The sequence below is a fragment of the Arvicola amphibius genome, chromosome X, assembly GCF_903992535.2.
Source record: "Arvicola amphibius chromosome X, mArvAmp1.2, whole genome shotgun sequence".
In the NCBI taxonomy this organism is placed as follows: Eukaryota; Metazoa; Chordata; class Mammalia; order Rodentia; family Cricetidae; genus Arvicola; species Arvicola amphibius.
In genome coordinates, this window is record NC_052065.1 from 86473950 (window position 1) to 86545891 (window position 71942).

The 71942-nt window shown below is 42.7% G+C and overlaps 1 protein-coding gene across 6 annotated transcripts; it reads right to left on the reverse strand.

Annotated features, from left to right (window-relative positions):
* Positions 1-5835: 5835 nt before the first annotated feature.
* Positions 5836-58047, reverse strand: Trmt2b (tRNA methyltransferase 2 homolog B). 6 transcript variants are annotated; one of them, XM_038316451.1, is made up of 15 exons: positions 57914-57970; positions 54895-54991; positions 49957-50019; positions 48078-48318; positions 46988-47042; positions 44428-44562; positions 43513-43612; positions 42438-42508; positions 25316-25462; positions 23196-23290; positions 22577-22791; positions 22278-22379; positions 21111-21230; positions 20810-20909; positions 5836-6332 (listed from the first exon to the last, which is right to left on the reverse strand). In XM_038316451.1, the coding sequence occupies exons 4-15, from the start codon at positions 48296-48298 to the stop codon at positions 6206-6208; spliced, it is 1488 nt and encodes a 495-aa protein (XP_038172379.1). In that variant the 5' UTR covers positions 48299-48318; positions 49957-50019; positions 54895-54991; positions 57914-57970; the 3' UTR covers positions 5836-6205. The 6 variants fall into 6 exon arrangements, with proteins under 6 accessions (XP_038172379.1, XP_038172382.1, XP_038172380.1 ...); XM_038316454.1 differs by having other exon boundaries at positions 49957-50011; positions 57914-57967; XM_038316452.1 differs by having other exon boundaries at positions 54910-54991; positions 57914-57966.
* Positions 58048-71942: the final 13895 nt, after the last annotated feature.

Consider the following 71942-nt stretch of genomic DNA (forward strand, 5'->3'; position numbering starts at 1 on the left):
ATTCCCACCCACCGCACCCATACATGTGTGAGAATTGTCTGGAAAACTTTGAAAATAATGATGCTGAGGCCACACTCATAATGAATGGCACAGAACTATCTGAAGATATTATGTTCAAAAGCCTATTCTAAGAGGTTTCCAGGGGCTAGTGAGATGGCTCAGAGGGTAACGGTGTTTGCCACCAACCTTGATGATCTGAGTTCCACCCCTGGTATCTACACAGTGGAAGGAGAAAATGAACTCCCGCAAGTTGTCCTCTGACCTCCACACTCATGTACACACATACAAACATACAAACAAATGTCACGAAAGGTCCTTCAGTGATTTGTGTGCAACCAAGGCTGAAAGTTAGGGGTTCTGTAACTCAAGTGTGCATCAGCCATCACCAGCAAGTGATGGTAAAACACAGATCTCTAGATGCCAGCCCCAGAGAACCTAATTCAGCTGAATGAAGTCTAAAAGGCTATGCTTCTAACTGGCTCAAGTGATGCCAAAGCTGCTGGTCCAAAGAACACACTGGAAAAGTAAAGCCCCGTCTACTGGTTCTCAGCTTTGGCAGCACATTAGAATCACAAAATGTATGAAGGGTTCATGTTAATAATAGTAATACCTGATGTCACAAACCAGGAAAATTGATAAAGGATACACAACTGAAGGTTTTTAACCATAAATAAAAATACTTTTAAAGTTTGCAGGAAAGTGAGTGTTAGGCAGATTAAGCCAGTCTTTGGAAAGGCAAATACCATGTTTTCTCTCACATGTGATTCATATAGTTTAAATATATATATAATTAGATATGACCTAAAAGTAGAATCGAGAACTGTCTAGGTGATGAAAAGAAAAAGAAACTAATATGAATGGAGTGAGGAGGTTTTGCAGGGGGAAGAGATGGCCAGTATATAAATGTATTTTAAAATGAAGATATCCTTATGTAATGATACCATATACACTGTATAAAGACAAAATTGTTAAAGAAATCTCCAAGAGCAATAGCGCAAATAGCAAAATAACTAAAGCATTTTTAAAAAACAAAAAGAAAACATCCTTATGAAATACAAGCTGTCTAATAAATATGTGCTATGAAAAAATGTAAAGGAAGAAAAGAAGGCTGATCCCTGGGCCTTTCCCCGAAACAATGAATCTGTGTGTAGTCCACACTGGCCTTGAGCTCACAGATAGTCTGCTGCCTCCGTCTTTCAACTTACTGGGATTACAGGCATAAGCATCAAAACCCAGCTCCCTTCTAATGTTTTTAAGTGATTATGTACTGTCCTGTGTAGTGTGTGTATTTCTGTATACAATGCTGTCTTGACATCTTGATTAACCCTGTGGCTAAAGATTCTACCCCCCCCCCAGGGCTAGTCAATTCGTGGAGATAGAAAGGGCTGAGCCCAAAGCTATGTTAGTCAGCATTACATCACTGAAACGTGATTCCTAAGATAAACAACTTGAAAGTTTGTTTTAGCTCACATTTCTGGTCCATGGCCATTTAGCCCATTGCTTTGGGGCTGGTATCAAGTCACGTCAGTAGGACAAGGGAACATATGGTAGAGAAAAAGCTTATCACTCCATGATAGCCAGGAAGTAAAGAGAAGGAAAGGAAAGGAAAGGAGCAGGATCCCAATACCCCTATCAATGATCTAACTTCCTTCCATGAGATCACCGGTTCTCAAGCTGTGGGTCACAGTCCTTTTGGGATCGAATAACCCTTTCACAAGGGTGGCATATCAGATATTTACATTATGATTCGTAACAGTAGCAAAATTGCGGTTATGAAATAGCAATGAAGATAATTTTATGGTTGGGGGTCACTACAACATGAGGAACTGTACTAAAGGGTTGCAGCATTAGGAAGGTTGAGAACCATTGCACTAGACCCTACCACCTAAAAGTTCCATGACCTCCCAATGGTGCCACATGCTAAGAATAAGCTTTTGACACTTGGGCCTTCAGGAACGTTTCCAGATCTAAACAACAATATCTCTGAAGAATAAAACAACCATTTTAGATCATACTTCCTGTGACTACCCTGAATACCCAGAAAGGCAACAACACTCTTCTACCATTAGCGTCCCAGGCCAGGTGGCAGACACTAGAGGCCACCCCTATAGCTCAAAGACCTGCCAAAACTGCTCAAACTAGTTGGACAAACACTGCTGTCCCTTCTCTGCCTTTCCTGAGGAAAAGCCAATGAAGAGCACTGCCCAAACTTTCCCCTCATATCTGCCTTCTGCCTGCTCATGATTCTGGGGTCTTCCCTGTGGCAATCCTCCTGCTCTAGCACTACGAATGTGCTGTGGTCTTGAACTTCCATGTCTCTTCTTGCTGCTGCACCTGACTATCTCTGAAAGCAATGCACAACATTAGTTGTGAGTAGTGGCACATAGCCATAATATAATTCAATACAATTTGAGGGATAAAGTCAGCCTTAGCTACCTACATAAGGAGTCTGAGGGCCAGCCTTAGGCTACTTGAAACCTCGATTCAAAACACCAACAAAAACAGGCTGGAAATGAACCTCTATTGATAAGAGTATTTGCGTAGCATGGGCAAAGCCCTGGGTTCAATTCTTCAGCAAGACATAATAATTAAGTCTGATTGTACACACATGTAAATGAAACAGAACCCAGGAGATAGAAGCGGGATGATCAGAAGCTAAAGGCCATTCTTGGCTGTATTGTGTGGAGGACAACCTGGAATACATGACATCCTATGGTGGTTTGAATGACAAAATCCCCCATAGGCTAATATATTTGTATGCTCAGTCCCCAGTAGATAGACTGTTTTGAAGGATTAAGAGGTGTAGCCTTTCCTTGTCCCATAGTCACACTGATGATTATCTTGAATATCGCCATAGAACCTTGGTCCAGCGATGGATGGAGATAGAGACAGAGACCCACATCGGAGCACTGGACTGAGCTCCCAAGGTCCAGTTGAAGAGCAGAAGGAGGGAGAAGCGCAAGGAAGTCAGGACCACGAGGGGTTGATCCACCCACTGAGAAAGTAAGTGTGCCTGATCTAATGGGAGCTCAGCAAATCCAGCTGGACTGGGACTGAATGAACATGGGATCAAACTGGACCCTCTGAATGTGTCTGACAATGGAGGCAGACTGAGAAGCCAATGATAATGGCACTGGGATTTGTCTCTACCGCATGTACTGGCTTTTTGGGATCCTAGTCTGTATGCATACATTCCTAGGCCTGGGTGTAGGGAGGAGGGCCTTTGGCTTCCCACAGGCAGAGTACCCTGCTGTCTCTTAGGACTGGAGGGGGAAGGGGGAGTGGGGGAGCAGGGGAGGGAGAATGGGAGGAGGGGAGGAAGTGGAAATTTTGGATAGTATTATTTATAAAACAATAAAAATTTAAAGTTCGAGGCCAGCCTGGTCTACAAGAGCTAGTTCCAGGACAGGCTCTAGAAACTACAGGGAAACCCTGTCTCGAAAAACCAAAAAAAAAAAAATTAAAAAAAAAAAGAGGTGTAGCCTTCAGGACCCAGAGGCTGGACAGCCCAGAGACCTAGAATAGAACCAAAGATGACTGTCAAAAAGTCACTGTGATGGTGTCTAATGACAGTCTGCTATACTTGCTGCCTAACCCAGTTGTCATCAGAGAGGCTTCACCCAGAAACTAACAGAAACACACGCAGAGACTCACAGCCAAACATTAGGCAGACCTTGGGAAATCCTGTAAGAGGGAGAGGAAGGAATGTAGCAGTCAGAGGGGTCAAGGGCACGACAAGAAAACCCACAGAATCAACTGACCTAGGCTCACGGGGGCTCACAGAGACTGAACCGACAACCAGTGAGCCTGCGTGGGACTGACCTAGACTCTGCACAAATGTTACAGCTGGTCTTCTTATGGGACTCCTAACAGTGGAAGCAGGGCCTGTCTGGCTGCTACCTGCTTTTGGGGACCCTTTCCTCCTACTGGGTTGCCTTGTCTAGCCTTAATAGGAGAAGAGGTGTCTAGTCTTACTGCAATTTGATATGTCAGGGCTGGCTGATATACATGGGAGGCTGCCCTTTTCTAAAGAGAAAGGAGGAATAGTAGATAGGGGAGGGTGTTGGGTGAGGAACTGGAAGGAGAGGAAGGAAGAAGGGAAAACTGATTGGACTGGTAAATAAATAAAAAAAGAAAAGAAGGAAGGAAAGAAGGAAGGAAGGAAGGAAGGAAGGAAGGAAGGAAGGAAGGAAGGAAGGAGGAAAGTGTAGCCTTGTTGGAGAAGGTGTGTCACTGGGAGGGGGCTTTGAAGTTTCCAAAGCCCACACTAGACCCAGTGTTCCTCTGTGCCCACTGCCTGCAGATCAGACGTAAAGCTCTCAGGACTGCTCCGGAGCCTTGCCTTCCTCTGTGCCACCACACTCTCCACCATGATGATAATGGGCTAGCCCTTCATAACTGCACGCAAGCCCCCACTTAAATGCTTTTGCTCATGGTGTCTCTTCACAACAACAGAACAGTAAGACAGACCCTACCGCAAAAATATACAACATTTTTTTTATAAGTTTTAACAGCTATCTTCTTTTGAGAAGCAGTCTGCTTTCGGAGCATTTAGAACTAAGACAAATTTTAACTACCTGTTGAGCTGATTATTATTTTGTAAGTCTGGCCACACATGCTAACTTCCTTGGCTTCCAACCACGAGTATTCAAAATATATAGCATAAATTGCTAGGCAACCACCCAAGGACAATTCCAGAATTGAAAAGTTCATGGACTGGGGGAGGCCGGCAGGGAAAAGAAAAAAAAAAAGTTCATGGACTACAGATGAGTGAATACAGTTGGTCTCAATATCCACTTTATTATAGTGCACACTGGATTACTAGAGGCTTCTGGTGCTGTCTTCCCCCATAATACTCAGCACAATCAGAAGTATTCAGCCCCTACTTTGAGAGTTTCTTAACCCTTCTGGGTATCTCTACTGACCAATTCTCCTTCTACAGGTAAGAAATAAATGGTGCTACTGCTCCTAGAAATAACCACATTTTCTTTTTAATTTTTTAAAGAACTATTTTGTTAATTATGTATATCTGCATGTGGGTGAGTATGGGTTTGTGCATGTGAGCGAGTGTCCATGGAGGTCAGAATAAAGTGTCGGATCCCCTGGCCTAGAGTTACAGGCAGTTGTGAGCAGCCTCACATGGGTACCAGAATCAAACTTAGCAATTCTGCAAGAGCTGTATGTGCCTGGGTGATGCTGAGCTGTTTCTTCTGCCCTGGACATAACCACATTATCAAAGGACATTTTAGAAGTGTCAAAGTCTAGACAACCTAACTACCCTTTAATCACTACATAGCATTGTCTGCTTTGTGTGTGTGTAGTGTGTGTGTATGTATATGTGCATGTGTGTGTGTGTGTGTGTGTGTGTGTGTGTGTGTACCTCTGACTACACTTGTGGAGGGCAGCAGTTGATAAACATTTTCCAACTCCTTTTTTTGAGAAAGGGTCTCTCACTGAACCCGGAGCTAGACTGAACCTTAGCTAGACTGGCTGGTCAGGGAAGCTCTTAGGATCCCCCTGTCTCCACTTCCTAGCACTGGAAGAACAGACCCGTTATTTGAATGTGAATGCTGGACTTCAAAACTCAGGTACTTGTGTACGTGCAATAAGCACGTGACCTACTTATCTTCCCCACACCGTGTTTTTTTTTTTGAGACAGGGTTTCTCTGCAGCTTTTTTAGAGCCTGGCCTGGAACTAGCTCTTGTAGACCAGGCTGGCCTCGAACTCACAGAGATCCGCCTGCCTCTGCCTCCCGAGTGCTGGGATTAAAGGCGTGCACCACCACCGCCCGGCCACCCCGTGCTTTTTTTTCCCCAAAGACAGAGTTTCTCTGTGAAGCTTTGGAGCCTGTTCTGCAACTCACTCTGAGGATCAGGTTGGCCTTGAACTTACAGAGATCCACCTGCCTCGGTCTCCCAGTGCTGGAATTAAAGGCATGTGCCACCACCGCCTGGCTCCCTAGCCCCTTCTGCTTTGTAAGAAATCCAAGGAGTTTGGAGCGTTCAAAGCTACACAAATATGAGTAATCCCAAAGAAATATGACAAGCTATAGTTCAATCTGCCTCAAAGGAGGCCAGCTAAACTCTTGCTGGGGATACAAAGACTGGTTTCCCGGGTGACACATCCATGTCTCCAATGCAGCAACAGGCCAAACCTGATGACGTCCCTGAAACTTCAGCCTTAGCAGCCTGAAGTCTCCTAGCCTTATCGAGTGAAGAGGAGTACCAGTTCACAGTGTGGGGTGTGGGGAAACAAATCCACGGGTACAGCTTGTCTCAGGACAAAGGGTTCACCGAGGAGCTTCTTAGCCGAGTTTGGAGGACAGCACAGCCTGTAGAAAGAGACACAGGATCAGTTCACAGAAGAAAGAGAAGCAACTACCGGACTTAAAACTGAAGTTCTTCCTCTGTAGTCACACAGGCCCATGTGTCTGGCATCTCCACTACTCACTATTGCCATGTAACTGTTTTGCTTAGCCATCTTCCTCACCAGAGTACAAATGTCCAACTTACAGTGAGGTTATGGCCCAACAAACCCGTTGCAAGCCAAAAATACTAAATCAAAATGCATCTCAAGGGCTGCGAACATGCTTTGGTTGTCAAAGTATCTGAGTTCAATGCCCAGAATCCATGTAAAAATGTAAAGTGTGTTGGCATATGCTTGCAAACCAGCTCTAGGGACGCAAAACCAAGCAGATCCCTGGGGCTCACTGCTGGCCAGCCTAGCCTCCTGGGTGAAATCCAGGCCAGTGAGAGAGTCCTGTCTCAAAACACAAGGCAAATGGGTCCTGGGAAAACAACACCTTCAGGTTGTCCTTTGGTGCATACACACATGCACATAAAAATGCATCCAAGTAGCTGGGGTAAATCTCAGTCTCTGAGTTAGAGCATATGATTAGCATGTACAAATTTCTGGATTTGAACCCCAGTGCATATATATGTATATATGCACACATATAATTTATATATGTATGTAAGGTATATATTATCAAACATCACGGCTTACATTCATAAGACCCTAAGACAGGTAGGTACCCACTAAACTCTTCTAAAAAGGTTGTTCCAATTTCTACCAATTCTTTTATAGTTTTACACTATCAGACTTTTTTTTTACCATATGTACACAGTATCTTGCTGAAATTGAAACTGCTTTGCCTTTTTGAGGACATGTTTAGTAATTTTCTCAGTGTGATATCTGAATTCTAGGTTTAGTCTTAACCACTGCATTTTAAAATTCACTGTTATTATATATAATATGCAGTATAATAAATACTTTCATCTGAGTCAAAATGGAATAACATTAAGAGGTACACAAGGTAATCTCCTTTGTCACCTCTCATATGTCCCCAGTTCTTTCTTTTAAAAATATTTTTAGATTTATGTAATTTTCATGTGTATGAGTGTTTTGCTTGTATGTATGTATATATACAACATGCATGCCTGGTGTCTGGGGAAGTCAGAAAAGGGCACCAGGTCATCAGAAATTGGTGTTGCCCATGGTTATGAACCACCACATGGGCACTGGAAACCAAACTCGAGTCCCTCTGCAGGAGCATCAAGTGCTCTTAACCCCTTAGCCAGTTCTACAGCCCTGTTCCCAGTGCTTTCGAGACAGAGACAATTAATTGTTATTAGGGTCTATTTCTGAAGGGGGTCCTTCCATTAATTCATTTTTAAAGATAACATACAAAGTGATGGACTTCCTTGAGGTATTTTCATGCATTTATATCATATCACTCTCATTAATTTTTCTTCTCCTCTACCCTTCCTTGTGCTTCCTGCTTTTCTGACTGAATCTCTTCCTTCCCTCAGGGAGCTCCGTCTTCCACTTATCATAGTCCCTTAAAATTCCCTTGCTAGTTTATATTCTGTACCGAAACTCACACATACATGCACAAATATTTATAATGTAGACTCCATGTATAAGAAAAAAACATTTAGCATTTGTCTTCCTAAGTTTGTCTTATTTCACTTAACAACATAATATCCAGTAATCAAATTTCCTGCAAATATGATTTCATTCTTCAAGATTTACTCTTTCATCATGTATGTGTGTGTGTGTGTGTGTGTGTGTGTGTGTGTGTGGTGCATGTAAGTGCACAAACATGCAAGCACACGCACATGAATGGCTGCCCAAGGAAGCCAGAGGTGTTCGAGTCCCCTGGAGCTGAAGTCACAGGTGGTTATAAGCTGCCTATTGTGGGTGCAGGTAATGAAAGTCAGCTCCTCTGCAAAAGCGGTACATTCTCTTAACTGCAGAGCCATCTCTGTAGCCTCAATTTAATCGCTCATTATCAGTGTCTCATATAACTGACCAGAGTCTCTCTATGAAAGTATAAGCAAGCACAAATGCATGTTCTTCTCATCCTTCAAATTAACCTAGTATATGAACAATTCTATACCTTACTAGTTCTATTTAGTGACAACCTTATCTCAGAACTTAAATCAAAAGCCACAAAAATATACTTGACTATACTTCAAAAGATACTATTAAGCCATGTATTGTAGCGCACATCTTTAAACCCAGCACTCAGAGGCAGAGGCAGGCAAAACTCTGTGAGTTTGAGGCCAGCCGGTTTACAAAGCAAGCTCTAGGATAGCCAGAGCTACACAGTGAGTAGAGACAATGTCTCAATAAGACAGATAGGGAAGGAGGACGAGAAGGAGAAGGGAGAGAAGGCAGAGGAAGAAGAGGAAGAGGAGGAGGAATTGGGGATGTAGCTCCGCAGCAGTGGAGTACTCACTGGCTTGTGTGAGGCGCTGGATTTGCTATCTAGCAATACCCATGAACACAAACAGACATGTACACAGAAAACAAAGAGAGAACAAGAAGAGAGGGATTTCTCCAACTCATATACTTGACGTGGAACTTCTATCAGACATACAGAATTCTAAAAACTCAACAGTAGAAAGTCAACCCAGTTAAAGATGGACATAAGATCTCAATCCTGTATTAATCAGAAAATATCTCAAGGTTTACAACTGATGAAAAGAGGAGCTGGGAAAGTAGCTCCCTTGACAGACTGCTAGTCTAGCCTGCACAAAGACCTGGGCTCAATTCTCAGCACTTCATAACCAGATTCAGTGGTGCATGCCGGTAATCCTAGCACGAAGGAGATGAAGACAGGGGGATCACAAATTCAAGGTCAATCTGGGCCAGCATGGAATGTGTGAAACCCTATCTCCAAAGAAAAATGCAAACGGATATATTAAAAAAAACAAAACTCTCGGCCTAGCGATGGTGGCTCACACGTTTAATCCTAGCACTCAGGAGGCAGAGGCAGGTCTGGTCTACAGAGTGAGTTCTAGGACAGACAGATACTTGGAGAAACCCTATCTTGAAAATACAAAAACAAACAAACAAAAAGAACCATTCAAACACCTTTAGCCACTGGGGAAATGAAAAGAAAAACCACAGTGATATACTGATATGCCATTTTAAGGGGGAAAAAGGCAGCAACCAGAGCTTAGGATATACCTCACTGGAAGAACGCCTGCTGACTAGGAACAAGTGGTCCTGGGAGTCATCGCCAGCATGGCAAAATAATTTTTTTTAAAGCCAATAACGAGACTTTGTGAAGATACAGGAGAAATACAGAGAAAGTGGAATGCTCGTATACTACTGTTGGTACAATAGGGCAGCTGTTTGGAAAACCAAGTGAAGCTCCTCAATCAAAGGGTTCAACTAGTGTCCATTACGGACCAGCAATTCCCCTCCCAGGTCTTTCTCAAGGAGAAATGAAAGAAAAACTTGCACGTGAATATTCACTGCAACGTTATTTATAAAAGCCATCAACCCATGAGCAGATAAGTAAGAGACAATATATACATACAATATTATTCCCTTTTAAGGCCAAAAAAAGAAAATAAAAGACCAATAAATGTTTAAACACAGATGAACATCACACACATTATGTTAAGTGAAAGATGTAAAGAAGCACACAATACATGACACAATTCAATTCAACGAAATGCCAGGCAAAGCCTTACACAGAAGGCACATTACAGGCTGCCTAGGGTCAGACAGCAGGGGCGGAGCTAGGCAGTGATGCTAAAAGGCATAGGGTTTTTTGGTTTTTGGTTTTTTTTTTTTTTAGATGACAAAAAACAGTCTGGACTTAGGTGGTGATAATGGCTGCATGAGTTTGAAAGCAAACCAACCACAACTCATTGAACTGTATACTTAAACAAAAAGATGCCCTGTCAGTGGTAGCACACACTTTTAATCCCAGCACTCAGGAGGCAGAGGCAGACAGATCTCTGTAAGTTCGAGGTCAGCCTGGTCTACAGATCAAGTTCTAGGACAGTCAGAGTGGAACATAGAGAAACACTGTCTAGAAAAAAAAGCAAAAATGAGAGAGAGGAGAAAGAGAGAGAGAGAGAGAGAGAGAGAGAGAGAGAGAGAGAGAGAGAGAGAGAGAGAGAGAGATGATTTTGGTATAGATAGACAGACAGACAGACAGACAGACAGACAGATAGACAGATGATAGATAGATAGATAGACAGATGATAGATAGATAGATAGATAGACAGACAGACAGACAGACAGACAGACAGACAGACAGACAGATAGATAGATAGATAACTATAGATATGTGTGTGTGTGTGTGTGTGTGTGTGTGTGTGTGTGTGTGTGTTTTGCCTACACGTATGTCAGAGGGATGGAGGCCAGCAGGAGAACAAGGCCCTCTGAATTGACAAAGCAAGGCACCTATGAGCTCACAGAGACTGAAGCAGTAAGTTTGGGTCTGTTTTTGTTTGTTTGCTTGTTTGTTTTTTGAGACAGGGTTTCCCTGTAGCTTCGAGCCTGTCCTGGAACTAGCTCTTATAGACCAGGCTGGCCTTGAACTCACAGAGATCTGCTTGCCTCTGCCTCCAGAGTGCTGGGATTAAAGATATGTGCCACCACTGCCCGGCTGCCTGCTTGGATCTGCACCAGGTCCTCTGCATATATATTACAGCTATCAGCTTAGTGTTTTGATGGGGCTCCTACTGTGAGAACTAGTGGATCTCTGGGTCCTGTGCCTGCTCTTGAGACTTTTCCTCCTGTTGGGTTGTCATGTTCAACTTTGATATGATAGTTTTTGCTTCATCTTTTTATATTTTATTTTGCCATGTTTTGTGGTTATCTCTTAGAAGCCTGTTCTTTTCTAATGAGACAGAAAGGGAACAGATCCAGATGGAAGGGGAGGAGGGAGGAACTGGAAGGAGTACATAGAGGGAAACTATAATCAGGATATATTGTATGAGAAAAGAACCTATTTTCAATTTTAAAAAGACTTGTTTTAGTTTATGTGTGTGGGTGTTTTTATTTTGGTAAAATACATGTAACACGGAGGGTGTGGTGGTGCACGCCTTTAATCTCAGTACTTGGAAGGCAGAGGCAAGCGGATCTCTGTGAGTTGGAGGCCAGCCTGATCTACAAGAGCCAGGGCAGGCTCCAAAGCTACACAGAAAAACCCTGTCTCAACACCCCCCCCCAGCTCTCTCCCCCACAAAAAAACAACAAAATATATGTAACATGAATTTTAACCACTTTTAAATCTATTTTATTTTTTGAGACATGGTCTCATTACGTAGCTCTAGAACTCAGTATGTACACCAGGCTGGCCTCAAATTCACAGAGATCTGCCTATAACTGACTCCCAGGTTATGAGATTAAAGGTGTGTTCCACCACTGTACCCAACAATTACAGAAGGTTGTGAGCCACCATGTAGGTGCTGGGAACAAAACCTGGGTCCCCTGCAAGAGCAACAGGTGCTCAAGTGCTAAGAGCCACTGAACTATCTCTAGTCCCATGAAGTATATTTTTTAATTGGCAAAATTGTATGAATTATAAAATAAATCTCCATAAAGCTGCTGGAAACTAACATATTGTCAAGATTTTCCATTATCAGTACATTATATTTTTCTACATAGTGGTATAGTCTTCCATCTTGTGGATAAATCATAAATAATTTATCCAGTTCTCTTCTGATGACTTTTATATTTTCCCTTTTTATGCTAAAATATTACACTAACTAATTTTATGTCGTTAATGTTTGGGAGTGATCTACAGGTTAAAAATCAGAGGAATGGGAGCTGAAGAGATGGCACAGTAGTTAAGAAACTGACTGCTCTTCCAGAGAACCCAGGTTCAATTCCCAGCACCTATACTGCAGCTCACCATCTATAGCTCCAGTTCTAGGAGATCTGAAGCCCTCTTCTGGCCTCTGTGAGATCAGGCAAGTGGTGACATCAATACAAGGCACTCATACATATATACTCATACACATAAAACAACATAAAATATTTTCTAATTGAGGCATGTAATTCTGGGTCGCCAAGTATGTATATATTTAAATTTTTAATCTACGTTACTAAATTTACCTCCAAAGGGATGATACCGACTTGTAAAGATTAGTGCTCAATTCGTACCAGCAAAAATTTTGATTTCTAGTGTTCCCATAATGTCAACAGTGCATTATCAAACTTTTGCACTTTTCCAGTTTGGAATGTAAAAAGTGTGTCTCTAGGGATGTGGCCCCTGGTAGGCTGCCGGAGGATAGCCTGTGAGCACACAGGCAGCACTAATTGGACTCAGTGGGTTATTTAAAGAAAAGAAACATGGAGTTGGGAGCGGGATGTGTTGGGGGTCTAGAAGGAGTTAGAGTGGGGTAATAGGTTGGATATGATCAAAATGTGCTGTAGGTATATACACATACACAGAGAGGGGTGTATCTCAATGTACTTGGTTACAGGTTTTAGACAGACTGTTTCTATGTAGCTCAAACTGGCTTCAAACTCATAATACTACTGCCTCATTATCCTGAGTGCTGGATTACAGGCATGTGCCACTAAACCTGGTTTCAGTACAGTTTTAACCTTATTTCCATTCTTTTTCTGTGTCTCTGTTTTTCCTGACAATCTTTCTATGTAGCCCTGTCTGTCCTGGAACTCATTCTGTAGACCAGGCGGGCCTAGTACTAAGAGCTCTGCCTGTCTCTGCCCCCCGCCCCCAGCCCCGCCAAGTGCTGGGATTAAAGCATCCAGCTTATATTTCTATTTTCACGGTGAGGCAGCATCATCTCATAATGCATCAATGCATTTATAATACTTTCTTTGCATATGCCCTGTTAGTTTTCCAACTGTACAGTTTTCCTGTTTCTTTTTGGTTTTTCAAGACAGGGTTTCTCCGTAGCTTTGGAGCCTGTCCTGGAGCTAGCTAGCTCTTATAGACCCAGCTGGCCTCGAACTCACAGAGATCTGCCTGTCTTTGCCTCCCAAGTGCTGGAATTAAAGCCGTGCACCACCACTGCCCAGCCAGTTTTCCTGTTTCTTATTGACCTCTAAGACTTGATTACAGACTGAGGAAAAGGGTTTGTAATACGTACTGCAAATGGTTTCCATTAAGTGAAATTGCTTACGGTGCTTTTTGTTATGCAAAAGTTTCAGATTTTTCTCCAAAGTTTTATTGAAACATTATTCATACTGTATACTTTACCCATTTATACAGCTCAGTGGTTATTGGCATATTTCGAGCACGCACTTACCACTATCAGCAATTTCATTTTCATTAGCCCAGTAAGATGGCAGGTACCGCAGGACCTCTCATTGGACTCCCAAACCTTTCAATTTCTGTAGACTTGTCTATCCTGGACATTTTCTATAAAAAGAATCACTTAATATTCATTCTTTCTCTCTCTCTCTCTCTCTCTCTCTCTCTCTCTCTCTCTCTCTCTCTCTCTCTCTCTCTCTCTCTCTCTCTCTGTCCTTCTTGCCCAAAGTGCGCGTGCGCATGTGTGTGTGTGTGTGTGTGTGTGTGTGTGCGTGTGTGTGTTGTTTATATTTGTGTAAGAGGATGCACTTGTCCATAGAGGCACATGTGGACGCCAGAAGTTGATTTTGTGATGTCTTCCTCAATTGCTCTCCATCTTAATTTTGAAAGACAGGGTCTCACTCAACCCGGAGCTCATCAGTTGGCTAGGTGGCTAGTCAATGAGCCCCTGGGACCCAGTGCTGTCTGCCAGCACTGAGGTGGGGTTACAGATGCATGTTGCCACACCTGACTTAATATGTGGTCTTTCGTGTCTGGCCACTGGATATCAAGCCATATCTTCTCCTATTCCATGGGCTGTCTTTTCATATTCTGGGTGGGAACATCTGTAATAAAATAAGGGATTTTTGCTTTGTCTTGATTTTAGTATTATTTTTCTTTTTTCTTTGGGCCTTTGATGTCATATTAAAGAAGACTTTGCCCAACCCAAGGTCATAAAGATTTTAAATATTTTCTTCTAAAAATTCTGTAGCTTCCGCTCTCACTCTCACATTTACTTCTATGATACATTTTTTTGCTGTTTTGGTTTTGTTTTGTTGAGACTGGCCCTTAAGTAGCCCAGGCTGGCTTCAAATTTACCACATAGCCAAGGATGGATGACCTTAAATTCCTGATCTCCTCTTGCCTCTACTTCTCAAGTGCTAGGATTATAGACATTTATCACCACTCCTGACTTAGTACTATTAGACATTTTGAATTCGTGGCTGTGAATGGTATACTACAATGAAGGTAGACACTACATAGAAAACAGCAGTCCTGTAAGATTAGCTTAGCAATAGTGTAGCCATTTTCTTGTGCATAATGAATCCCCATGATGCTCACATAATAAAAATCACTGAATGATGAACTTTTCAGACAATATTTCCAGGGCTGGAAAGATGGCTCCGTATTTAAGAGTGGTGTCTGCTCTGGCAGAAGATCCAGGTGAGGTTCCTAGCACCAACATGGAAGCTCATGACCATCTGGACCTCAAGTTCCAGAGGATCCAACACCATCTTCTAGCTTCTTTGGGCATACAGGCAAATACTTATACACATAAAATAAACCATGGAGATGTCCCCAGCTAGTTCCTTGGGCAGCTGAGGAGAGGGAGCCTGAAATGGCCCTTTCCTATAGCCATACTGATGAATATCTTGCATATCACCACAGAACCTTCATCTGGCGATGGATGGAGATAGAGACAGAGACCCACAATGGAGCACAGGACTAAGCTCCCAAGGCCCAAATGAGGAGCTGAAGGAGGGAGAACATGAGCAAGGAAGTCAGGACCACGAGGAGTGCACCTACCCACTGAGACGGTGGGGCTGGTCTAATGGGAGCTCACCAAGGCCAGCTCAAATGGGACTGAAAAAGCATGGGACCTAACAGGACTCTCTGAACGTGGCAGACAATGAGGGCTGACTGGAAGCCAAGAACAATGGCACTGGGTTTTGATCCTACTACATGAACTGGCTTTGAGGGAGCCTAGTCTGTTTAGATGCACACCTTTCTGGACCTGGATGGAGAGGGGAGGACCTTGGACTTCCTGCAGGGCATGGAACCTTGACTGCTCTTTGGACTGGAAAGGGAGGGGGAGGGGAATGGAGGAAGGGGGAGGGAAATGGGAGGTGGTGAGGAGGCAGAAATTTTTAATAATTAAAAAAAGAGATGAAAATCAGAAAAATAAACCTTTTTAAAAATATAAAATATTCCCACAGTTAAGTATTTTCTATAGTATCATTTTAGCATTCTTCTATATCATTTAGTGAGTTTAATATGTAGTTCATGAAGAAAAATAAGAAATAAGAAATATAAATGGCCAATAAGTATTTTAAAAAGTGGTCAACATCCTTGCCATCAGGGAAATAGAAATTTTAAACTGCTCTAAGATTCTATCTTACCCCAGTCATAATAACTAACATCAAAGAAACAAACGGCAACAAATTCGCTGCAAGTAGGAGTATAACTTGGTAAAGCTACTGTGGAACTCAATGTGGAAGTTTCTCAAAAAAATTAAAAGAATTGGCACATGACACAGCTCTACCACTCCTGGGTATATACCTAAAGGATCCAGTCAGCATATTACAGAGACACGTGTACGGCCACCCATGCTACTGCAGCCTTAGTCACAACAGCTATGAAGTAGAAATAGTCTAGATGTGTATGAAGAGATAGTTTAAAATGCAATGTAGGGCTGGGGAGATAATTCAACAGACAAAGTGCTTGTCATGCAGCTATGAGGACCTATGTTTCCATCCACAGAGCCCATGCAAGAGCTTAGCGACAGCACAGGTCTGTAACCTTAGTACTGAGGGCTAGGGGATAGAGAAAGGCAGACATCAGGGGCTCACTGACTAGTCAGTCTAGCTCAAATGACAAGTTTCAGGTTCAGTGACCCTGTCTCAGAAAAGATGGAGGGTCAGTGAGCTGGCTCAGTGGATAGCCGTGCTTGCTGCCAAGCCTGATGACCTGAATTTGGTCTCCAGAATCCACATGGTAGGAGAGAAGCAACTCCTCCATGCTGTCCTTTGGCCTCCACACATGCACACATTTGCACAGAAAAAAGACAAAATAAGTTGGAAAGTGAAAGAGGAACACACTCAGTGGTGACCTCTGGCTTTCACATGTGCACACAGAAGTGTGGTACTGATACAAATGGAGTTTTTATTCATCTCTAAAGACAAAGAAAATTGTGACATTCACAAGGAAATGAATGGAACTGAAATTATTGTTAAGTGAAATAAGCCAGAGTCAGGAAGACACATATCACATGATTTGTGTGTGTGTGTGTGTGTGTGTGTGTGTGTGTGTGTGTGTGTGTCTATGTGTATGTCTGTGGATGTGTGGGGGGAGTAGACAGAGTGGGGACAATGTTGGGGAAGGGGAGGGTCATAAATAAAATGAACGAGGGAGTGCATAAGAGCAAGGCATATGACACACGTACAAAAGTGGCACAACGAAATAAACGGATGAGCAATCTATCTGGGCTGCTGAGATGGCTCAGCTGCAAAGCCTGATGACTTGAGTCAGCTTCTCAGGATGCACAGGGTGGAAGGAGAGAACCAACTCACACAAGCGCTTCTCCCCCCTCGATTAATAATGTGAAAAGCAAAATAGTCTTTAAAGGGACAATGAAACCAATTTCTTTGCACACTAAACAGAATATTAACAAATAATTGCCTTCTAGACTCCATCTTCTGAATTTTCAGTTAGAAAGCACAGGATAACTCTAAAGAAATCCTATGGTTTCTTAGAGCACATTTCTAGGTTCCCATGTTTTACATTTCAGTCTTTGACCCACTTACAATTTAGTCTAGATATAAATCCAACTTGTTGCAGTCTCCAAACACTTGTCAGTCACAATTTGCTGAATAGTCCATTTTTATCCACTGAGAAGAGATGCCATCTTCATGTCGTATTCAAACACAATAACAATGGAAGAGTAGTTGTGCAGAAACAGACAAGCAAAGAAGATGGAGAGAGTAGGCCTAAGTTTCTTTGAGGTAGAAGCTTTTCCTCCCCTGCACTGGATGAGACAGTAGTCTCACTATGTAGCCCAGGCTGACCCCTAAGTCACTATGGAACCCAGCTTTATCTTAAACCCGCGGTTTTCCTCCTGGCTTAGTCCCTATGTACTGGGATTACACATCCACACACCACACAACCATCTTGAGCAGGAGATCTTCATTTTTCCATGCTCGCTGTTCAGCATTTACCTTGATTTTTAGAACTAACCTTGGCCATTTGTATTCCGCACCCCCCCAAAAAAATTAGACTTCATGTAGATTTTTCAGATATTTTTAAAGCAAGCTCTAAGGAGTACTTTCTCATAAATGGAGAAAAATTGAGTATGCTGATGTATATCTGCTACCCCAGCACTTGAGAGGCAGAAATAGGAGGATTGTCATAAGATCAAGGCCAGACTGGTCTATGTAATGAGTTCTTAGGTAGACAGGGCTACACAGTGAGACCTTGTCTTTAAAAAAAGCAAAACACATCCTTAAAATCTGTAGATATTCTGATGGCTATATTTTTGTGACTTTACCCTTTTATGTTCTTGACTAGGTTTATTTTCCTATTTTTTCACAATAACATTTATTTTACCTATCTTTCATTTTGTTTTATAGTTCATTGATAAATGATGTTTTTTGATACGAGGCCTCACTATGTATTCCTGCCTGGCCTGAACTTACTATGGAGACCACACTGGCCAAAATCTCAAAAGAGATTTGCCTGCCTCTGCCTTTCTGAAGGCTTGCACAACACCTGTCAGGGTTTTATTTGTAATATTAGTTTTTTGAGACAGGATCTCATTATGTGGCCTAGGCTGATATCAAACCAATGATCTTCCTGTCTCTGCCTAAGAGCAGACATTATAAACAGGTACCACAACACCTGGCTTTTTAAATTCTTTTTAAATATAATGTTTATATTAATTCTCTGAGAATTTCATATACACATATAATGTATTCTGCTCATATTTAGCCTCCTACTCTTCCCCATAACTCCTCCCATATTTACCCCCTATTTCCCACCCCCTCCAACTTCGGGTCTTTTTTGTAATAACCCATCAAGTCTAATTTGTGCTGCCCATATACACATGGGACCATCCACTGGAGCATGGTCAACCTATTAGGTAGCATACCCCAAAGAAAATTTGCTGTCCTTCCCTTAACAGCCATCAGCTGTCAATAGCTCCTCATATGGGGTGAGGGCTCACGAGCCCTTCCCCATTCCATGCTAGCATACTGACTGGCTTGTCCTTGTGGGGGTCCTATGCAGGCAAGCACAGCTGCTGTGAGTTCCTGAGTGCGGTGGTCCTGGCATGTGCACGAGACAGTTCCTCCCAGTTCCTCTCAGAACTCTGGCTCTTACCATCTTTCTGTCCCCTCTTTTGCAATGTCCCCAAGCCTTGGTGAGGTCATATAGATGTCCTATCTATGACTAGGCATTCTAAATACATTCTCCACACTTTGACCAGTAATCAGAAAACACAATTTGAAACCTTAAAAAGATATGACAAAGTGCTAGCTCTTTCCTGTTAGAATGGTTAGGTGTCTGTAATCCTAGGACTCGGGAAGCAGAGACAGAAGAAGTAAGAGTTCAGGGCCAGCCTTAGCTACATGAATCCTTGTCTCAAAATAAGCATACACAGGTAGGCAAGATGGCTCAGCAGGTAAAAGCATAAGCCTCAGGTTTCAAGTTTGATTCCTAGCACCCAAGGGAGAAAGAAGGACAAACCAAGTCGCAAAAGTTGCCTTCTGACCTCTACACAGAAGCTTAGGCAGACAAGACTCTCTGCCTCCCACATATACTGAAAATTAATTAAAATTTAACTAAACACCAAAACACTACCAAAAATAAAAGACACAAAATAACATGCTGACAAGGACACAGAGGAAAGAGAACTTGTAAATACTGTTGGTGGGACGAAAGCTAATGGAATACAATAGCGAGAGTCCTCAGAACACTACAAATAAATCCATCATACAACCCATTTGTATCACCTTTTGGAATGGCCCAAAGGGAATTAAATTAGCCTATCAATGAAATACCTGCATTACCATTTCTTGCTACATTATTCTCAACAGCCAGACAAGATTTCTAACAATAGATAAATGGATATAGAAAATAGTGTAAATAAAACATGGATTACTATTCAGCTAAAAGAGAATAAAGCCAAACATCTACAATAAAATGATAATGGAAGGCATTATGTTACATAAAACAAGCCAAGGAGACAAATACCACATATTTGCTCATACGCAGAATTTTTTCAAAAGCTAATCAGCTGTTTATCAGTTGGGAATTAAATCCAGTGCCCTATTTATTTGTGTGTGTGTGTGTGTGTGTGTGTGTGTGTGTGTGTGCGTGCGTGCCTGTGTGTATGTATGTGTATACATCAAGACCAGAGGGCAACTTCAAGTGTCCCCTTTAGGAACGTCATTCACCTCCTTTGAGATAAGGTCTCTCATTGGCCAGGAGCTCACTGCTTGGGCTAGACTGGCTGACCAGCAAACCCGAAGGATTCACCCGTTTTTTACTCCCCTAGTGATGGAATTACAAGCTCAGGTCATCATACCTGGCATTAAATTCTTTAAAACAAATTTTGTCCTTCATGATTTGAAAGGGTTGATTTTCTAATATATTATATTAAAATTTTACTTTGATCATTAAAATTCTTGGTTCCCTCCTCAAATTTTGCACTCAAAGTGAGTATCTGCTTTTCTCCCCCTAGCCTGGTTCCTATAATTCATTCTTAAAAGTGCTATTAGTAGTACTGGAGAAACTGCTCAGTAAAGATCACTAACTGTTCTAACAAAGGACCAAGTTTGGTTCAGAACATCCACATGGCAGCTCACAAGTGCCTGGACCTCCAGTTCCAGGGGATCTGACACCCTCTTCTGGCCAGCACGGGCTTGTACAAATATGTATTGCACATAAACTTATTCAAATTCATACAAATCATTTTTTAAAAAGAAAACTTATTTTTAAACTAGTATATTGAGCTGAGTGTAGAGACATATGCCTGTAATCCCAGCAAATGAGAGGCAGAGGCAGGCAGATCTCTGTGAGTTCAAGGCCAGTCTGGTCTACAAGAGTTAGTTGTAGGACTAGAGCTACATAGTGAGACCTTGTCTCAAGAAAACAAAAAAATAAAAATAAAAATAAAGTGGTATATTCTTTTCTTTTCTCTTTATGTCTCTATACTATTTCCAAATTGTTCTTAGAAAGTATAGATTACTCTGATGTTTAGAAAAAAATCATTTTGGTTTTTGCTTTTTTAATGAGACTGGGTCTTGCTTAGCCCACAATGACCTTAATCTCACTCATTGTGTAGCCAAGGATGATCTTGAACTTCTAATCCTCCTGCCTCTACCACCCTGCTCAGGTTTACGTGGGGTTGAATATCAAACCCAGGGTGCCATGCATGACAGGCAGTTATTCTACCAAATGAGCCATATTCCCCAGCTTGTGAAAAAATAATATTGAAAAGAAAGTCCAAGACTCACTCAATGAAGTTTCTTGTGCTTTCACCGTGGGGCTTGCAGGAAACAAAAACTAGAGTGTGGATGGCCCTGCAGTTCCGAATGGCTTGCACCACTTGGTAATCTGAAGGAGTAAACACCTTGTTAATGTACTTAACCCACCGTCGTCCATTATTCCAAAGTTCATGCTGAGCAGGACTGCTAAGGAATGGAGGAGAAGCTGCTTCAGGGCTACCTCATAGGGAGCCCCTTAGCCTGGGATGGGAATAAAGACAGAGAACTGGTGGGCACCGCGGGGAACACCCAAGTTGCCCTTCCTCCTTACGCAGTCCAGCACGGGCAGGGTTGACCACAGCAACTGTTAACTTCTCATCTTCCTGCGACTTTAACAACTGTGGCAAAATCTTCTCTGCTCTCCCAGCATGAAACTCACAGTTGGTGACACCTGTGGAAGAGAGGCGCATGTGACATCATAACTTGAGGCCAACAATTGGGAAGCTTCAGGTTTACCGAACTACACAGCAGCCAGGCTCCTGCCATTCCCGTTGGCTCCAGTGGACCTCTGAACAGCACAGAAGGCAACATACTTGGACCTGCTGCAAGCCCCTTTCCCTGGGAAAGTCTGGATGAGCCTTCCAGCTGAAACGACCAGACACACAGTGTGGAAGAAGTATCTCCACCACAGCAAAAACCTTGATCTTCACTCAAGTCCTTGTCCTGCTCCCCCACTAGTTTTCACCTGGTGCCTCGAAAACCAATAACCATCTGGAAGTTTATAGGAGCTGACACACCTGTAATTCCAGCACTCACGGGTTGGGCAAAGGCATTCAAGGCCAGCCTGGGCTGCACAAAAAAATGAATAAATAGATAAAAGAATTGTCTGGAAGTAGAATAAAGGAAAGAAGACAAACTCGTTTCTATATTGCAATTTGTCATTTTATTCAAGCAAAGGTTCTATTTAAGAACTGCGGTTTTGTTTTGTTTAAGACAGGGCCTCACCACGTAGCCCTGGATGGCTTTGAAGTCCCTATATAGATCAAGTTGGCCTTGAACACACAGAAATCCACCTGACTCTGCCTCTGCCTCCCGAGTGCTAGAATTAAAGGTGTTCACCCCAATGTCAGGCCAAAATTCTACATTTGAAACCTACTGCATTAGGCTCTGATGCTGAGGGTCCAATGTAAAGCATGTTCTTCTCTTATATACCCCATTTCCCTTCCTACAAAGGAGGCTTGTACTTCCCTTGGGCTCTTTATAGAATGTAAAACATCAAGATCCAAGTGTGGCTACTCTAGAACTCTGCCTCCCTATAAGCTAGGGATACAATATGTCTCGCTTTGCCTAGAAACAACTGCATTTCTGTTTGATTTCACAGTGCTGGTAATGGACCCCTGGCTCTCACACATGCTAAGCAAGCAGTCTGCCACTGAGCTCCATCTGCAGCCCCTCAACGACATTTCCTTTATTACTCCCCAGAATCAGATCTAGGTACCATTGAAGGCTGCAGTCCACCTGGCGTCCTGTACAGCCTGCTCCACCAGTTCAATGCCAAGGACCTGGGATGCACGCTGAGCCAGAGAAAGGCCAATCACACCTGGAGAAGTAAGAAATAAGAGGAAATTACTTTTGTGTTTTAAACCAACATGGTTATATTTAGACCATAAATCAACATGGTTATATTTAGACCATCAACACTATCTCCCCTGCCACCCTCACAAAGGCCCTAAGTTATGGGCAGATGGCGTTTGAGAGCTAGACAACACACAGACTCTTCCTAAAGCCTCCACTTGCCCGTTCCACAGCAAATGTCAAGGAGGATGGTACTGGAGTTCACTCCACTCAGCTCCCCAATGGTCTGGTACAGCAGTTCTGCACCAGCGGTATTAATCTGGAAGAAGGCATCTGGAGAGATGCGGATCTTCAAACCCAGAAGATCTTCAAAGATGTGGGGTTCCCCAAACAGGAGCTGGTAGGGGGACTGCTGATGGCTGCACCGGGTCATGGTACTAGGACAGAATAAAGGAAGACAGCATTTTAGAATGGCAGACCTTTCTGCCTCTTACTGCTTGGTTGGAAGGGGCATCCCAAGCCTCTCAGCTGGAAGACACAGCTTGCTCACCACGGCCCTGAGACTTCTGTTCAATCTCCATTCTTGAGGGATGAAGGTGCGTGTGCACACTCCCATTGTACATTAGCTCTGTTTTGATTGTGAAAAGTTAAAAGCTACCATACCCCACTTAACTTTTATAGTCTAGCCTGGGCTCCCAGATGTGGCTGGTGTGTGAAAGCCAGGTCTAACTAGCCTGTGCCTCCCTCCACTCTCAGTAGCCCACCATCAGCAAAGCACAAAGCCAGGCTATGGCAAGCCTGCAGCCATAGGAGGCGTTCTGGCTGGCTGGCCCAGGCTTACCTTTCCTGGAAATAGAGTGAAGTCAGTTCACAAACAGCTCCAGGACCTTTAGTGAAAAAGTCCTTCAAGGTCACCTTCTGAACACGCAGTTCCTCCTGCCCAGAACATGAACTCGTGAGTCAAGCAAAGATTCATCCCTGACACATTCTCTTGCCGGTAACTACAATAGTCAGCCCGAAGCAGTCACACAAGAAGACACATTTCTCAAGTCCTATTATAAATAACACTTAGCATAAAGCAATGTTCTGCAGGGCAAAATCAACAACAACAGGCTATTTTCACATTTCAAAGCACGGCTTGGCTTCTCAGCTTTTGACAAATCTCATACAATAGAACTGGCACTTTCTCTAGTTTGAGCCTCTAATAGTTCTCCAAAGAAAGTGTGAGTAATTCTTATAAACAAGAATCTAAACTAAGCTCCTGTGCCATCGTGCACAGAAAATAACCTTTCAAATCCCTTCATACTTCTCCACTTTTGCTATCCCAACCACCCACTCAAATATCACCTCAGAAGATGTGAGTCCTAGAAGAAATGAACCAGGAAACAGAAGAGAAAGAACGTGGTAGGCTAGCAAGATGGCTGAGGGGGTAAGGCTTTAAAAGCTATCAAACCCAATGACCTGAGTTTATACTCCCTGGGACCCATAGGATGGAAGGAGAGAAACAGCTCATGCCAAGTTGTTCTCTGACATCCAATTAAATGGAAAAGGAAAATAATGAACATGGTAAATAATGAACTTCCCTTTTTTTCTGACTATAAAACATATTAGAATTCTAATATTGCTGATCACTATAGACGAGCTTGGCATACAGACACAGGTTATAACCATGTCAGAGCTACAGAATTTTAAACACCAAGCCAGGAATCAAAGAACTCAGGATCAAATCCTAGCTTTGTAGTTTCCTGACTCTAACCTTCCATGAGACTATGCCTTCATTTGGTATTCTATAAAATGAGGATGGCAACATTCTTCTTACACCTACCTACTCCATAAACTGGTTGAGATAACTAAGTGCAGGGATGTTTCCATATGAGATTATCTGAGCTGACTGGGTTCTGCTGCTGTTGTTTTGTCAAACAGGATGCAAGCTGAGGTAGTTTAGGAATGAGCAGCCTCAGCTGAGAAACTGCCTCCATAGGACTGGCCCGTGGGCATGTCTAAGGGGCATTTTCTCAATTGATGGTTGCTGTGGGAAAGCCCAGCCCACTATGGGCGGTGTCATCCCTGGGAAAGTGATATTCAGGTACATAAGAGAGCAAACTGAAAGCTGCAGAGTAAGTTTTGTGGTTAAGAGCAGTTGTTGCCATTGCAGAAGACCTGGGTTTGATTTCCAGTACTCACACAGTGGCTCACAACTGTCTGTAACTCCAGTCTCAGAGGATCCAAAGCCCTCTTCTGACCTTCCTGGGCACAGGCATATACATGGTGCATATACATACAAGCATATACTCATACACATAAAATATTTTTTTAAAATCTAAAAATAAAAGCAAACTGACTAAGCAATAGGGAGCAAGCCAGTAAGCAGCATTCCTCCATGACCTCTCCTTCAGTTACTGCCGCCTAGGTTCCTGCCTTGAATTATTTCTCTGACTGTCCTTCAAGATAGACTGTGAGCTGTAAGGTGAAATAAATCCTTTCTTCCTCAAGTCACTCTTTGTCATGGTTTGTATCACAGAAACAGATAGCAAACCAGAACACTGTCTGAAAGTGCTAAGTGCATTGCAAATGTAAAGCATAATCAGGAGGACTGCTAGGCTCACCACTGTACGAGCAGAGTGTGCAAAGTATTTAGATTAGAAATGGTAGACATGCAAATCTCTATGGGAATCGCTTCTGGATGCAGTAGAGTCTACTACTATGTGAAAATACTTGAGAGTCCATGTACAATAATTAATTATCTTGGGTAACTTAACCATAATTATTTCTGATTTCTTTATGCCAACAATATTGTTAAATTATATTCTTACCAATGCCTCTTCATCCTCAAACCTGCCCACTAACCTACACAAATATTCTGTGGATAAGTAGGTTCTGCTCTCTGCTCTAAAACTTTCAAAAGACCCAGGAGCATAGTAGAGTTACTATAGAAGTGGCTTCTTTTCCTGGTAGGCCTACCTGACTTAATCCCTGGGGATGAAAAGTGATGATAGCCATTGTGTGTCCTTGGCTGTTGGTTCGAACTGTGAGCTCACGCCAGTGTCCACCTTCATGAAACAGAAGACAGGGTTCCACTGAAGACTGTCGAAGGAATACTTCATAGTACTAAGAAGAAACTGATATTTTATATAGGCAGAAGGAACAAGTTCAATAGCTCATTATTCATTCTGGATCATTGTTTGAGGCTGTACTATGCTCCCAAAAGTGTATGTGTTGAAGCCTTTACCCCTCTATCCTCAGAGCATGACTTCATTTGCCAACAGACCCTTAATGAGGTGAGTTAAGGAAGCCAGAGATGGTAGTCAACATACTTCAAGGATTCAAGGGGCTGAGGTCAGAGAATCTCAAGTTTAGCATCATCCTAGGCTACCTAGTGAGACTCTCAAAAGTACACAAAATTAAGAAGTGATTAAATTAAAAAGAGGCCATTGTGGTGGTTTGAATAGGTATGGCTCCATAGACTCATGTGTTCGAATGCTTGGCCCATAAGGAGTGGTATTCTTAGGTGGTGTGGCCTTATTGGAGTAGCAGAAGTGGGCTTTGAGGTCTCATATATGCTCAAGCCACGCCCACTGGACAGTCTCTCCTACTGCCTGTGGATCAAGATGTAGAGCTCTCAGCTCCTTCTCCAGCATCATGTCTGCCTGCATGCCACCATGTCCCACCATGATGGACTAAACATCTGAAACTGTAAGCCAGCCCCAATTAAATGTTTTCCTTTATAAGAGTTGCTATGGTCACTAAGTTCACAGCAGTAGAAACCCAAACTATGACAACCATTAAGGACACTTAATCAAATCTCACCAGTATCTTTACAGGAAGGGGTAGGAATATATAGCTCAGCTGGTAGAGCACTTTCCTGGTAGGCAGGAAGTACTGGGTTTCCCAAGCCCAGCACTGCTTAAAAACTGGGCATGGGTGGCACATACTTGTAACACCAGCACTTAGGAGGTAGAAGCAGGAGGATCAGAAGTTCAGGGTCATCCTTGACTACATAAAAGTTTGAAGCTAGCCTGGGCTACAGGAGACCCGGTCTAAAAGGCAGAAGGAAGAAAACAGAGAAAGGAAGAAGGAGGAGGAGGAGACGCAGCAGCAGAAGAAATGTGAACATATCAAAAAACACAAGGGCTAAATATGCAGAGAAAAGGCCACGTAGGGCCACAGTATAAAGATGGCCATAGGCCAGAGGAGAAAAACAAGCCTTTCAGACCCTGATCTAAGACTTGGAACTCCAGACAGGAAGGAACTAAACTTCTGTTGTTTATACCTGGGGCCTGTGGTAATTTATTTAAGTAGCGCTAAGGAGAAAAGCGACACAGAAACATGCTCCTTGGCCATCTGTGCTAACACACACACATCTATAATCCTAGCACTTGGAAGGCTGAGGCAGGAGGATCCTAAGTTCCAGGATTGCCGGGGCTATGCAACCAACCCTGCCCCACGACCTTAAGGAGGACATCCCCATTTTTTATATTCTAAATTATAAGTTCTATGAAGGTTTAGCATTATATCCTCAAACAGGCACATAATATACATGCTCAATAATATTTTTAAGAGTGGTATGAATGAATGAATAAAGAACCTATTCAGATATAAGGCCTTAGTTTATTCTATGTGTGATACTAAATACAAGAAACTGCCATTTCTGTGAATTCCTGGCAGCACTTCCTAATGCCTGACTAAGCTGCTGTGATTTATTCCTACTTATAACTTCCTGATGCAAGCCTATCATTTCTATAACATACAATCAGATGCTAGCTATACTATAGCTCACCCCAATCCTCCATTTCCTCCTGGAAAATGAAAGTTGAACGCAATTCTACTTAGTTGCTATGGTTTCAAATAACCTTTAAAGTCAAGAATGAGGATAGAGCTCATTAGTAGAGGACTTGGAAACGTGCACAAGGCCCTGGGCCTGATCCATAAAACCACACCTTCCCAAAAATCAATAAAAGTAAAGTTTTCAAACAGAAGCCACTTGGTACTACAATAGGATACACTGTCTGATTTACACATGTCTTTTATTCTCATATTATATGAAATCTAGGTCTACTACATTTTCAAAGAGACCCCAGATTATCTAGGGAGGAGGAAGTTATATGAAAAAATCGTGCTACCTAGAAAGATAAGGTCAATAAAAACAATGCTTTATCGCTTTTTCTGTAATTTCCTATACAGAAGCTAAGTGTAACTACACTGAACATATTTTTTTGAATCCTGGGGTTGGAATTTTTTTTTAAAGACAAGTTCATTTGCTATTTACTTTCTGGTTAAAAAGAAATGCTTTGGGGAAGCGAGATTCAAATGTCAGAGGTCTTAGAAAGATGACTGTTGAAAAAATGAGGCCTCGTCTAGAAAAAATGTTTAAGGAACTATGAGTTACAACTCCATCGTTGTATGATCACTGTAAAATGAAGAATGACTCCTGTTTTTATATGAGAACACTTAAGTAATAAGACTCAAGAGATCTTCTAATTAAAATAACAGCATGTTCTACCTAAAAATTCTACTCAAATTAAATTAAGGAGTTAGAAAATGTATTGTTATTTAAGCCCATTGTTCAAACAATTATCTTTTTTTTCTCCCTGAAATGTCATTTTCTAGCACTGAGGTATCAGTGCTAGATCATCCCCATTAACAGACAAGTATTCTTTCACTCTCTCACTTTCCAAAAAAAAAAAAAAAGCAAGGAGGTGCTGGAAAAATGGCTCAGTGGTTAAGAACACGCACTGCTCTCCTACACAACCTTGGTTCAGTTCCCGGCACTGACATGGCAGGATTCAATACTGCCTTCTGGCCTCTGTGGGCATCAGGCATGCACATGGTACACACACATGCATGCAGGCAAAACCACTCACATATACAAAATGAGTAAATCTTTTTTTAAAAAAAAAAGGTTTAAAAGAAAGAAAAATCGAGGAGGCAGGCATCATGTCTGCAATCCCATAACGTGTGAGATGGAAGCAGGAGAACCAAGAATTCAAGGTTATCCTCCGCTGTGTAGTATGTTGGATGCTACCCTGGGCTACAAGAGACCCTGTTGTCTAATAAAATAAATTGTCTAATAAAATAACTCCATTGACTGAGTCAGATTAAAACAAATACCGGTGGTGGTGGTGAACACCTTTAATCCCAGCACTTGAAAGGCAGAGGCAGGCAGATCTCTGAGTTCAAGACCAGCCTGGTCTACAAAGAGAGTTCCAGGACAGCCAGGACTATTACACAGAGAAAGCATGTCTCAAAAAACCAAGAAAAAAAATTCTCTGAACAACAAATGGAACAGTTACTGAGTAAAGAGAAAACAAGAGAACCAGAGAAAAATCTTTGCTAGCTGTATATCTGACAGGAGATTAATATCCAGACTATATAACAAACTCAAATATTTTTTAAAAAAATCAAAGAATAGTCAAATGTACTGGACAGTTCTTAAAAATAAAAATGGCAAAAAACCCACACATATTTACAATGCTCAATATCCTTAGCCACCACAGAAACGCAAATTAAAAATACACCGAGACTCTATCTCACCCCCATCACCATGGTTATCAGCAAGAAGACAAACAACAAATGCCGTCAGGGGACGGGAAGACTTAAACACAGTGGTGGGAGTATAAATTCGTGCTGCCACTTGGAATTCAGTCTGCATCCTCAAAAACCTAAAAACAAAACTACCATTGTGATCCAGTTAGATCACAGCACAAGGTATCTGCCCAAAGGAACCCAAGTCAGCATAGTGCAGAGATGACTGCACATCAATATTTATTGTTGCACTATTTGAAATAGCCCAAATGTGGAGCCAGACTAGACGTCCATCAGCATAGGGACAGACAAAAACAAAAGATGGCATATAATACACAATGGAGTTTTATTTATTAAGCTGTAAAGGAGAATGAAATAATATCACTTGCAAGAAAATGGATGGGATGGGAGATTATCATATTAAACCAAAAAAGCCAGACCCAGAAAAGCAAATGTCATGCTTTCTCTCATATATGTAAAAATTTAGACTTTTTTAAATGCATGAAAGCAGAAGGGGGGTCTATTTAAAAGATAGGGGAACCAGAGGGGGAAAGACACATAATCCAAGTGATCCAATTAAAAACTAATCTGATGATAGTATAAGGTCCTTTTGTTTATGTGTTGCTTTCATTGGTTGAATAAAGAAACTGCCTTGGCCTTTTGATAGGGCAGAACTTAGGTAGGCGGAGTAGACAGAACTGAATGCTGGGAGGAAGAAGGGCAGAGTCGAGACGCCATGGATCTCCTGCCAGAGATGGACACTGGTTAGAATCTTTCCTGGTAAGCCACGACCTCATGGTGACATACAGATTATTAGAAATGGGTTGAATAAAGATGTGAGAGTTAGCCAATAAGAGGCTAGAACTAATGGGCCAGGCAGTGTTTAAATGAATACAGTTTCTGTGTGGTTATTTCGAGTGTAAGCTAGCGGGGTGGCTGGGACAACAAGCAGCCTGCCCCTCCTGTTACAGATGATGACATCCCCCTGCCCACCACAACTTTCAATAGCTTCCCATTTCACTCACAATAAATAGTAAGGAACAAATGACCTCTCACTACACAATATGGCCTGTTAACTTTCACCTCATTGCCTACTATTAATAATTTTCTCCTTACTACCTAGTAAACACTCACCTGAGTCTGTATGTTACTTTCTAAAGAAAGCTAGCCATATCCCAAATGCTCTTAGCTAGCCTTTGTGGATATTAGGCACACACATGCACACACACATACACATACACACATAGAATTGCTCTTATCTGGCCTTTATGGGTACCAGACAGACAAACAATCAGACAGACAGACAGACAGACACACACACACACACACACACACACACACACACACACACACACACCACATATGTTGGAGAAGGGAGGCCACTTGTTGGTTCCCGGCTGCCCATCTAGCTTAGACCTGAAATAATAACACAGAAACTGTATTAATTAGATCACTGCTTGGCCCATTAGCTCTAGCCTCATATTGGCTAACTCATATTAATTTAACCCATTTAGCTCTAGCTTCTTATTGGCTAACTCATATTAATTTAACCCATTTCTATTCATCTGTATATTGCCATATAGCTGTGGCTTACTGGGTAAAGTTCCCAGTGTCTATCTCCGGCCAATCCATGGCTTCTCTCTGACTCCTCCTTCTTTCTCCCAGCATTCCGTTTTGTTTTCCCTGCCTACCTAAGTTCTGCCCTGCTCTGCTATAGGCTCAAAGCAGTTTCTTTATTCACCAGTGATATTCACAAAATACAGAGGGACATCATCCCACATCACATACGTAGGCAAAGCACTCATACACCAAAAAAAAGTAATGTTAAAAAATAAATCAGAGAAAAAGATGAGCTGGTGGTGGCATATACCTATAATCTCAGCAGAATTGGGGAGATAGAAAGCTCAAGACTAGCCTAGGCTACATAGCAAGATCCAGTCTCAAAACTGAAAGGTGAACCTGAAAAGATACAAGGTTGATCACCCCACACAGTTCAGGAAAGGCTCATGTTTGCAGGTATGAAGTACTGTAGAATGGATGCAGGTAGTACTGTAATTTCTGCCCAGCCCACTGCTCCCTTACAGTGTACTCAATAAACTATTCTTCCTAAAGAACAAGATACTGCAGAAGACAGTGATATGATAAAGTACATGGCTAAAATCAGTGCTTGAGTAAAAATCTGAACACAAAACTGGAAAATAAGTGGTGCCTCTAATCCCATCACTTGGGAGAGTAAGGCAGGCGAAGTATAAATTTGATGCCAGTCTGGGATACAGGCCAGCCTGAGCTACATGGAAAGACTGCATCAAAGTGGGGAAGTAAAGAGAAAGCTTAGCAGCTAAGAGCACCAACTGCTCTTGGAGAGGACCACATGGTGTCTCACAAGCAGAACTCCCTCCCATCCTAGGGGATCCAATGACCTCTTCCGGCCTCCATGGGCACTAAGCACATGCATTGTACAGCTATACATGCAGGCAAATACCCATACACATAAAATGATGATTGGTGACTGGAGGCTCTTTTCTCAGGAAAAAAAACTAAGCCACAAAAGCACTAAACCTTTTATACAAACCAGAAAAAGAAGAGACAGATCCAGGAAGAGTCTAGGTAAGTCTGTAATACTAACAATAGGACCTCAGGTCTCCTTTGCACACAGGTAACTAGGCAGGAGATTTGAAAGTGATTCTTTGGAGAAAGTAATAGCCTTACATTATTGATCTTGACTAAAAGAAACATGAGAGCTATCCCTACAGTCACCAGAAGTGAACCCAAGAAACAGCGAACTCGCAACTGGTTTTTAAAATATCAACAACCAGCAAAGCTGAGTGAAGCCACCATGATAAAATACAAAACTGATATATGCTTCCCTGCGGGGGCTGACTGAGAAGCAAAGGACAATGGCTCTGGGCTCTGATTGTTCTTCATGGACGGGCTCTGTGGGAGCCTTCTCAGCTTGGTCGATCACCTTCCTGGACCTGGGGGGAGTTGGGAGGACCTTGGTCTTAGCATAGAGTGGGGAACCCTGAGGGCTCCTTGGCCTTGAGAGGGAGGGAGGGGAGGTATGGGTGGAGGGGAGGGGAGGGAAGGGGGAGAAGGAGGGGAGGGAGGGGGGAGGAGGAGGGAAGGAGATGGAAATTTTTAAATATAAAAAAAAATAAACCATGAGAAAAAAAAAAATAAAATAAAATTATTGAGGAAAAAAAAAAATACAAAACTGAAAAGGAAGAAATCCCAAATGGGGGCAGATGATAGAGAGATAGATGGATGGGTGAGTGCTATATTGCTAAAATCAATAAGATGCTAAAGTAACAGAATAATAACAATAATAAAAGAAAATCAGCAAATGTTTTGGCATTTAAGTTAAGAACTTCCCACAGCGACAAAAAGATGGAGATATGAGGCAAGAAAGTGCTAAAGGTTATAAAAGCAGCCAATGAACTCTAAGATTCAAAGAACAGGAGGCAGAGAAAGAAAACAAGCCGGGCAGTGGTGGAGCACACCTGTAAACCCAGCACTCAGGAGGCAGAAGCAGGCGGATCTCTGTTAGTTCAGGGCCAACCTGGTCTACATAATGAGTTCCAGGACAGCTAGGGCTGTTACACCAAGAAACCCTGTCTCAAGAAACCAAAAAAAAAAAAAAGAATAGGAGGAAAAAAGAGGAGGAGGAAGAGGAAGGGAAAGAGGGGGAGAAAGAGAAGAAGAGAACATAGAAAACAGAACAGATGGGGGTACTCAAAGAAATAAGAAAACTCCCTACATTTTGAAGTATTAGTTTCCAAATGGACAAGGCCTAAGAAGTGTCAGTACAATGAAATAAAGAATGGGCCACATGGTCATCAAATTCTGGGGATAAAGACAAACTTCCCTATACTAGTTTGTAATCCAAGCACTTGATAGGTAAAAGCAGCAGGATAGCCACAAGTTCAAGATCAGACTGGTCTATGCAGTGAGTATCCAGACCAGCCAAGGTTACAGAGCAAGGCTTTGTCCCTCTCCACCCCAACCATCAAAGAAGGGAGGAAAGAATAGATAGGGTCCCTAAAAGTGTCCGAGAAAGGAGGCACTACCTACAAAGGATCAAGATTTGTTAGACTCATACACACTACTGCTCAGATGGCCTCGAAATACAGTCTGCACTCTTTGCAAGGTCAAATGATTCCAAACCCCAAATTTTAAACCTACAAAGATTTTCAGTCATCTCAGGGTAAAAAAAAAAGGTTACATATAGACCTGTAAAAATCTAACAATTATGTCCTAGATACCTTTCCTCAAGAAGCTGAGGGAGATTGTACTCTAGACAAATGAAGGCGCAAACCAAGAAAGCAAGACAGGCTATAAGAAACAGGAAAGACAAGACTGTTGGGTGTGGTGGTACAGAAATGTAAATGGCACTCAAGAGGCAAAGGCAGGACTGTTCAAGGCCAGCCTGGTCTCCATAGGGAGGCACAGTCTTCAAACAGATAACAATGACAAAAGACAAGACTACCAGCAGTAAAAATTCCCAGCATGTGGGGACAGGGAAGATGGTTCAGTCAGTAAAGTGCTTGCCATACAATCATAAGGAACAGAGTTTGGGTTCCCAGCACCCACAGAAAAGCAAGGTGCAGCAGCAGATACCTGTAATCCTAGCACTGGTTTGGGTAATAGGAGGTCACAGATAGGAGGACTTCAGAGGCTGATTGGCCAGCCATCCTAACGAAGTAAATAAGCTCCAGGTTCCATGAAAGAATCTGTCTCAAAAATTAAACTGGGGTATGATTAAGGAAGGTACCCAACATATACTTCTGGCCTCAACATGTACAGTGACAACATGTATGCATTCATAGGCATGTGTGCTTCTGTGTAGCAACTTCCGGAGACAAAGCTCCCCATCTTGGAGAGAAGTTCATTAAAACACAGGATGTTAAAGGGGAGATTGAAACAGGAGGATATCTTAAGAGGAGGTAAAACATTTCATCCTTTAGGGATGGTCAGAAACTCAGAAAATAAACAACCCAAAGGCTTCGGGAAGTCCCTGAAACTGATCAGATTCACTAGACAGTTCCTCTCAAAGCATGTGTAAACAGTAAGAACTGCTGAGAGACACTCTCAGATAAGCAGGGATACCTAGAAGATGCTGAGGCCAGCTGTGCTACCTAGAAGAGGCAGATCAGCCAAGCTGCCTAGAAGAACCAGAGACTAATTAAGCCACCTGTAAGAGGTTCAACAACTGAGTTGCCTGGAAAGGATACTCTCCAACCTGTTTACCTGCCTGCAGAGTGTGCAGCACGCTCTAGGTTTCCAGCTTTCATGGGCTGTCATCAAGGCTGGGGTGGCCTTTCCATGATGCAGTTGTCTTTGAGTCATTTCTGCTCCAGTAAGCAGCTCCTCCCCCATACTCCTGTAAGTAACCCCAATAAAACTCACTGGTTCACCAAGCTCAGTCGTGGTGGTCTCATCACTTTGGTCTATCATTGGTTCCCTACCTGGAATAAGTAGGCATTTGACCATGTCTACCCAGGAATAGTGTCACACAAAAGGTGTATATATCCCCCAAACACACACACACACACACACACACACACACAAGTTAAGAGAAAGAAGTCCCAGGATGATAGTGATGCAGAAGGCCTAATGGGACCAGGAAGACAGATTCCAGAGAAAAGGTCTTTGGGGAAGAACAAACAGAAGCCATTGAGCAGATGGAAAACACTAATGGATGCTTGACAGCGCTTCTAAAGCATCTGGGGAAAATTAGAAAAAGGTTCGTAGAAAACTAAGCAAGTATGGAAAGGAGGCAATTGTCCGTGCCAATAAAAAACAGAAACTTAAAATGGATCTACGCTATAGTGCTATGCAACTATAAAAAGGAAGTATAAAAGAAAGGACATGAAGTTTGAAGAGAGATGTGGGGAAAGGATCCAGAAGGAATTAAAGAGAGTAGTGAGGAAATATGATCAAAATACATTGTATAAATATATGAAATTCTCAAATATATAAATAATATTCTCAATGGAAGTACAAGCCAGCTGTGCCATAAACCTGTAATCTCAGCACTTAGGACTTAGAAGTAGGACGTTCAGGAGAGTTCAAGGTCATCCTCAGTTACATAGTAAGTTCAAGGCTGGTGTGTGTGTGTGTGAGAGAGAGAGAGAGAGAGAGAGAGAGAGAGAGAGAGAGAGAGAGAGAGAGAGAGAGAGAGAGAGAGGAAGAGGAGAAGAGAAGAGAGGGAGGGAGGGAGGGAGAAAGAGAGAGAGAGTTTTAAAATCCCAAGTGTAAAACACTGTATAGCCACTTTTTAACTACAAAGGGAGAGATTTAAAATAGCTAACATTTTTTCAACACAAAAAAAGTAAAAAAAATGTTGCCGTAAAAGGAGGGAAAAGTCTGGAAGAAGGGTCAGAGATCAATATTTGACCTCTCTCTATTTGTTTGAGACAGGGTCTTTCTATGTAGTCCTTGCTATTCTGGACCCTGCTATTTAGACCAGGCTGGCCTCAAATTCACAGAGATGGCTGGATGCCTCTGCCTCCTAAGTGCTAGGATAGGATTAAAGTCATGTGCCACACCCAGCAAAATTTGACCTCTCTGAATGCAACTTTATTTTCTAGATTTGTCTCTAAAATCACAAAGCTATTTCACAAAATTATAAAATGAAATTAAATTAAAGGAACAAGAGAACCAAATATACTAAGATGAAGATATAGCTCAGTTGGGCTATGTTTGCCTAGCATGCACAAGACCCTGGGTTCAATTCCCTGTACCATATAAACCAAGTGTGGTGACAGATGCCCATAACCACAGTAGTAATTCTCCAGGAAGTAGAAACAGCAGGATAAGCAGTTCAAGGTCCTTTAACCTCAGCACTCTGGAGACAGGGGCACACAGATCCCTGTGAGTTCCAGACCAGCCAGCCAGGGCTACAAGATGAAATAATGAAATACCGTCTCAGGAAAAAAAAAAAGGTAAGTCATAAACAATAAGGTCAAGACCAGTGTGGGACAGGGACACCGGGACAGACGGACACACACACACACACACACACCACACACACACACACCACACACACACACACCACACACACACACACACACACACACACACACACAGAGAGAGAGAGAGAGAGAGAGAGAGAGAGAGAGAGAGAGAGAGAGAGAGAACCCATGATATAAATAAATATCTTTTTTTTTAAATCAAAATCTTGGTCTGGTAGGGCATTTGTGCAAGCATAAATACCCAAGTTTGGGTCCTAGCACCCATGTTAAACAAACAAGAAAAGGTGGGCCTAGTAGCATATACCTGTAATCCCAGCAAAGGGGGATGGCAGGGAAGACCAGGAGGGTCTCTGGGGCTTGCCAGCATCCAGTCTTCCCCAAAACTCAAAAGGTCCAGATTGAGTAAGAGCCCTGTCTCGAGATATGGAACATACTGCCAGGGGTGAACATCGCCCAGTGCCCTCCCGTGGTCTCTGCAAACATGGACATAAGTGCACACACCTCACATCCATGAATACATACATATTATATACACACAAAATTAAAGCATCAAGTTTTTTATAAATCGGCAAAAGTCAAGCTTATTGGCTCCTACCTATAATCCTAGCTCTCAGAAGCTGACGCAGGAAAACAGCTGCAGGGCTGGGAACAGCATGAGCTATACAGGGAGTTCCAGGACAGCCTGCCCTTCAGAGTAAGCCCCTGACTCAAAAAGACAAAAAAAAGTCAAAAGGAAAAAACAAAAATGTGGAGCTATGGGCTGGCAAAATGTCTCAGAGGGCAAAGTTGCTTGCCACATAAGCCAACCCACACGGTGAAAGGAGAGATCCAAATTCTACAAGCTATCCTCTGATCTTTACACACATGCTTCACACTCATGCATACACCCCTGAACCCATATACAAGACAAATAAACTATTTTAAACTAATGTTTTAAAAAGGTATCTGTATTGAACATCAACAAGCCCTTTTCTTTTTTGTCCGCAATAAAGTATAACAACTACTTACATAGCTGATGATATGTACTATTCACACAGCATTTACATTGTGTTAAGAATTACAAAGAACCCATGTATCATCTAATTATATGGGAAGACAAGCATAGGTGATATGCAAACACTACACCATTTTTTATATGAGACTTGAGGATTCATGGACATTGATATCTATGGGGAGCCTGGACCCAAACCCTAAAGATACCATGAACAAATCTTATTAAAATCCTGACTTGAGAAAAACAACTATAAGAAAAATCAAAACACAAGCCAGGGGTGTGGCGCACACCTTTAATCCCAGCACTCAGGAGGCAGAGGCAGGCGGATCTCTGTGAGTCCAAGGCCAGCCTGGTCTACAGGATGAGTTCCAGGACAGCTAAGGCTTCATAGAGAAAAAAGCCTGTCCTGAAAAAAAATTCAAAACACTAGATAAATTAATATCAAATCTAAATACCAAATATTTTATATTATGGGTGGTATAAGATTATATTTTTAAAAGTAATTTCCTTCTCCTAGAACTCATATCAAAATGTTCACATTTTATGTGATACGTCTACAATGTGCTTTAAAAGAATCTAAAGAAGATAGATGGAAAGGTGAGAACACAGATAAAAGAAGAAGTATTAATTTACTAAACATGTGCCAAACTCACACACATTGTGTATGAATCAGTCCTGGGTGCTATACAAAGTTAGATACTGCAATAGCTGCTACCTCCACAGGCTTGTGTGGGAAGCAACCGCAGACAATGAAATATGGTGTACCAGGTGCTGTACAAGAGATGTGCAGCAAGAGATACCCACGTGCAGAGGACGGGGATTCTTAATCAGACCGAGGCATCGCATATAGCTTTCCATAGAACTGATGCTTGAAGTGAATCTTGGAGAATAAATAGCAGTGGCGGTGATGGGGATGGGTTGCAAACTGAAAACATTCTAGAAAGAGAGGGCAGGCAGGCAGGAATAAGATAGCATGGCAGCGTCGTATGGGTTCAGTACAAATGGAGAGAAGAAAACAGGCAGGCATCGGGCAGAAGATAAGGCTGGGAACCTTGCCTTGAAGACCCAAAAGTGGAAGGGTAAAGAATTCAAACTTTCATTCTAAAAGATACTAGGCAGGGCAGGCAAGATGGCTCAGTGGATAAAGGCACTTACTGCCAACTCTGGCAGCCTGAGCTGGATCCCTGGGACCCATATGGTGGAAGGAGAGAATTAACTCTAGTAAGCTGTCCTCTGATTTCCACGTGTGTGCCACGGCCTGTGTGTGCATGCATACACAAACACACACACACACACACAAACAGGGTAATTTTTAAAAAAGAATTAAAATGACCGGGCAACCACGTCGACCTTTTAGCAGGAGAATGGCACTATGTTATTTTCAGTTTACAGACGGCTGGGACTCTGAGAGGAGGAGAACGCAATGAGAAAAGGAGCCCGGGAGATGAGTGCAGACATTAAAGTAGAAGTCTGTAGCACGAATTCTAACTGATCTTAATAAATAAAACTTGGAGTCAGATATTAGGCGGTGAAAGCTGAAGGATGGGAGAAGCAGTGTGGCCAGCCACTAGAGAGGTCTTTTACTTCTACCAATGCTCAGTAGCATCCTCAGACTGCAACTGTCTCCACCAAACATCAGTCTGAGGAGGTAGTCTGAGGACAGGATTGGCCCTTTGGTCTGAACATTGGTAGAAGTAAAAGGTCTCCCTAGGGGCTGGCCACACTGCTTCTCTGATCCCTCAGCTTTCACTGCCTAATATCTAACACGGAGTTTTATTTATTTGGACCAATTAGAATCCGTGCTACAATTGCCCAGGTGACAGAGAATGGTCATTTGAACTCAAGTGCTGACAGTGTAGAACTGGGTAGAGTCAAGATATTTCTAGAATAGTAAAACAAGCAAAGACTTGGAGATGTGTTAGATGTCAAAGAGGAAGGGAAAACTGAGACAGGAACTAAGATTATGTAAGTTTCTAGTCCACTAGAATGCCAATAACTAAACTGTGGAAGAAACATTTGGGAAAATAAAGGATGCGCTTGTTAGGACCATGGTTATCAGCACGAGGAAACTGTGTTCACCAGGGGACAGTGGAAGCAATTTTGGTTATTATCAACTAATGATACCTAGTAGATGCGACACTACAGCCACTGCTAATCATAATACAATGGACCTAATGGCCCCTCACAAGAGAAAATAAACACAACACAAAACAGCAACAGCACAGACGTTTAGAAGACCAGATTAGGACAACACTGATTCCAAAATCTCCAATTAATGGCTTTTTAAGGATGCTCAGCAGTCTCTGGGAAGTTCTTCAAGCTTAAAACAGCTATATAATGTAAATACAAGGTAACCGCTATCCATTTATTAAGCATCTATTCAAGGCACCTATTAAGATTGGGTGCTAACTCCCAAGAATATATTCAGAAAGAAGGCCTAGTATAGAGTCCTCGGGGACACCAACAATGATAATAGGAAAGAATTGAATTGATTTAAAAAAAAAAAACCATGAGGGGGCTGGAAAGATGGCTCAGAGGTTAAGAACACTGGGGCTCTTCCAGAGGACCTGGGTTCAATTCCCAGCACCCATATGATGGCTCACAACTGTCTGTAACTCCAGTTCCAAGGGATCTGACACCCTCACACAGACACACATGCAGGGAAGGCACCAATGCACATGAAATGAATAAAATCATTAAAAAGAAGAATTATGAAAAAGAGAGAGAGAGAGCACGCACAGTCCGAGTCAAGGACATGAGGTGCACCCTCCTCTAAAAAAAAATCCCATGAGAATGACTAAGAAGTAGTCAACAAGGTAGGAGGAAAGTTCAGGCTGGAGAGATGGCTCACGGGTTAAAAGAGCTTGTTGTTCTTCCAGAGGACCCAAGTTGAGTTCCCAACACCCACATCAGGTAGCTCACCGCTCCAGGGGAGCCTTTGCAAGCACCTGCACACAAATGGCATGTGTGTGTGTGTGTGTGTGTGTGTGTGTGTGCGCGCGCGCGCACACACACACACACACACACACACACACAAAATAAGTATTTAGAATAAAATTAGGAGAAAAGTCATCAGAGAATAGGTATCACAAACCAAATGAAGGCAGTGTTTCCGGAGGGAAACTAGAATAAGACAGATACAGTGCTAAAGGAAGAGACAACAACAGTAATAAGCTAAGGGCAGAAAGCTTATATGGTCTTTGACAAAACTGAGTTCACTGATGGCTTGGGCAAGATCAATTTCAGTAGAGTATTCAAGACATAAGTAAGAACCAGTAGAATTTCTTAAAGGTGGGAAATATTAATCATTACCATGAAGCAAAAAGAGCTATGAGGTGGGGGTGGACAAAGAAACAGGAGAAGGGGTGTGCAATGAAGGACAGGGAACCTAAGAAGCAGGAATGAGTCCAAACAAAGAAAAACATAAGCCTTGATGGAACAAGGGGAAAGAACTATATCTTTCACTTAGACAGAAGTAAAGAGTGGTTGGACTTCAGTGACGTTTGTAGATGGACAAACAGCAAAAGGAATTTGCTGAGAGCTCTTTATGTTAATCTTCCAAAGCCAAAGGTAAAGGTACTAAATAAGTGGATACTAGTTGTAAAGTAAAGAACAATGAGCCTACAGTTCACGACCCTAGAGAAGCTAACTAACAAGGTGAACCCTAAGAGAAACATATATAGATACCCCTGGGAAGAGGAAATAGACAAGATCTCTTGAGAAGATTGGGAGCATTGGGGTGATGGGAGAAGGGAGGGTGGAAGGGGAAGAGGAGCGGAAAAGAGGAGGGGGAAGGGAACAGGATAGTTGAGATAGGGGAAGGACAGAGACAGAGAGCAAGGAAAGGGATATTTTGATTGTGAGGGAGCCATTATGGAGCTAGCAAGAAACCTGACACTAGAGAAATTCCCAGGAATCCACAGGATGATCCCAGATAAGATGCTAAGCCATAAAGCTGAGGGTGCCAGAGCTGGCCTTGCCCTGTAGTCAGACTGATGACTATCTTAAATGTCACCATAGAACCTTCATCTAGCAACTGATGGAAGCAGAGGCAGAGACCTGCATTGGAGCACTGGACTGAGCTCCCAAAGTCCAGTTGAAGAGTGGGAGGAATGAGAATATGAGCAAAGAGGTCAAGACCATTATGGGGACACCCACTGAAACAGTTTACCCGGAGCTCACCAACTCTGGTCGGACAGTGAAGGAACCAGCATAGGACCAAAGTAGACCATCTGAATGTGGGTGACAATTGTATGGCTGGGGCAGACGGAGGGCCCACTGGCTATGGCACCAGGATTTGTCCCTGCTACTTCTACTGATTTTTTTGGAACCCATTCTCTTTGGAAGGATACCTTGCTCAGCCTGGATATAGTAGAGAGGGCTTGGACCTTTCCCAAAGCAATGTGCCTTACCCTCTCTGAGGAGTGGATGGGGGTGGGGTAGGGAGAAAGTGAAGGGAATGGGAGGAGGAGAGGGAGTGGGAACTGGGATTGGTATGCAAAATGAGAAAAGGTAGTTTTTCTTTTTAAAAAATGCAAAGAAAGCGTTTGGAATAATCACTAACAAGAAGCCACTGACAACAAGAGGCCAGTGACGCGGCTCACTGGAAGAGTGCTTGCCACCAACGCTGACAACCCGAGGTTGATGCCTGAGATTCTCGTCCTCTGACCTCCCCAACTATACCACAGCACACACGTACAGCGCGTGCGGCACACACATACACACACACCATGAACATAAATAAATGCAATGAACCAGAAAAATCCCCCACAAAACTAGGACAAGAAGGTGATTCTGAATGGCATGGGGATTGTGGAAAATGAGTCTACAAAAACAGCTGTGTCCTAGATGGGGCGTTCTGAAAGCTATCATGTGTCTCATGAAAAAGCAGCACCCCTATGTCCGAGGCAAGAATAATTAAAATGGTAGGCGCTGGTAAGAATGAGGGGAAGAGAGCCATCTGGGAGTCTAGCTTGAGGCTTTGGCCTTTTGCTGTTCAGATCCATGAGCACAGTCATCATTTAAACGGAGTCGTTACTGTCGCCCCTCTCCGGGTAGACTGCCTCAGACACAGTAGGCACCACAAGTGGACCCAAAACACAGATGGACTCAGAAATGTCTCAGGGGTCAATCCCATGAGAAATTCGAGGTTTTTTTTGTGGTGCCAGGAATCAAAGCCAGGTCCTCAACAATGCTAAACAGCCAGTCCCCAGCTCAGCCTCATGATGAATGCCTCACGGCCCTCGTGGTATTTCTTTGTTCTGCTGAAAGCATTAACCTTTCAAATATTTTGAACACCTGACTCATCGCAGTGGTCTCAGCAGTACTGCCTTCCTGTTAATTCCCAGCTCCTAGCGTCCCTGGACCCCTTGACATTTCCAGTAACAACAGTAGTTCAGTTCTGCCTCCTACTCTCTACCGTCCCCGGAACAATGTTCTGCCCACATTAAGAGGTAGGCTTTCAGCACAGAGCCCCTCCTTTCCTCCAGCAATCACGCAGGCAGGCACCCATATTAAAATGTCACTGACGTGCAATTTGAGACTACAATTGCCTCCCCCAGGTCATCTCCCACTAGCCCTTGTTCATTTTTACCTGAGCCACTTGATTGTGTTTCTCTGGGATGTTTTTCAGATGGCTACAAGGTACGCAGACGATATTCCCATCTACGTGAAGAAGAAATGATTTATTTATATGGTTTTCATCCTAACCCAGCGGTGTCCCTCCTTTCGGAGGCATATATTGATACAAAGAAGCAAAAGGCCTAATTCAAGTACATAGCTATTTTTTTTTCAGAGAAAACATAATTGTTCCCTGGTTTAGCTATTCATCAGCTAGTTCTTAAAGGAGCTAGTCCTGAATGCTTCCTCTTATACAATGAGTGTACCTGGTGACGATATTTGCTCTCTGTTCAGATTCTAAGAGGGAAATAAAATATAATGGGTTTTGTTTATCTATTACTGAATAATAGAACACTGACGTCATAAAGTCATTTAATTCAGCACATGAAGGGAAAAGCCAAATTTGTTGCTTGTCCTAATGAACTGCAGTTCAAGGCATAGGGATATTAAACAGTGTGACTAATATCAAATGATGGTGCTTTGTCTTGATGTATTGAAAATGGGCAAATCAAAAGCTCAGGGGTGGAATCTGGGAATGGATGCAGGAACTGAGTTTCAGAAAATGCCATTGTGATTTCCCTCGCGTGTACCCCCTTTCCCTTCCAATTCTTTACAACGGATTCAGCACGGAAAGCGCTAGGTTTTTAGGTCTATGAGGATGGGGATTGATAGTGACTCACAAACAGTGAGGGCACTGCTCCCAATATGGACAGGAGCAAAAATAAGCATGACAATGACAATGATGAGGTGGCAGCAGTGCTAACAAAAACATTTACTCTAAGCCCTCACTGGGTTATCTGAGAAATTGCATGTAGAGTCAGTATAGGCAAGGGCAGTGATATCTATCACTGTTGTAATGATCAGAAAGTAACCCAGACCAACCTTGCGGCCATGAGCTGCATCCAAGTCAGCTTGCTTTAAGGTCTTTGTGTGGTCCACTCCTATTGACCCTGTTATCTGTGCCCTCCTCATTCTTCTCCATGATTGTTTTTTTTATTTTTTTTTGTCTGTTTTGTTTTGCTTTGCTTTGCTTTGTTTTGTCAACTGACCTCTCCAAGTTCCTAGGTAGTTCCCCACAGTCTTTGGATTGCCGTCGGGGCCCCGGTTCACAGAGAAGGTGGACTTATTTCGGTAGCCATTGATGATGGGCTGGCAAGGACAGAAGGAAAGAAAGGAGAACAAGAGATCAGACCAAATCAAAGAGGACAACAAGAAAGAGAACGCAGTCATGTTCTCTGAATGGGGACCAATGTCGCTGACTTGGAAGATGTGGTAAATGGGAAAGCCTGTGGCTGAAATGATCCAAACACTCTTGACAGCATATTTCTCATCTGTGCTGCCGATTTTTTTTTCAATAGTTTCCTTGCTACTCTACAAAAGAAAAAGAAATTTCAATCTTGCCATAAAGCAGGAGCTAGCAAAGGTGACCTGTCAAGAGCTGGAATAATTTAAGCTTTGCAGGACATATGACACTTGTCATAACTACTCCACGGTGACACTGTAGCCTCGAAAGCAGCCACAGACACAAACAGGTGGGTTAGGCTGTAATACAGAATGACAGATTTGGTCTAAGGGACATGGCATGCCAACTTCTGCCATAAATAAAATTCTGCTATTTAGAAGCACTGTTGGGAAGGTTTTTGAAGCCTGGAATCTGCCTAAGGAGCTAGCATGCTAGTGGCTGATAAAGCGGGCTCTGTATCAGACAGTCCAGAATATGTAAACATTAGCTCTGACACTTTGAAGATGTGTGCCCTAGGTAAACTGCCTAGTCTCTGTGTTCTCTGATAGCTTCATTTACAAAATGACAGTACCTATCTATCCCTCAGGGCCATTGTAAACAGAAGAATGAGAAAATGATGCAGGGTAATCACCCGCCCCAGCAAGTGCCCGGGCGACTATTACTGATACCATTAGCCATTCCAAGGCCACAGCAGGCAATAATTAGGGAGGTGGGGACTTACAGAAGGTATAATAGGATGGAGGTGACAATGCAGCCCCTCCGAATGAGGTGAAGCCACTGTTCCATGGACTCCATGGAGGAACTGCAGGTAAGACTCTAGTCTTTGTAAAATTGTCTTCTGAGCTTCAAATTTCACCTGCAACAGAAAGAATATAAGCAATATAGCGAAGCATTTTGTATTTTCACTGCAAAGAAGAGACAAAAGAGGATCTCTCCAAGATGCATGGGTTATGTGCTTAGCAGATAAGAGAAGCAGGAAATCCAGCACAGGCAAAGACTTAATAAGATGCCAAGGAAAGGTCAAGAGGGAGTTCTGTGTGAGCTCATCTTTTTATCTGACCTTTAAGATTAAACACTTAAAGTATATGTCAGTGCTGCCCAGTAGAACGTCCTATAATGGAAATGTTCTGTCTCTGCTGTGCTCTCCACACACAGTAGCCATTAGTCACGTGTGGCTAGAGCACTTGAAATGTGCAGTGCCTGGCGAGACTAAGGAAGGGCTCACAGGAGAGATAAGGTTGGGCACGCAACGTTCTAAACGGCCTCAGGTTGTTCCCATGAGTAAGCAGCCTTCAGAGCAGAAAGCACAGAGAGGGATGCGAGCCTAATGACAGCACTTCAGAGTAGCCCTGCTCAACCTTGTCCTCAAGTTCTGCACCAACCACTTTGAATTCAATTTGCTTTAAGGTCACTGCATGTTCTGTTCCTACTGGTCCTGTTCTCCATACCTGACCTCTCTGTCCTTGTGTTCTCAGTTCTACTTAGTCACAGCCATCACCTGACTTCTCCAGATTCCCAGGGAGGACCCATGCTGTTTGGATGGTTTGTTGTCTGAACCTTGGTTGATGGTTCTGCTTTCTTTCTGTTGTTCTCTGCTTTTAGTTCTTTCTTTCAGATTTTTAAAATTTACTTTTTATTTTCTTGTGTCTGGGTGTTTTGCCTGCATGTACGCCTATGCGCTATGTGTATGTATGGTACCCATGGAGGCCAGAGGTGCCAGATTCCCTGGAAGCAAGTTACAGAGGGTTGTGAGCTGCCATGTGGGGCTAGGGATTAAACCCGGGCCCTCTGAAAGAGCAACAAGTGCTCTCAAGTACTGAGCCATCTCTCCAGTTGCCCTGCTCTTTCTTTCCTTAAGCGTCTCACTATGTAGTCCTGGCTGGCCTGAAACTCATTATGGAGACTGGGCTTACCTCCAGCTCAAGAGCCACCTATCTCTGCCTGCCAAGTATTGGGATTAAAGGTGTGTGCCACCATGCCAAGCTTTATATTGTCATCCTTATAGCTGAGTGTATGTAAGAGGGGTGTGTGTGTGTGTGTGTGTGTGTGTGTGTGTGTGTGTGTACACATACAAACACTCTTGCACTTTGCAACATGGGATGTGACAAGAGCAGCACCATTTTAGGCATATCAAATGACTAAAACAAAATAAGAATATGGGGCTGGCGAGTTGGCTATCAGTTAAGAGCACCTGTTGTTCCTGCAGAGGACTCTGGTTCGATTCCCAGAACCTACATGGTAGCTAACAACTGTCTGTAACTCTAGCCCAAGGGGATCTGATGCCCTCTGACCTCTGAGGCACCAAGCATGAACATAGTACACACATACACAAGTAGGCAAAATACTCATACATATAAAATAACAAGTAAACCTTCAAATTTTGTGAAAAGAAAGAATATGACAACGAGTCTAGAATTTTCCCCTAAAGACCTAAGATTTATTTATGGAAGCCAGTGCCAAAAGAATCACCATTTAGGGAATAGTATGAGGAACGAAAGTACACTGGGTGGAGTATTTGATCACCAGCATTGACTAGGTATGGTCCTCAACGCCCTCAGAGAACTGAGAGAACTGTAGATGGCTGAACTATATGCATATACATTTTACGTATTCGTATACCACCCAGTTCAACCGGGTGCAAGTTCCTTCTTTCGCCTAGCACTTCTCATGAACAAAATTGCTCCTGGCGAACAGGAAATCTGCATTATGCTCAAATTGTCCTCTAATACATCAATCCACTGGAACAAATTTGTTTTCAAAGCAAGCATTATGCAAAATTGAATATACTTAAATTTAAACAAATATATGTGACTGGCAGCTCCCATGTTGGGAAATTTGACCATATTATTATTCTTACACACAAGAATGACAAGAAAAACACAGAAGAGCATCAGCAATTGGAAATATGGGTCTAGAGTTTAGAAGCAATAACTAGCCTAAAGTTCAACCGTCAGAGTCATTAGCAAACCAGTTTTAAAGACCTTAGGGTAGGCTGGGAACATGGTTTCCTTGACACAGGGCTTGTCTGGCATTTGTAAAAGTCTTGGTTTAAGCCTGTGGGAGGCAGGAGAAGTAAAAGGTTCGAGGACATCCTTAGTTACAGAATGAGATGGAGACCAGCCTGGGCTACATGACACTTTGTTTCAAAACAAACGAACAAACAAACCAACCACAAAAAGGCATGTAGGGCAACTGGACTGAATTCTCCAATCAGGTTTTGCATAAGTCTGGTGCCATTCTGCTACAGGAGTAGGGGGAGAAGGCTCAAGCCTGACACCTACCTTGAGCTGTTCTTCATAGCTCAGCCTCCAGAGCGGAGTCACAACGTCAGCCAGCCTTGAATAAAATAATTCAGACATGCCGTTCATGATCTAAATATGTGCTGAGCGCCTACTATGCATAAGCACTTCCTGCCACCAGTCTCTGAAGGTTAACTTCTCAATTCAGAAGGTACAACTGACTCTCATTCTCCTAAGGAGATGGGAGTCTGGGAGAAGAGCCCATTTGGGTGATGCCTACTACTTACCAAAGCTGAACAGATGGGCAAATTCAATATAAGAAAAATCCAGATTTATCAGGTGGTAATTAGTCATATTACAAAAAGCTTTACTTCTAGGAGTCTCTAAAAAGCTCACCTCCTTAATAATTTTAAAATATAATTTGACTGCAAAAATACATTTGTTGCATAAAATGACGTATATTTGTGCTTGTTTGGCTCTAACAGGACTATTCATGCCCAATCGATGTAGTAATTTTTCTTCTCTCTCCCTATCCTACTCCCCACATCTCAGAGACAAAGTCTCACTATGTAGCGCTGGTTGGTCTATCAATATATGTATACCAAGCTAGCCTGGAACTAATCCACTGTTTCTGAGGCCCAAGCACTGAGATAAAAGGCATGAGCCAGAATGCCCTGAATAGTATTTTGATTTTTATTTTCTTAGTTTTTAAATTGTTTTATTTTATTTTCATTTTACTTTGGTTTTGAAGACAGGGCTTCTTGTATCCCAGGCTAGCCTCAAACGTGCTATGTAGCTCAGGATACTCTGAATTTTCCTGCCTCCACCTCCTGATTGTTGCAATTTCAAGTGTGTGCCACCATGCTCGGTTCCACAGACCTTTAAAGCAAGTTCCTAATTTAAGAGCTCCTTTTTGACAAAGATGCACTCTAAGACAAGAATATTCCCTACTAGTTCCCAAAGTAGTTCCATTACTGTCCTTCACAAGTCCTCAAGATTGCCCTGATCACACTACTTCAAGTACCCTCATGAATTGTCATAATGCTATATTAGTCAGATTAGCAATATAGAATTCCAGAGGACCCAGGGATTCTGACTTGCTGAAAACAAATGCCATCAGCTTGAATCTTACCTCTCCTGCCAGGAGTCCTCTAGTGATCCGAAATGCCTTTGTTTCTTCTGATGTTTTTGTCCGCTTGGATGCTTCTTAATTATCACATTAGTGAAATTCCCCTTATGTGCTCTGCCCAAAAAGGACTGTGACAAATCTGATGAGTTTGCAGCATACCAAGGAAGTGGTCCTGGTTTGGAGAAGAAACCCACTCTGGAAAGGAGTAATCTTGGGTTGTGCATTATGACTCTTCTCTTGACGCCTGCCAAAGACACACACTGAAAATCCCCCAACTGAAAGGTGGACGTAGAGGCACAATTCATTAAGTCCTGCATTCATTTACAAATATCTATGGAACCCCAGCATCAAGCACAGTGCTATCACAGTACACTCAGTAAAATGTACCTCTTGAACACAACTTACGACATGTAAGACAAAGTTTCAAACCAGACTTAGTGGTATAGACCTATAATTCCATCAATTCAGGAGGCTAAAGCATGAAGATCATAAGTCTAAGACCCATCCAGACTACACAGTGAGTTCAAGGTTAGCCTGGCTAACTTAATGAGATCCTCTCTCAAAATTTAAAAAAGTAATAATAAGGAGCTGAGCATATAGCTTGTTTGGCAGAGTGTTTGCCTAGCATGCACAAAGACCTGGGTTTAATTCCTAGCACTCAGGAAGTAGAAGCAGAAATTTCAGCAGTTCAAGGTCATTCTTAGCTGTGAATTACATTTGGGATCAGCCTGGGCTATATGAGACTCTGCCTCAAAAAAAAAAAAAAAGAGAAGTAAAAAGAGGTTGGGTATGTTGGTGTATACCTTGAACTCCAGCACTTGGGAGACAGAGACAGGCACAGCTCTGTGAGTCTATAGCCAGCCTGATCTACATAGCAATTTTCAGGTCATCTGGAGCTAAATAAGATCTTGTCTCAAAATAAGAAAGTTAGGGACATACCTCAGTGGTAGAATGACTTCCTAGAATGTGTGAGACCCTTAGTTCAATCTCTAGTACCACAAATACAATCAACAAACCAACAATAAATCAACCAACCAGCTCCCACAATAAAGAGATGAAAATAAAGATTATGTTCCCTAGGATACACTTCCACAGTCAATCCCTTCCCTATCCTACCCTCCTACCCAAGAGACAATCAACCAACCAATGTTTAGTAAGCACTTACTGTGTACAAGGCAACATGTCACAGCAGTGCTGAAAGGGTTACAAGATTATCCTCTAATTGAGAAGATCAAATGAAGACCCAGGAAAATGTTAGGAAGTAATATGATAAACTTGGTTCCTGATGCATGCGCAAGAAAAGCTTCTCAGATCTTGTACAGAAGAAAAGATCTGTCTGAGCAGTTCTGCAAGCATAAGTCATCAAATCAAACAAGAACTCGGACTACAGAAAAGAACCAAAGGACAGTGACTCCACACAAAAGAGAGCAAGAAGAGATGCGGCTGACTTAGAAGAGGGACCAGGAAGGCCATGTGGTGGCACATCTGTAACCAGAGCCTCTGCTCAGGAGGCAGGGGCAAGCCAGCTTGGGCTAGATAGTGGGTGAGTTCTAGATAGCCAGGGATGCATAATCAGATCCTGACAAAGAAGGAAAGGATAAAAGAAAGGAAGAGGATGGGGAGAAGGGGGAAAGAAAGGGAGATAGGAAGATAAAATAGGCAAAGAATAAAAAGGAAGGAGATGCAGCACCTAGGGAGCTATAGAAGCCAAGGGAAGGGTCTGTAACGCAGGAACTGACACAGCCAGGAAGTCTGAGGCACCAAACGGAAAGAAGGCAATGGGTAGAACCAGACAGCAGGGACAAATGAAAGCTTTGGGCTTTCAGGACAGAGTGCAGAATGATAGAATGGGCTTGGGCAGGCTGCTGGCTCTAACACTTACCAGCTAGATGGCTTCTAGCACGTCAGTCATTCCTCTGACATTCCTCTTCTTTCATCTGTAAAACTGAGAAAATGATAATGGTGCCTACTTCATATAGTAGCTATAAGAGCTAAGTAAAGGGAATTAATAAAAATAAAATGTACAGCTGGAGAGTAGATCAATGATAGAGCACTTGCCCAGCCGGTACAGGGCCCTAAATCCAATGCCACACACTACATAAAAAGTACTCGACTGAAGATTAAAGAGAGACGACGTCTGGAAAGCTCTAAACACAGTGCCCGGTAGCTGCAAAAGCTCTTCGGTGTTATTACTGTCAAAATGCATTTGAGGATATCATGGAATGGAATAGGGGAGGCAATGCAGATAGAGGGCACCAGAAAGGAATCGTACCAATAACTCCGAGGACAACTCTGAAACACTTTCTAGAAGAGTTAAGCAATGTGACTCTCAGAGCACAGTGTTAGGCCCTATACCTGTCAGTGCCTGGATGAGAGTATTCTGAGAGGGAACCCCTCTTCCTCCATTACAGGACTTTCCTTCAGTCTGGTTACCTTAGGGTGTGCACACATTAGTTTTTGCGACAACGTGACACAGCTAGGGTCATCTGGGAAGTGGAATCTCAATTGAGAAAATACCTCCATCAGACTGGCAAAGCTGTGGAGCATTTTCTTGATTACTGATTGATGTGGGAGTGGGGGTGGTGTGCCACCACTGGGTAGGAAATACTGAGTTGTAAAAGAAAGCAAGGTAGCCAGGCGAACGGTGATGGTACACACCTTTAATACTATAGCACTCGGGAGGGAGGCAGATCTCTTTGAGTTCGAGGCCAGCCTGGTCTACAGAGTGAGTTCCAGGACAGGCTCCAAAAATACACCGAGAAACCCTGTCTCAAAAAACAAAAAAAAAAAAAACAACAACAACAAAAAGAAGAAGAAAAACAAGAAAAAGAAAGCAAGCTGACAAGCCATTGGAAGGCCTCTGCTTCAGTTCCTGCCTTGAGGTTCTGCCCTGACTTCCCTCAGTGATGGACAATAAGCTACAAGCTAAAACAAACCTTTTCCTCCCCAAGCTGTTCTTGGTCTTGGAGTTTCCCATAGCAACAGAAAACAAACACGACAAGTTACCTAGCCATTGCTCCATAAGCATCTTTCCTTTTTCTGTCTTTTCTCACAGGACTGGACACTGAGCCTACTATCTATGCTAGGCAAGCACCCTGCCACAATGCTGTATCACCAGCTCTCTTTCTACTACGTTCCCCACCCAGGCTTGCCTTGAACTCACTTTGTAGCTCAGGTAGGCCTTGAACTTTTCATTCTCCTGCCTTAACCTCTTGAGTAGCTCAGACCAGAGGCCTGTGTCACCATGCCTAGCTGATCACTGTTCTGAAGTGTCACATAACATGTAAACAAACTTGGCATAACCTATGGATCTGCTATGAAGTTACCTTCAAGGTGTGGGAGGTCCTTCTGTCTGTGTGTTGCTTTTATTGGTTAATGAATAAAGAACTGCTTTGAGCCTATGGCAGGGAAGAACAGAACTAGGCAGGAAAAGCTAGACTGTATGCTGGGAGAAAGAAGGGCGGAGTCAGCCGGGCGGTGTTGGCGCAAGCCTTTAATCCCAGCACTCGGGAGGCAGAGGCAGGCGGATCTCTGGGAGTTCGAGACCAGCCTGGTCTACAAGAGCTAGTTCCAGGACAGGCTCCAAAGCCACAGAGAAACCCTGTCTCGAAAAACCAAAAAAAAAAAAAAAAAGGGCGGAGTCAGAGAGAAGCAGCAGTGGATCCAGAGACAGATGCTGGGAGCTTTTAGCCAGTAAGCCACTGTCATGTGGTGATACACAGATTAATAGAATGGGTTAAATTAATATGTATGAGTTATCCAATACGAAGCTAGAGCTAATGGGTCAAGCAGTGATTTAAATAATATGGTTTCTGTGTGATTATTTTGGGTCTAAGCTAGCCCGGCGGCCGGGAACCAACAAGCAACCTCCCACTACACCTTCAGCCATCAACCTCTGCCATAGACTTTGTCGGGATGGCCTTATTTGAGTTTGGGAGGAACATTTCAAATGTCTGACAGGATATATTTAAGCTGATCCGCAGTTCAGATGTAAACAATAGACACCCATAAGAGGCAATGAGTTGTCATATTTAAGAACATAGGCTTTGGGGCTGGAGAGATATCTGTGGTTAAAAGCACCTGTTGCTCTTCTAGAGTACCTAGGTTTGATTCCTAGCACCCACATGGTGGCTCAAAACCATCTAAACTTCAGTTTCAGGGGATCCAATGCCTTCTTCTGACCACCCTGAGCATCAGGCATGCTTGGGGTACACATACATACATGAAGACAAAACGCTCATATACATAAAATAAATAAATCTAAAATTGAAAAACGAATAGAGGTTTGAAAAGGTGAGATGGCATAGCTTAATGGTAGTGTGCTTGACTAGTATGTACAAGGCCTTGGACTCAATTCCTATCACCAGGGGAAAAAAAGAAATAAAAAAGGGCTTGGAGTGTAAGACAGTGACAGGCAAGTCATTAGTTCAGTTCTTACCACTACAAAAAGAAAGTCTTCAACAAACAGCACTGGAAAAACTGGGTAGCTATGTACAAAAGAATGAAACTAGATCCTTACCTGTCACCTGCAGAAAACTCAACTCCAAACGAATCAAGAATCTCATTTGTGAAACCTAAAACAAGCAGGATGGTGGTGGTGCATGCCTTTAATCCCAGCACTTGGAAGGCAGAGATGGGTGAATCTCTGAGTTCAAAGGCCAGCCTGGTCTACAGAATGAGTTCCAGAACAGCCAGGGCTGTTACACAGAGAAACCCTGTCTCAAAACAAACAACAAACAAAAAAACCTAAAAACAACTAAAAGAAAAAACTTCAAGACAAAAAAAGCAAAAAACAAAACCAACAACAAAAAAAAAAAAAAAAAAAACTTCAAAACCTCACCAGAGTTCAAAACTTTCAGAACAGGACACTAATTGCTCAGAAAATATAGTCAATGATTGAGTAGTGGAGGCTCATGAAATTAAAAAGTTTCTGTACTGCAAAAGCAAAATGGAGAGGCAGCCTACAGAACACCGTGAGAAAATCTTTGCTAGCCACACATATATGCCAGAGGAGTAATACCTACAACACACAAAAACTTTGTTCAAAACAGTAAAAGTAAAACTAAACAAGAACACAAATGTAGATTAAAACTGCTTCGTGATTCCATTTCACCCTAGTCAGAATGGCTATCATCAAGAAAACAACGACAGATGTTGACAAGGATATGGGGAACTGGGAACCTCTATTCACAGTTGATGGGCGTGAAAACTGAAGAAGTTACTATGGAAATTAGTGGGCAGGTTTATCAAAACACTAAACATACAACTACCATAAGACTCAGCTATTTCACTTTCTGGGCCCATACCCAATGGACTCTGCAACCTCTCATAAAGACACCTGTACATCCAGAATGATTGCTGCTCTAGTCAACACAGCTAGGAAAGGGATCAACCTACACGCCTATCAACTGATGGATGATGAAAATTTATTAAATATACACAATGGAATTTTATTAGCCATAAACAATGAAATTCGCAAGAAAATGGGTGGCATTTGAATATATTAAGAAATTGGAGAGCCAAGAGTGGTGGCGCACTCAGGAGGCAGAGGCAGGTGGATGGACTTCTGTAAATTCAAGACCAGCCTGATCGACATAGTGAGTCCAGGACAGCCAGGGCTATGTATGTAGAGAGACCTTGTGTAAGAAAAAGATTTTTAGGGGGCTGGAGATGTGGCTCAGTAGTTAAGAGCATTGCCTGCTCTTCCCAAGGTCCTGAGTTCAATTCCCAGCAACCACATGGTGGCTCACAACCATCTGATGCCCTCTTCTGGCCTTCAGGCAAACACACAGACAGAATATTGTATAAATAAATAAATAAATAAATAAATAAATAAATAAATAGAAAAAGATTTTTAAAAAAGGAAAAAAGGGAAGGAAGGAAGGAAGGAAGGAAGGAAGGAAGGAAGGAAAGAAGAAGGGAGATAACCCTGACTCAGAAAGACAAACAAGAATCCCATGCTCTCTCAGACGCAGATTCCAGCTCCTAATATTTAATATATGTGTGTTTCTGTGGGAATACAGAGGTCAAAAAACCAGAAAGGAGCCTGTAAAAGAAGGACAAGAGGCTTTACAGGAGAGAAGTGGGGGGCGGGGATAAAACCCACATGATATGAAAACAGGACAGAGAAGACTGAAGGTGGAAGGGTTAAACAGGGACAAGGTGAAGGGAAAGAAAGGGAGCAACCAAAATTAAGAATGTATGAAAATCCCACAAGAGAACCTGCTAGTCTGGAAGCTAATTTTATTTTTAGAGTTTTAAATAGGGATGGGAGCGGTGGCCCAGGGGTTAAGAGTGCTTGCTCTAGCAGAGAACTCGAGTTTGGCTCCCAATAGCCACATGCTGGCTTACAGTCAAAGGGTCCAACACCTCGTTCTAGCCTCCACAGGCACCACAAACATGTGACGCATAGACATACACGCAAGGAAATACTCAAACACATAAAACAAAAACAAAATTAAACTGTCTAAACGTTACTAGGCTCTGAACCCACATCTAATCCACGATCTACTTCTCCCTAGTTATGTGGCTCTGGACATAATGAATGTCAGATCACCACCTAGAAAAAATGGGACTAATAATATCTTCTTTTCAGGGCTGTAGTAAGTGTGGGAGCCCACATGTGACTCAGTTTCCATCTGGAGTCAATTCTGACTTAAAAGTCATTTAAGTTCAAGCTTGCCTGCTCTGCCTGCATCCTTGAGGGCTGTGAGAAAGTTCTAATTAAGCCCATGAGAAAGAGCATTTTGCCCATGAGAAAAGAACACATTATCTATTAAGAAGTAGAAAAAAGAAAGTGCTTGCTGCTAGCAGAATTCACCTGAGTGACATGAACCTGCTTACGCTTTCTCCCAAGGACAGTGCAGGGAGGTAGTTAGCTGACTGTACAGCTCTTTGTTCTGCCTTCTGCCCTTAATCTGTAAAAAAAAAAAAAAAAAAAAAACAAGTTCTGAAATAAACTCTGGGCTCTGGCTGCTTTGACATCACCAAGCAGACCTCCTGATTCAATCCTGTATTCTTTCTTTCATCTGACATTTCCTTAGCCTTAACGACCCCACAATCCAGGAACCCTGGCTGACTTTGTTAGAGCAGGCTCTGACAAGTAAGAATTAATTGATCATGGCAGTAGTAGCACACACCTTTAATCCCAGCACTAGGGAGGCAGAGGCAGGCGGATCTCCGTGAGTTCGAGGCCAGTCTGGTCTACAAGAGCCAGTTCCAGGACAGGCAGGGCTGTTACACAGAGAAGCCCTGTCTCAAAGAAAAAAAAAACTTAAATGAGTTTCTATACATGGGGTGCTCTGGACTGTGCATCACAGAGCAGATGATTCAAAGCATATCACTTGGGTCATTGGACTTCTCTGTACCTCAATGTCTACAACCTACCAACTGGGAAGGTAGGTATTGTGAGGCTAGATACAGTTGAATGAGAAATTAAAAAAAATAAGACACACAAACTTTCCTGACCCTCTGAATGAGTGCCTGCTGGTCTGTGGAGAGGTTAGGACCTGATGAGAACCCCCTCCTAGTACTATCAAAATCATATGACCTATGATCATCAAGGTGAGAGAAATGTATATATTTGATAAGGAAGTGACAAAGGCCAGTGAGAAGAAGAAATTAGGGAAGAAGTAGGAGGTAAAGAATAAGGAATGAAGACTGGGGATATAGCTCAATTGGTAGTATCTGCCTAGCATGCATGAAGCCTGGGTTCCATCCTCAGCACCAGACATAGTGTGCATACCCATAATTCCAGCCTTTGCCCTTGGGAATTAAAGGACCTCTGTATCAAAGTGCAAAGCCAGGTCAGTCTGATATATAGTGAAACCCTAATCTCAAAAACAGTAAATAAAAATTTTTAGACTTATTTAGGAAAAGGAAAAAAAAGCTGGGCACGGTGCCTTGTGCTTCTACTCCAAGCACTGGAGATACTGAACCATAATACTCATGAGTTTGAGGCAAGCCTGGGCTATTAAAACTTGATCTCGAGTGGTGGTGGCACATGCCTTTAATCCCAGAGGCAGGTGGATCTCTGTGAGTTCGAGGCCAGCCTGGTCTACAAGAGCTAGTTCCAGTACAGGCTCCTGATGTAGGTGTGTCTTCTATCTATCTGATGATTTCATTGGTTAATTAATAAAGAAACTGCTTGGCCTGATAGGTCAGAACATAAGTGGGTGGAGTAGACAGAACAGGATGCTGAGAGTGAGGCAGATGCCTCGGGCAATTGCCATGCCTCTCCTCTCTAGGTCAGACGCGATGGAGCCAGCCTCCAGGTCAGACATGCTGAATCTTTCCAGGTAAGCCATGATCTCGTGGTGGCATACAGATTATTAGATATGGGTTAGTCAAGATGTGAGAGCCAGTAAGAGGCTAGAGCTAATGGGCCAAGCAGTGTTTAAATGAATACAGTTTGTGTGTTGTTATTTTGGGGCATAAGCTAGCCAGGCAGCCGGGAGCAGGGCGGCGGGAACGTGGCTCACAGCTCCATACTACAGGCTCCAAAGCTACAGAGAAACCTTTTCTCAAAAAACCAAAAGATAAACAAAAAAAACCTTGATCTCAGAAATAACAAAAATAAAAAATAGAAGGTTCCAGCATGTTCAGCATTTGTAGTAATGAATCTTTTACTATTGTTAATAATTACTGTAGCTAAATATACTTTTCAGGGCAAGTCAGCAATACCAAGCAAGGTTAGTTCTATTTTCTTTGTACTTTAATGTCACAGAAGGCAACTGATCCCAGAAAAAAATATTTCCCTCTTGTGTCTTTTTTTTGTTTTAAATATAAATACTGATGATGTGTGAGACAAAATTCTGTCTTGGTTCCTGCCTCAGGATTAAGCGCTGACTGGAAAATGCAAGAGTTCACAGCAACCCACTAGGGTTGTGTTTACTTTCCTGAGCTTCAGTGGATAATCCACCTCCAGTGCTCAGAAGTTCAAGTCAGAGACATCTGAAAGGTCTGAGCCTCATAGAACCAAAGATCCCTTAGAGCAAAATAGTCACCCACCCACAGGTAGGAACTCTGATTGCCTGCCTTTCAACTGACTGGACTCCAGCCAGGGTTATTGACTAAAGCAGAGAAAAAAAAATTAATTTACTAATGTTTGCCACAGCAAACCACATGCAGCCTGGTCCAACCTTTCCAAACCAGGCCTCTCTGAGTAAAACTGTCACCCAAGAGTCTATAAGGTGTGTGTGATGGTTCATTTTAACTGTCAAGACTGCACCTCGCGGGAGATCACACAGGGGCAGATATCCAAGGAGGGACAGGTTAGATCAAGTTGGCCCGGAGACAACGTGAGAGGAGCTTGTCTTGATTATGTTAACTGTGAAAAGACCCAGCTTTCTGTGGGCACTAGCTCTGGGTTTCAGTTCTGGACTGCAGAATGCTGTAGAAAGCGAGCTGGGTAGGAAGCATATATGCATTCATTGTCTCCGTGCCATTGGCTGGGGATGTGACTAGCTGCTTCAAGTTCCTGTCTTGACTTTTTCATAACGAATTGCTGGAATCTGCGACTGTGACTAACAAACCCTCTCTCCCTTAAAGCTGCTTTTGTCAGGGTATTTTACCACAGCAATGAGATATTTAACTAAGTGGATTAGCAGACAGACGCTAGGACGTGCCACCGCAAACCCGTAAACCTTAGGTAGGTTGCAAGGCTGAGATAGGAGAGGGATGGGGGGAGGGATCAGCAACGCTAGTCAGTAGGCTGGCCGCGACCCTGCACAGGCACCCTGGGTGGCTTGCCCGGCCCCGCCTGCCTCCTTCCTGTCCCAAACCCGACACTTGGACCCAGAGAAGAGTTCTCCTAAAACTGGGTTTTCCAGACTACTTACCCACCACTCCTCCCTTCGGGGCCACTAAAGCCTCCGACGGACCGTGCTGGGGGCGGGAGGTCACAGGGGCGAGTCACTTCCCGGTGCGCGACGTCCCGGCTGGCCCGCCCCGGCTCCACCCAGCGCTGCGGGACTCCTCCTCCGGCTAGCACAACGCCCAATCCGGCTGACTCCCCCAGAACACTTCGTAGGAAGTGCTCCTGTCTCAGCCCACTGCTGAACTTTTTTTCCAAGTTCCTCTCTGCAACCCCGCCCACCCTCGCCCCCTCCCCACATCAAATATAAGCCAAGGAAAAGAATCCTGAAGAAATTCATATCGCCTTGTTAATGGTATTGCCCATCACAGCGATGCTACACTTGAACCCTCTCGACCCAAAGATATTTTTCCTATTTTTTTAATTATAAAGACTTATCTAGCTCATGGGTGCCATCACCCATGGGTGGAAGTCAGAGGACAACTTGCTAAAGTCATTTCTCTCTTTCTACTCTGTAGATCTCTGGGATCGAATCCAGCCCATAAGATTTAGCAGCAAGCTCCATCTCACCCTCCAAAGAGGAACTTGCTGCCAAACCTGACCCACCTGGTAGAAGAGAAGAATGGACTTCTGCAAGCTGTTCTCTGACCGCCATACACACCCACACATGTAAACCCCCAATTCTTCATACACAACTGATTGGTTAATTAATCAATTAAAATGTGATGATTTTTGAGGCAGGGTCTCACAATGCACCCCTGGCTGACCTTTAACTCACTATGTAAATGTCCCAAGTTCTGGGATTACACACCCAGAATAAAACATTTTCAAAAGAATTCCAGGCATCCATGTATATGGGAATCAGAAGATTTGGACAAAAGGGGCAAGGTAGTATTAAGTCCTTTCTTGTGGTAAAAGTCCTATAGTGTGCCAGAAAATTTTTCAGAAAATCCTTCCCCATCTATTTTATGTGGCAATAGAAAAAAAATATTGTCTTGCTTGAGTTTGGGTGGTTTAAAGAAAAAATAAATAAGAAGAAGGACATGATGGCTCCTAGGTATGGTGGAGGTGAAGGTTTATCGTAGATAAAAGGAAAATCATAGACAGAAGCAGAGACATCTGGGAGAGTCCAGAGTGAACTTGACCCTGAGCTGGGCTAAGGAGAAGGGAGAGAGGAAAGCCAGACCAAGAAGCCAGGAGGGTAAAGAGTAGATGAAAAGGCCAGGTGACCAGAATGTCTGGATTACATAGTGAAGAGCAGCTAGGGGAAGGGCATCCCAGCTTCTAGGCTGGAGAAGGTTAGGGTAGGAGGTAGGTAGGGTATGCCTTCTACACCCTGTAACAAGCAGGGACTGAGGGATCTGGTGGCCAGGGTACTTGGATATGCTAAATAGGTACTTCAGCTGTTTTTCCCAGGTTTGAGACTTAACAGTGGTTTTGTTTGCTTACTCTTTGTTGTTGCTAGGGTTTGTTTAGCTTTGTTTGGGTCTCTTGCCGCACAGGCTGGACTTGAACTCTTGATCCTCCTGCCTCTACCTCCCAAGTGTTGAGATTATAAACCTTCCCTCTGCACTTGGCTAATTTTTATGCTTTTGTAAATGACCTTAAATAGAAAGCACATTTTAGTTGGTTTCACTCCTTTCAAAGCATAGCATGCTTATTATGTGCAAAGGCAATGCTAATATTAGTCCCAGGGAGTAAATGAAACAAAGCCAGTACCTCAAATAATAAGTACTGAGTCAAGCCAAGATTTAAAAACCACACTGCCAATGAGGGGTGGCGGCTTGGGCCTGTAATACAGGAGGTTGAGGTGGAAGGATAAGACTATCCTGGCCTATGGAGTAAATCCCATGTCAGCCTAAACTACAGAGTAAACTTTGTCTCAAAAACAACAACAACAACAAAAACCAAGGCTAGGAACGTATCTCAGAGTGTTTTCCAGCATGTGCAAGGCCCTGGAATTCCTCTCCAGCACCATATAAACTGGATGTCGTATCTCATACCTGTAATTCCAGCACTCAGGAAGTAGAAGCAAGAGGACCAGGAGTTCAAGGTTAGAGTGAGTTCAAGACCTGCCTGGACTACATGAGACCCTGTCTCAAGAAAACACTATACTGAGAAGGAACATTGAATAAAGACTTGACTCTGAGACTGATGGGCTGAATTCAATTTCCAAAGCCCACATGGGAAAGGAGAGAACTAACTCCCAAAAGTTGCCTTCTGACTTGTACACAAACACTGTGGGAGAGAGAGAAAGAGAGAGAGAGAGAGAGAGAGAGAGAGAGAGAGAGAGAGAGAGAGAGGAAATAAATATAAAGCCGGGTGATGGTAGCGCACGCCTTTAATCCCAGCACTCGTGAGGAAGAGGCAGGCAGATCTCTGTGAGTTCGAGGCCAGCCTGGTCTACAAGAGCTAGTTCCAGGACAAGAATCCCTGCCTCGAAAAACCAAAATAAATAAATGAATATAAAAAATAAATTTTAAGTTATATTTAGTAAACATACAATAATTATTTGTAAAAACAGAAGGGCCACACAGATACTTAAAAGTTATGTGCACTTTAGCAAATGTTTAGCGGTTTCATGCTTGGTCTGAATCCTAATTGTTTCTACCTTGTGTGGTTGTGATGAAGAGAAAGTGAGTTAATGCTGGGAAAGAGAATGTGTTTCAAACACAGCAATCACACAATAAATGTCAGCTATTATCACTCAAAAACTTAGGGAGCTGGAGAGATGACTCAGTAGTTAAGAGCACTGCCTGTTCTTGAAGACAACTTTGGTTCAGGTCCCAGCACCCACATAATGGCTTACAATGGTCTGTAAGTTCAATTATAGGAGACCCAACACCCTTTTCTGAACTTTGAGGGCACTGGTCACACATATTGTGCATATATATATATATATATATATATACACATATATGTAGGAAAAACATTTATACATATAAAATAAATAAATGATTTTCTTTAAATAAAAACAGGGGCTAGAGAGATGGTTCAGCGATTAAGAATAGTTATTGCTCGGTCAGGCGGTGGTGGCACATGCCTTTAATCCCAGCACTTGGGAGACAGAGGCAGACTGATCTCTCTGAGTTCAAGGACAGCTTGTTCTACAGAGCTAGTGCCAGGACAGCCAGGGATACAAAGAGAAACCTGTCAAAAAAAATAAGAAAAGAAGGAAAGAAGGAAGGAAGGAAGGAGGAAGAGAGGGAGGAAGGAAGGAAAGAAAGAAGGAAGAAGATCTGGGATTTACCTCAGGAAGAGTATCTGGGTTTGATACCCAGCATGATGAAAAAATAATAATATTGTGAATGCACACACAAAAACTCATAGCTACTTTTGACTGAAACGGCTCTCAAAATCCAAATTCAAACCACTGCTGCAGGGGTCCATCATGTAAAAATAGGCCAGAGACTTTTGGGAAGCCAAGCCCCAAGTTGAGTTGCCTTACCCAATCTTGATATAGGGTAAGAAGCTTAGTCCCTGCCTCAACTTGATGCTCCATGCTTTGTTGACTTCTGTGCGATGCCTTACCCTATCTGAATGGAGGAGGATTGTATGGGGGAGGGGGTTAGAAGGGAGGTGGTGGAGGAAATGAAAAGAGAAAAGGAGGGGAACTGGGGTCAGTATGTAAAATAAATGAAAAAAATTCATTAGCATGAAAGAAGTCCAGAGAGTTCACCTTTGCTCTCCTTCCCGTTTCTCCTCTCTAGTACCCTCCGGTGTGGATGGCGAGCCTATTCCTTTCTGCACCTCCTAAACTTTCCCCTTTGCCTTCCCCTGCCCTTCCAGCCAGTCATCAGTTCCCATCCTGGTGTTCTCTGTTGTGCTGTGCCGAGAGCTAGGAGAGCCAGAAGAGGTCAATAAATATTTGATGAACTGAATCTCACCACCTTGCCTACTGGAAGAAAAAGGCCATTTCCTTCCGTGTCCCCACCCACTCCACACGTCCAAGCAAACTCGTTTAAAGCCCTTCTGTCCTTCAGGGAGGCAGAACCCTGAAGGGGTAAGAGAGAAAGGAGATTAAGGAAGCCAAAATGAAATTATTTAACCATTAACCCCTTTATATTTATTTAATCCAATAGAACATGCTCTTCTAGAAAAAGAGAAACCATTACATCTGTAGGAGGAATAAGAAATAGCCCACATTATTGTAAAGGTTAGACTCTTCAAGCAGAAAATCTGTAAGTGGGCATGTCATAGGTGGTACGCAGTATTGTTGAATTAGATAAATACTGGAACCTAGATAACCTTTTGCTTTAACCTTGTTATCAACAAACAAAATCACAACAAAGTGAAGTATCTAGAAATTTTTCAAGCCTTCTCAGTTTGATGCAAGAAAAGATATGTGAGGAGCTATAGAATTCCTTCTTAGAAATCCATGTATCAGGGACTAGAGAGCTGGCTCAATGGTTAAGAGTGCTTACTGCTCCTGCAGAAGACCCAGGTTCAGGTCCCAGCACACACATCTGGCCACTTACAACTGCCTGCAACTTCAGTTCCAGGGGATCTGACGCCCTCTGGCCTCCATGGGCAACTCTTGGTGCACATAAATTCACAAACACACATATGCATACACATACATTAAAAATCATTTTTAAAAGAACATGTATTAAAATTGGCAGCTGGCTTAATTCTAGTCAACAGTCCCTTCTAATGCCCAGAACTATGACAAGATACACATTGAATTTAAGATTGAATTTAGGGGGAAGACAAGACTCACACAACAGTGAGAGCATTGGCAGTTCTAGGAAGGCAGCCATCGGCTTAGAAGCCAGGAAAGGGAAAGGATGTGAGGACTGGGTTGAGTGCCTAGGCTGTATATCCTCTGGAGGAATGGATATTGGAGGCTTCCGCATGACAACAGAAACAGACCACAGACGGCTCATTAGCATGCAGGCCTGCCTAGATGAGAAAGTGCTGCCACAGGCGTGACCTTCTTGCTGCTTAGATTGATCCCAAAATACAGTGGAGGGTTGGGAATGCTGGTTTGAGGAGTTTAAGGTGATCCCTGTAAGAACAGGAAGCAACCGGAAAGAATTTTTCTGAACCATTTTCACGGGGGGAACTCCAGCAGCTATCAATAGAATGGATTGTAGCATGTAGTGACCTAGAAGCCGAGGGAGACTGCCACAGTCACTAGGCAGACTATACATACCGTAATCATTTCTAAAAATATTCGCAGGGCCATTATGCACCGTAATTAGCTGGAGCCATGGAAATGAATGTGGATTTCTGAGCCCTATCCTCACACCTACCCAGCTGAAATCTCAAGGCAGGGAGGTGTCAGGAATCCCTGGATCTGTAACAAGTAATTCACACAAGGTACATTTTATAGTATGATCCCAGTGATCAGGGGAGACAGATCAGTGGCTAACAGGCTTTGAATACCCAGAACGCATGTGAAAAAACAGCACTTGGGAGACAGAGACAGGAGATCCCCCAAGGCAAGCTGGCTAGCTATACTAGCTGAATTGTCAAGAATCTCTTCCAGGGTTAGAGTAACATAGCCTCCACACGTACACGTGCACACACATGTGAGCCCACACACATACAAAAATGCACACCCACATTTACCCACCAATATTAACGTCTACACACTCAAGGGGGAAAGGGTTTTAAAAGAATTGGACCCCACACATACCAGATGACATTTCACATGAATTTATTAAACTAAAAAAAATGCAAACCAGCCAGACTTGATGTCCTGTAATCTCAATACTTGAAGGCAGAGAGATAGAAGGATTGAAAGTTTAAGGCTATATATTTGCTATATAGAGAGCTTGAGGCCAGTATGGACTACCGGAGAGCATTTATAATTTTATATATACCTGTCCCCAGGTACTACTAGCAAGATGTCTCAGCTGGTGAATACACTTGTCAAGATTGTCGGCCTCAGTTCAAGCCCTAGGACCCACGTCACGGAACTAGAGAACTGACTCCTGCAAGTTGCCTTCTGACCTTCACACATGTGCTGTGGTACCCACAAACAACAAGAGTACAACGTAAGTAAATGTAATGAAAACAAATAAATTGAGGGGGTGGAAGAGATGGCTCAGCAATTTTAGAGTAATAGCTGCTCTTGCAGAGAACCTGAATTTGATCTCCAGCACCCACATGTGGCTTACAGTCATTCCTAACTCTACTGCTAGGGGCTCTAATGCCCTCTTCTGACCTCCTCAGGCACCGCATGCATTTGGTACAATACACACATACATACATACATACATACATACATACAGGCAAAACACTCATACATATAAAATAAAATAAAAATCTAAAAAGAATGCACTGGAATAGGTCCTAAAGAGATGGCCTTGTGATTAGGGGCACTTGCTGCAGATGACCCGAATTTAGTTCGTAGAGCTCAGACTGGGAAGCTCACAACCATCTGTACTCTAGTTCCTAGGGATCTGATGTCCTCTTCTAGCCTCTGTTGGCATCCACATTCACTTGGCATTCACACAGATCATACACATACATAGACACTTAAAAACTAGAACAAATGTTTTTTTTTTTTTTTAAATACACTCGAACAAAGACTAGAAGGAAATGCATGCAATATTCACAGCCCTCTGGGTAGTGGGCTTGGGGGGTTATTATGGTTTGAATAAGAACGGCTTCCATGGCTCATTTATTTGAATGTTTAGTCATCAGAGAGAGGCATTGTTTGAGAAGAATTGGGAGGTGTGGCTTTGTTGATGGAAGTGTGTCAATGGGGCCAGGCCCAGTGTCTCTCTCTCTCTCTCTCTACCTACAGATCAGGATGTAGCTCTCAGCTACTGCTCCAATGTGTGTCTACACGCTGCCATGCTCCCTGCTGTGATGATAGTAGACTATCCTCTGAAACTGTAAGCAAGCCTCCAATGAAATGCTTTCTCTTATAATAGTTGCCTTGGTCACGGTGTCGCTTCACAGTAAGAGGACAGTGACTAAGAAAGGCGCTAGGTTAGTTACTTTTCTATTGCAAGATAAAACATCATGGCTATGGCAATTTAGAAAAGAAGCCTTTATTTGAGCTTATGATTCCAGAGGGTTAGTGTCCATAAGTACGGCAGCAGGTGGCAGACACAGAGCTGGAACTGAGAACTCACATCTCAAACCACAGAGAGAGCAGCTGGGAATGGCACAATGGCACATGGCTTTGAAACCTCGAAACTTGTCCTGGGGACATACTTCTACCATTAGGCCATACCTCCTAAACTTACCCAAATAGTGCCACCAACTGGGACCAAAGGACCAAAGGACCAAAGGATTCAAATGCTGAGGCTGTAGAGGATATGTCATCAAATCCTTCCTCCTATAAATTTCTTTGGCCAGGGTATCTTATCATCACCATAACATGGGTGTCATTCATTTGCTTACTGCATTTCCATTTCCACACACCCCAGCTTTTCTAAAGTGAACATGTGTTACATTGATAATAAGGAAAAGTGTAATTGTTGAGTCTTGGTGAAGTTCCTGTAGTCCAGGCTCTGAAATGGAAAACAAGATTTTATCCGTAACTATAGAAAAGACTTTGGAGAACTGACTTGCTAAGAAAATTTATGTGACTGGCTTGCAAGCCAAGTTCTGGTGAGGAATAGCACACCGTGTAACAGAAATATTCTTACCTATTAACTAGAATCACCCCTGTAGGCATTAATGTACCAGGAAAACCAAGCTAGCAATCAGAGAGTCACCTGTTATTTGAACAGATAGAGTGCGATGGTTTTAAGGGAGCTCTGCCAGTGAATTATTTGTGACAAGTCAGCCAACCTGGTGTTCCTGTGACTCCAAAAGTACCTCATAAATACTGACTCTCTGATGTTCTCCTTTTCCACCACTTCTAACTAGTAACTAGAATCTTCTATCATTACAATATTGCCTTCCTCCTATCCTCATTATGCGTCACTGTTTCCAAGGAAACAGCTCGTCTTACATGAATTACATTGTAGGCTCCCAGGTGAGATATTGGAAAGCATCTTAATCTCATCTCCAGTCTATGTACAAATTATATTTACCAGAAGTTGCTTCTGGGTAGAGTCACAGATGGCTAGTTTTATCCACTGTAAGCCACCTTTAAAATTTTTTTTTCAGTTGAAGAGTCTATCATTTCCTGATTTTTGTGCCTAATCTTTCTTCAAAAGTGTATACCCTGTGTTTAGAGAAACACATTATATTGGGGGCCTTTTGGCTCTCTGATAATTGCTGAGGGGTTTGGATGAAAGCACTTGGGAGAATGGGACTACCTTCTGGCAAACTAAAGAATTCAGAAAGGGAATCTTTTAAGAGAAAGAAAAGATAGTGGAATATGAATAGAGGGTCCAGTGGACATGGACATAATGAGTTAACATAACACAAAAGCTCCTACATTTTGTGTAGGAGGAATTACCCTGGAAACTGTCGCCAAACTAACTAGCTCCTTCATACTTCTAGTTTCTAGGGTAACAGATATTTACTATATTACATTTGCATGGCTGGTATTAATGTTCATTTTCTCACTTCCTAGGGTCTCAACCCTTGGCTTTTTATATTGCTCAAATTTGCAATTCAATGTTGCCAGCATTCCAGCACTGACAGCTCATCCCTCAGAGCTAGATGAAGAGAATAACCTGGGAACGTCGAACCCACATCCTGCTCCACACCGGAAAACTATCAGTACAAGTATCTCAGCTTTATGCCTAGGACTTAGCACCAAAAGCACAAATCCTCCAGCTACCCAGAGACTATAATTTCTCTTCTCTCCAAATCGCCATCTTCAGAAAACCCGTAATAAAGACACTGGCCTCTCTTCTCTTTCCTGATGATAATGTGTTCCTCGGTTTCTTTCAAGTGTCATTGTTAGAATGCAGGGCTTGCTAGGACTGGATTGCTTTAGTGTCTCGCTCCTTGCATGCCCCACAATTCTGCGAAGATACTGGTTGGTGAAAAACACTTGGTCCTATCCCTCCAACTGAGTTGTTAAAGTGTGTTATGTAGCTCCTAAACTCTTAGAGAGGAATGGAGAATAGTTGCTAAGGTCTCCCATAGTCCAGACTGACCTTAAATTCCTTATGTAGTTAAACATGACCATGACCTCCCGATCTTTCTGCTTGCATCTTCCCAGTACCAAGGTTATGGGTGCACACAACCACACCCAGGTGCTTCCTAGTTCTGCTTTTTTTGGAGATGTGGTAGTTTGAATGCAGTTGGCTCCCATAAGCCCACAGGGACTGGCACTATTGGGAGGTGTGGCTTTGTTGGAGTGGGTATGGCTTTGTTGGAAGAAGTATGTCACTGTGGGTGTGGGCTTTGAGGTCTCATATATGCTCAAGCTACTCACAATTTCTCAGTTCACTTTCTGTTGCCTTCAGATCAAGATATAGGACTTTCAGGTCCTTCTCCAGCACCGTATCTGCCTGCACAACGCCATGTCCTGCCATAATGACAATGGTCTAAACCTCTGAAACTGTAAGCCAGACCCAATTAAAAGCTTTTTCTTTATAAAAGTTGCCATGATTATGGTGTCTCTTCACTGCAACAGAAACCCTAACTAAGACAGATGAGGTCTTTGTATGCAGCCATGGTTGATCTGGCACTTACAATGTAGACCAGGCTAACCTTTAACTCATAGAAATTTGCTAGTCTTTGCCTCCTGAATGCTAACATTATGTCCCACCACACCCAGATTTTAAGCTTATTTGTTTGTTTCCTAAACTTATACTTTGGACATTTTTCCACCCTGAAAGAACCCAATCTTGCTGGAAATGAAAACGATCATCCAGAACAGCCCTTGTAATAAAAGATACCCAGTATTTATTAGACATTTGATTTGTGCCACACAGTATCCCAAATGCTCCATGATAAACTGCCTAACTTACAGGGGAGAACGTTGATAGCTGGACTTTATATACAAAATAACTGAGACATACAGAGAAATAAATAACATATCCAAGATCACACAGAAAATGATAGAACTATACTTCAAAGTCAACTGTCAGATACCCATTTCCCACTTTAATGTTTGAACATTTAACCAATGATCCTCGAACTTTGGTTTGTATCAGCACTCCCTGGAAGGTCCTTTAAAATGCAGATCAGTGCCTGTCTGTGAGGCAGGATGATCAACAAGTTTTCAGTTTAAGGTCATTGTAGGCCTTATATCAAAATATCTATAACCAGGGTTATATATATAGATATATCACAAAAGCCCTTGCCTTGCAAGCACAAAGACCTGAATTTGATACCCAGAACTCACATTTTAAAAAAACAGGCATAATGATGGGCTTGATGGTAAACATCTTTAATCCTAACATTCAGGAGGCAGAGGCAGGTGGATCCTTGTGAGTTCAAGACCAACCTAGACTACCTAGAAAGTTCCAGGCCAACCACATAGTAAGACTCTGTCTTAGAAAAAAAAAAACCAAAAAACAAACATGATGTGCACATGCATGCATTGATGTTTACATAAACACAAACATACACACACACACACAAACAACAAACAAAAACTACTACTCAAATGGTTTAGGTCCCATCCCCACCATTTCTGATTGAATAAGCCAAATAATTTATGTTTCAAACACGTTTCCAAATGATGTTGAGGTAGTGGGACTTGAGGATCACATTTGGAAGGCCTCTGTTCTGTACTCCATCATCTCCCACGCAGGACAAATGAACCTAGCATTCACATAAGACGTGAAGAAACAGGCTTGCACTCTCCTCTGTGTTCTATGCTCAGGGCTCAGGGGTCATGGGGAACTGATTTGCCTCTCTCCAAAACAACTGGAAATTGTCTAACTATTCTACTCTAGAGGGAAATATAGTGCAATGGCTGTGCTCACAGAACACAGCATTTCAGGAAAGAGTTGGCCATATGCTCAGTTTCTGACCTAGTCCTTGCTGCTATTAAATGCTGCTAACTATACTGTGTAATCTTTATCCTCTTTTTGAAGTAACTCCAAAAGGTAACACTTAAGAGCAGTACTTGCCAAGCACGGCTACCTGAGAGTTCAGGATTTAGTACAACTGACTGACACATCCAGCCTGATCCTGTGGAGGGTCTCCATTAGCACTGCCTCGGGAAGCTGAGGAAAGAACCAGTGCTGTGCAAGCTCTCCTTGGAGCTGTTGTTCACACCTACCTTGTAAAGAACATACATTGCCTTCAGGAGACAGGTAGAAACAGGAGTTAAATATTTCACTGAGACACAGCTGAGATCCCTGCATTTTCAGGCAACGAAGCATAGTGCACTTCTTAGTAGTGGGGCTGCACATGAAGATAATTGGGAAGTCCTTGAAAACTGCCAATACTCAATGGCAACTAGATCTCTGCTTATGTCGTGTGTGTGTGTGTGTGTGTGTGTGTGTGTGTGTGTGTGTGTGTGTGTAGTGTGGGAAGTCCTCCTATTTATGTGTTGATTTTATTGGTTAATGAATAAAGAATCTGCCTTGACCTGTGATAGGCTAGAATAAAGTTAGGAGGTGAAAACTATACTGGATGCTGGGAGAAAGAAGGTGGGGTCAAGAGAAGCCATGTAGCCTGGCCCAAAACAAACATCAGAACTTTACCCAGTAAGCCACTGCCTCATGGCGATACACAGATTAATAGAAATGGGTTAAATTAAGATGTAAGAGTTAGCCATTAAGAAGCTAGAGCTAATGGGCCAAGCAATGACTTAATTAATACAGTTTCTGTGTGGTTATTTTGGGAGTCTGGGCTGCAGGGAACAAACAAGCGGTCTCCTACTGTGTGTGTGTGTGTGTGTGTGTGTGTGTGTGTGTGTGTGTGTTAGGAAGGACTGTCTGTCTGTGGATTATGCTGTTGCTGTCAGACATTGGTTGAAAGTGCAGGAAGAATCTGGATGGCAGAAGTACCTAGGAAGAGAAAAGACATATTAGCTTGTCAGATCCTTCATCTCTCGATAGCAATAGAGTCTTCCATAGCGATTATCATTTCCAAATAGTAAAAGGCATGGTTTCCTTGCTTCTCTTGGTGCTCCAGTTCATGGTTTCTTTGACAAGTGGCAAGTGTAATTCCATTGGTTGCTACAGGCCAGGCAAATGTTTAAACATGGGTTCTTAATAAATAGAGTAAGATATGAGAAAAGAAATGAGGTGTAGTTATTGGAAGCGAGTCAAGAATTATCATAATTTGCAGTACATTTGGTTGTCTATTCAGACAATACCCAGGGGGGAGTCAATTGAAACATGAATAGGATTTAAGAACAGAAGAGAGATTTAGAAAAGAGTTCAGCCAAGTGGCTGAAAACAGTCAACAGATTTTCTGTAAGCTGGCCACAGCCAGTCAGAGGATAAAATAGGTGGAATGTTTTCATGGCAATAACAAGAGGATAAAATCCCTAGTGATATGATCTCTAGTCTCAGTTAGAAGTGGTGTTGTAAACATTCGGGTACAGCTAGTTAAGAGGATGAAACAGGAGTATCATTTGAGCCTAAAAATTCCTGGTTATCCTGGGCAGCAGAGCGAGATCTCACCTTAATGAATGAGTAGGTTCTGTGTTAGATTTTACATCTCTGTGAGAAAATATGTGGCAATGAACCACTTACAGGAGTAAGGACTTAAGTTGGCTCACGGTTTCAGTCCTGTCCAGCTGGTTCCATTGTTGTGAATCTGATGAGAGGTCAGACATTACGAGCATACAGTGGAACACATAGTCCCTCCACGCCCAAGGTAGAGAGGAAGCTCAGACAAACTGGAAGGAGCTATAGCAAAATATAGACCCCTTCCCAGGAAGGACATTTCTTCAGTAACCATTAGGCCCTACATCTCGAAGCTTCCATCAGCTCCCAAAATAAGGCCACCAATTACAAATCAAACTTTTAACACATGAACTTGTGGGGGACTTAAAAAAAAAACCTGATAGCAAGGGATCTGGGGATATAGTTAGCTCAATTGGTAGAATGCTGACTCAGCATGAACAAAATCCTGCATTTGACTAGCATCACTACATAACCAGGTGTGGTGACACACATCTACAGGCCCAAAACTTAGGGGTGGAAGGTGGGAGGATCCGAAGCTCAAACACATAGCCAGTTTGAAGCCAGCCTGGGCCAAAGGAGACTCTGTCTCAAAAAGAAGGAAGAAAGACAGAAGGAAAGAAAGAAAGGAAGGAAGGAAGGAAGGAAGGAAGGAAGGAAGGAAGGAAGGAAGGAAGGAAGGAAGGAAGAAAGAAAAGAGGGAAGGAAGGGAGAGAAAAAGAGAGACAGAGGAGGAGGAAAGAGAAAGAAAGAAGAAAAGACAGACAGACAGACAGACAGGAAGGAAGGAAGGAAGGAAGGAAGGAAGGAAGGAAGGAAGGAAGGAAGGAAGGAAGGAAGGAAGAAAAAAGAGAGAGAGAAAGAAGGAAGGAAGGAAGGAACGAACGAACGAAGGAACAAAGGAACGAAGGAAGGAAAGACAACAACATTTTGTGTGTAATACTTAAATAACTTATAGATTCTTTGCATAAATAGGGAAAACCCTAAAATTCATGGAGAAGCAATTTCTCAATTGAGATTCCCTTGTATCATTTGAAAAAAAAATCTAACCAGGGAAGGAGAGATGGCTCAGCAGTTAAGAGCACTGGCCCCTCTTCCAGGGGTCCTGAGTTCAATTCCCAGCAACCATATGGTGGCTCACAACCATCCATAACCATACCTGGTGCCCTCTTCTGGTCTGCAGGCACACATGCAGACAGAACGCTGTATACATAATAAATGAATTAATTAATAAAAGAATGCATACTGTTCTTTCAGAGCAACCAAGTTCAAGTCCCAGCACCCATATCAGATGGCTTGAAACTTCCTGTAACTCCAACTCCAAGGGATTCAATACCTCTGGCCTAAATGACCACCCACAGTCTTGTGAACACACATACACACACACACACACACACACACACACATAACTTAAAATAAAACAAATCTTCAAAAAAGAAAGAAATCTAACTAATACAGGATGATTATTGCATACTAATTATTATGGACACATAACTCAGGCCTCCCTCCCACAGAAGTGGAGTGATGGCCTCACACTCAGGATTCGAGGAGGGTCCAGCCACTAACCTAGTGAACTCTCTGTGACTTTCTTGGGGA

Coding starts and splice junctions, on each gene's coding strand:
- Trmt2b (XM_038316455.1), bottom strand. CDS start 48,298: ATGCACAACCCAAGATTACTCCTTTCCAGAGTGGGTTTCTTCTCCAAA. Junction 42,509..43,512: donor CTACCTAGGAACTTGGAGAG/GTCAGTTGACAA, acceptor TTCTTCACGTAG/ATGGGAATATCGTCTGCGTA. Junction 6,333..20,809: donor AGCACAAGAAACTTCATTGA/GTGAGTCTTGGA, acceptor CTCTTTCTACAG/GCTGTGCTGTCCTCCAAACT.